We start from the raw sequence: 72,089 nt of genomic DNA, 5'->3' as shown, positions 1-72,089 counted from the left end.
CAAACTAAAGCAAACAAAAAAAATGAAACAAACTAAAAACCAATTGAAATAAACTAGAACCATTCTAGGATTCAACTAGAAGACCAGAAATGCAGTTCCAAGGGAGCAAATACAGTGATATGAATGTTTTGTTACGCTCATGCATCCAATCCAATGTTGATAAATTGACATTTGTTACAAGGATTAAGGAACGACACAAACAGAAGTATGGGCAGAATAATATACAATTCTGAGCACTTTAACAATCCAAGTCATAATTTACTTTCAATCAATCATTTTGTATTGGTTAACTATGCAATATAAGTAAACCGAAATGATATACTGCCAACATTGATATAGAACCCATGGGAACCATGTAGGTAGCCAATTGTGAAGTGCTTGAAGTGCTATGCTGAGAAAGATGTCTGTATAAACCAAACACACTAACCTTACAAAAACTTTTCTGATTGTTCTGTTACCCATCCTGAGGATAGTCCTAGTCTAGAAATGATACTTGCATCTTAAAAACATTCCAGAAATCATAATAAGAGATAGACAGAAAATGTTGAAAGTAGAATCTATCAAGTCCCACAGGATGGTTAATAACTAGGAAAAAGAAAAATCCACTATATAGACAGATGTTTACTATGACTAAAAGCATGCTAAAACAATGAAACAGCACATACTGTCGTAGAGATATTTTTGATGCAGAAGCTATAGCCTTCTAGGTAGGCAATTAATAAGAACATACAATCATGTTGATTGCAAGCTTCTCAGTTTGCAAATCCTATATTCTTAACAAGACAATTGATCCCTACAGTTATGCTAGATATAGGATTAGAAGTTATTGTGTATAACCAAAAAGGTTTCTTCTCCATAAGAAAATAGAGCCTTTCTGAAGAAAGATATTGTTCCTACAAATAGCTTTATATAGGGACATATCCATGTACTCCTGAAAGCAGGTGATTATCATAGTTGACATGAGAGGGTTGGAAGCAAAGAAGCATAGGTTTTGCATGAGATTCCTGAAGTTTCCTCTGCTTCAAATAAGGAATTGATCCCTAATCTTGTGATTTGCAAAGGAAGTGAACATTCAGCCAAAAATAAAGACAGTGTTCCATTTAACATGTACACTTGTAAGATCATAAACCCAAAAAAACTTGGTCAACAAATTTGGCATATAAGGCAATTGATCTGGTGCATTTAGGGTAACACAGAGTACTACCATCCATTGTTCAAACACTACATTTACAACTGGATTCAGGGAATTGCTCATGACATAGTTTCAATTGAACCAATAATCTCTACAGGCAGTGGCAAAATTCCCAAAGGAGTTGAGAGGGGACCAATGAGAGTGCAGATTAGCATTGCATACAGCAATTAAATAGTGAAATTAGCTATTGCTTAAACAAGTTTAGGAGGTTAGTGGGGGCCATGGCCCTCCTTGGCCTTAAAGAAGCTCTGCCACTCTGTCTACAGGTAGAAACACGCCTTATCACTGCAAACACGATAGAAACATCAAGTTCATTTTGTTTTAAGATGATAGAAACTTGTTGTAACAGTGAACAGCATAGGCCACAGTTGCTGTATGAAATTTAAAGTCACAACATCAAGTATATTCAGAATCGAATAATTAACTAACTAATTGTACTACTTCTCCAACTTTTCCTGTTTTACCAAGGCTTATAAAGATTTCTCTATGTATGATATGATACCCATATAACAAACACAAATGACATTGCCTTTTATGACATTTTCACTATATTTGGGCGGTTCCTTCCCCGTGGTTAAAAAGAAAACAGTTATTCCAGTCAAAACACAGAACAAATAAATTGAGCTTTGATGAGAGAATAAATAGTTTCAAGCAGGTTACAATCCACTTCAAAAAAACTATATAGCTGGTAACGGTTGCAGAATTTTATTTTGCAAATATACCTCCAGCTGATTTGTGATCAATTCTTGCTGCTGGGTGGGCCACCATCTTGCGAGCCACTGCCTTGTGAGTTGCTACCGCTTCCTCCACTGTTCCCATCCTGCTGCGATGTCTGCCCGCCCAATCCGCTGAATGGCCATGGGAGCGACACATTGAACCTCCTCTCAACCACCCTTGGACTCTCCTGCCTCTCCTCCATTTGTCCATCAGCAGCAGTAGAGCTCCCAGATGCAGCTGCAGCAGCAGCAATACCAACAGCCGGCTGAGGATTAGAGACCTTCCGCCCCTCATAGTCAGGATCATCAGTGGGCAGCTCAAAGCGGCAGATGGGGCACGAGTTGTGAAGCTCAAGCCACGGCACGATGCAGTCGGTGTGGTAGATGTGCTTGCAGGGCATCTGCTTGGCCACCTCTCCAGGCGAGAAATCCTCCTTGCAGACGGCGCACTCAGCGCCCTCCGCGGCTGCAACCATGGTGTGAGTCACGACAACATCGGGGAGCGAGGAGAGGGCCGACTTGGCAGCCGGCGGCGTGCCATAGCGGTTGGGGTCGTTCTCGGCGAGCTGCTCGATGAGTTGTTCGAGGCCTGGGCCGACGAAGTAATCCCCGAAGCTTGCCCCGCCGATGCGGCCGAGGCCGGGTCCGGAGCCGAGGTTGACGCTGGGGTCGTCGAGGAGGACCTGGATGTTGGCGCCCCCCTCCATGAGGCTGTGGATGTAATTCTGGAAGAACATGACCGGGTCGAAGGGCTCCGGCTCGTTCTCAGGGGTGGCCGTGCCGGCGGCGGCGCGCGAGCCGGAGCCGCCGCCGGCCCTGATGGGGGGTTGTTCGCCCCCGAGTCCGAGGAAGATGTTGAGGATGGAGGAGAGGTCGTTGGGCTGGGACGGGGAGGTCGCGGCGGAGGAGGACGAGGAAGAGAAGGGAGGGGACCCGCCAGAGCCGGCGGCTGCTGGAGCGGCGGCGGGGGCCGGGGCGGTGCTGCCGGCGGGGATCGTGGTGGAGGAGGCAAAGGGGAACGGGAAGGGGAGCGGGATGAAGGTGGGGGCAGGGACGGTGACCTCCTCGAGGAAGTCGCCGTGGCACTCGGGGCACGAGAGCTCACCGGCGGCGGCGGCGGAGGCCGCGATGAGGACGGTGCGGTTGCATTGGTAGCAGAAGTACTGCTTGCGCGCGGCGGCGGCGTAGTAGGCGGCGGCTGGAGTCGACATGGCGGCGCCCGGCGATCTCGCGGCGGGGGTGGATTGGGATTTTTTCCCCCCTCTCGCTCTCTCTGACTCTCTCTATGGAATTTAGGTCATCGATTTTCTAGCGCTGTGTTTTGCGGCGAGCGAATAGAGATTTCCTCCGGATTTTATTTGTGTTTATTTATTTATTATACGAAGCGTGGGAGCACGGGATTAGAGAGGAGAGGACACCGTGCTAGGTGTTGGCCGGTTGCGTTGCGAGCTCTCGCGGTGGGCGTTTCGGTTCGAGGGTCAGTAACACGGCAGTAGTAGATCACAATTGATTTGGACGAACCCTCACGTTTCATTCATGCGTATAATCAGATCGTGTTAGGACTGTTTTTGTTTCGGTGCAAAGCGTAGTATACAACTGTTAATGAGTGTTTCTTTTGGACTCGTCAACATAAATAATCGCACTTCACGCCATATAATATATTCCCTTTTTTTGTGAACAATTCCCTTTATTTTTTTTAAGAAAACAAAAAACAGTTTTTCGTTCTTGATAGCGTGAACAAACTATTTCTCCGAACCAATATTTTCTTAAGAATTAGATTTCTCCATTTTTTATTACCAGGAATAACATCTTAAGAATTAGATTTCTCCATTTCGTTATTTCCCAGTGGTAACCCACACTTCGGTCAGGTTTAGATAGCTTTTTTTTTCCGGAGAATCGAGTTTAGATAGCTAGGACATGTCCATTTGTCCTTTCCAATCCTGGATCATTTCTCTTTTTCAATATCCAAAATGGTATTAGACCTATCTTACTTTCTATTTCCCTTTTCCACCTCTCATATCCCAGAATCTAAACATCACCTTAGGGAGTGAGCACGGGTAGAACACTAGAGCGGCAGTGCGGTGTTGGAGTGAAATAGACAACAGCAACAACAATAAGAACGGGTCCAATTTAACTTCAACTTGTCAACCCATATATATTTGATTGTTATAAGGGTGAATATAAGTACAACCAAACAAATGTCTAGAAGGGTCTAAACCCACGTAAAGTATTCACGAATCCCACCGTTGCCCATCAACCAATATGAATATGACCATCCCAGCGAGGCAACGCCCGACGGGAGCCCAAAGAAGAGCACGAAATGTCAATTCCATCAGTTGGGCGTTGCTTCGTTTCTGTTTGACTCCTTGCCTTCGCCCACTCGCCGATCAGCCAATGGATGTGACTCGTGAGCCTGTGCGCCGTGTGGTTGTGCCCAGTGACGCCACGCCATCTGCCCATCCCATCTAGCCGAATGCAGGGGTCAGGCCGTCAGGGGCCTGCGGCTTGCCGGTTGCTGTCTTGCCAGCGTGCAGGCTGCAAAGCTCAGGCTTGCCTCCAGCAGAAGTGCCGAAGCCAAACTGCCGATCGACGAGGAAGCTATCAATCCGATCTACTCGAGGTTTGCATTTTTTTTTCTTGTTCGATTTTACACAATTTAATCTTGATTACGGATGGTTGTAGATACATGTTGTTAACTCGTATGGTCATTTGTTTTCCTCCTAAGTTAGGTGTTGGGAATTTTACAATGTTACTTAAGAAATTTTTGTTTGATCCTAATAAAAGAAAACGAAGGACACTAGAAGATATTTTATTCATAAAAATATCATCTTTAATGATTTTGTATCAAGAAATACCTAAAGCATCTTTTCATGAGAAGCAATGGATATGATTGAATTTTATCCTTCATTTAAGATGATCATATTAGTTGTAGCTTATTTTTCTTTTAGTCCCAGCACAGGCACCGTCAAAAGTAACTCATCATCGGACGTTTCGACGTGTGTCAGGGGAAGTTCTGATGTAGCGTCCGCAAAGCTTGTCTAATAAGATGTTTGGCTGATGTTTTTGCGGCTGATAAGTCGACTGATGTTGTTTTGTTGTGAGAGAAAAATATTGTACTATGATTAATAAGTTTGACTGATAAGTTCAAGCGAACATGACATAAGCGTGTTCCGACACTCGGAAGTTCAGATTTTTGTAGGAAGTTTCGATATTGCTTGCGCACACAAGGGCTGCCTAAGTGTGTTGCTCACGTTGGAAGTTTCGATGATTCTCCTTCACGTCCTAGCGATCTTGTCCGTATTGTTCCCTGTATGAAATCCTAGTCGTCAGAAGTTCCGATGTCACTCAAAATAGCTAAAATATGCTACAGCTATAAATATCACTCTCATTTACTTATGTTACATACACCATAACTCTGGCCCTCAGCCAAAACAACCCACAAGCATTCAAAGTTCTCTTTTCTTCTCCTTTTGATTTCCAAAGCTAAATCTTACAAGAGATTGAGGCCATGTTTAGATCGTAAAAAATTGCAACCCGATGAATAGTAGCGCTTTCGTCTTATTTGGTAAATATTGTCCAATCGTGGATCAACTAAGCTCAAAAGATTCATCTCGTGATTTCCAACTAAATTGTGCAATTAGTTATTTTTTTACCTACATTTAATGCTCCATGCATGCGTCCAAAAATTGATGTGATGAAGAGAGAGTGAAAAAACTTGGAATTTGGAGGTAATCTAAACAAGGCCTGAGTTGAGAGATGGGTTTTGGGTGAGAGAAATTAAGATTCAATGCTTGAGCACTTGAATTTTTTGCCAAGCCGTTTGAATTTGCGTTCATTATTTTTGGGGCTTATGGAAAATATACGATTTTTCTAAGGTGGAGCCTTGCCGCTGATATGTAGGTCCCATATGTTAGATCCATGCCACGTAGGGTAGCAGGACGGGTAAACGCTTGTTTTGGCTGAGAGGAGACCCGTTACAATTTTAGGAAGCCAATGACGCATTTTGGGACTTTAGAGACCTAGATAACATCTCTGGACAATTTTAAAAGACCGCCGGTGAATTTTACTCTTACGAATAAATAAATAAATGAATAGATACTGATATGGATGCTTCTTTTAAATAAGGTCAAGGTCATGGATTTATATATTATTAATCAATATGCAGTTTTCTGGATGTCTTTTATTCAGTATGCAAATTTATGGATGCCTGTTATTCAATATGCAATTTCTGGAGTGCTTATGCTTAAAGTAGCATCCATATCTTTCCATTCATTCATTTTAAATTTTCTCCATATGCAGATTTATTTAGTTAGTTATAGGGTAGCGCCTTCATTTATAATACTGAAAGAGATATAGGCTGCGTTCGCTGGTCTGGTTTTTCCAGACCAGCCGGCTGCTCCTCCTCACAAAACATTGTTCATCAACAGCCGCTACAGTGTTCTTCTCTCACAAAACCAGCCAGTTTCAACCAAGTTTCAGACCAGCGAACGGGGTCATAAAGGGTGGACGGGGTGCCTTGCAAGAGCACAAGGGATAAAAGACAAAGCTATATATGTCAAAAAAAAGCATGTTAAAATAGAGGTGGAGTGCTATTTCATGAATGCATTTAATCTCTCAGGTGCTATTCTGTGAAATTCAGTAATTACCTGTGCTGTTTCTAGAACACCAGTCCAAATTAGTGCTGTTTTGAAAATTTTCCCCTTTCTCTTCGCAATACAAGTAGGGGCACCACGAAGAGAGGTTGGTTATTACGCTAAAAAATGATCAATAAGTTGTCTTTTGATTTTAAAATATATTGCCATCGTAAGGCAAAAGAATGATAGGAAATATAGTGCTAGTTGGTGTGAGTGTGCTTGACAAAGCGTTTTAGTTGTATCATTCTCGTTTCCACATTCTTGGATCTTTCGCGTAACGCTAATGCTAGGAAGCGGATGTTCGTGTAGCCGAACGTTCGCGCGATGCCAGCCCAAGACTCTCCGCTCCTCAGTTTCTAAATACAAAAAATCAACTCGTCCACGTACTCGTTTCTATCTGCTCACTTGCTCCTATCCGCTCGCATGCCCCCTCCGGCGCTTGTTGCTGGCCTAGCCAGGCACGCGCGTGCGACTGCCTCTGAGGCGCAACGCTCGGGCGCCAACCCTGCTAGGCCACTCCGGCGCACCGCTGCCGCCATACCCCGTGGCGCCTCCGTCCCACGCCACGCCTAGGGTGCGCTGGCCCAGGCGGCCGAACAGGTGCTTGTCCAGGGGTGCTCGCGCGCCTCGCACATGTGCTCGCCTGGGCCACCGAGCAGGTCCTCGCCTAGAGGCGCACTGGCGAGCTCCATGCGCCACGGCGGCGTCGAGCTCCATTATTCGTCCAAGCAGTGAGGTGACATTGCGTGCTGGAACACATGTTGCAAAAGTATGCTTCAAGTGTTTCAGATGTTTCATTTGGATGTTGCAAGTGTTCATATGGATGTTGCAAAAGTAGAGTGAGATGTTGCATATGTTGCAATAGTTGTACACGTATGTTGCAAGCTTTTGTTCCTAATGTTTTAGTTGTTTTTCCAGATACATGTTGTAAGTGTGTTTATATGTTGCATGTGTTTCACAAATATGTTGCATGTGTGTTTATCTGGATGTTGCATATATTTTTGCAATGACGTTTTCAGGTGTTTTCATAAGTGTTTCACACGTATGTTGCAAGTGTTTCAACTGTTTTCGAACGTATGTTGTAAATATTTTATTTGGATGTTTTAAAAGTAGATCGGGTGTTGCATCTCCCTTCTTGCCTTGTGCTTTCTTGCCTCAGTGTCTTATTCTCTTCTCGATGCTGGTGATGTTCGGACGATGTGGGCCCACGTGGGACGGGTGGTGTGGGTGGGGCGAGTCATTCGAGCGGCGTAGAATCCGAGCGGGTGGAGCGTGTAACAGAACCATCCAATTTATAAGAGCACAAGTACAATAGTAACCACTGAGACAGTCAAACCATCATAATTGAGCCCATATAAATCTGGTAGTCCGTCGAGTATCACGAAGGATCTCGAATCAACCAACATACAAGCCAAGATCGTATATGATTCAACATAGAAACCACATGTTACAACAAGTTCACAAATAGTTTGTCATACATCGGAGTTCCAACATAGTTATTACAACATCAGTTTAACAGTAGCGGAAGCAACATAGTTCTGAATGACATCAACAGTAGTTTAGATACATAGCCAGTTTTCACAGTCATCTCCAACAAAAGCACAAGGATGAGATGATACATAGAATGACCATGCCCATGGTCCTATTCCTCATCCACTACAGGAGCAAAGTAGTGCTTACAGTAACCGTGGTACATCACGCTATCTGCAATAATAGAGAAATAAACCCTGAGTACGAGAAGGTACTTAGCTAGACTTACCCATCATAAACAAAAAATAAGAGACACCAAGGATCATGTAAGGCTTATAAGTGGATCTGGTTGACATCATTTGCCTACAAGCCAATATTTATCTAGTATCTTTTAACTTTGGAATAACAAGTTTATTATTCCTGTTCCATTCTAGATTAGCATCTATCCTATGCCAAACATGTTGTATACCATTAAATCATCACGATAGTAACCATATCCAGTTGAGCATTTTCATAATCCACATAACCAACACTTTCATCAATTACTACGATGAAGGAGCTCATGTCAGGTTCTCACTATTCGGGAGAGACGACGATTCAAATCGATTCCTACCCAGCTGAGGAATTATTCCTAACACACACCCATACTTCCCCCGTTAGGGTCGCATCGGGTCACCTTTGGTACAACTCAAGTCCAAATCGTGGGTAAGACCAGCGCCGCACCCTCAAAGATACTACCAATCTGCCAGGAGGCTCAGGACTCAAACCCGCCCTTGGACTCACGCCATTGGCTCTCCGCACATCCTTACTACCTCTAGGGTACGCACTTTAATTGCTCATGTCCCTGGCCTGAGTTGAGCTACTCGGCTTCACGGTCAAAATGACTTATCCGGCCAACTATGTGAGAGGCATGCGTTCAACATGACAAGAGGGCCTACAACGGGCGGTCCTTAAACAACATAGACAGAATCACTATAAGTCACCACACCTAACATATAAGATTCCATCTGGTCTCCAATTGTTCAACATCACCAGGTTATGTCCCACGATAGCACAATATAGCCAACCATGATCAAGTCACCACCTATAACTCGCAGGTGACAGGAAATCACCCGACTTCTACTGATCTAAGCATGGCTAAGCATAAGGTCGATCCTGGACCTACATAGGATTCAAGATAGATATTTCTAGACAAGGAAAGTATATACAACAAGTGGTTCCAATCAACTCTTATAACCTAATGCCTCAAATATAAAGGACTCAAGTAATATCTTGTAAAACATGGAAGACTTAGAATGCTCCGGGGCTTGTCTTTCACAAACGTGGCTGACTAGTGGTCAGGGCACTCTAGGTGATGTGACAATGAGCTTGGTCCACATGCGTGGCCGCGCGATGGCGCACAATGCATGGCAGTGCTCTCACCGTCCCGGTGAGATGGCGGTGGGAGAGAGGTATCCATCATGCTGTTAACTAGACCTAGGGTTACCCTACCGAAGACGCGAGAGGACGAAGGGATATGGTCAAGTAGCTCGACGATGGCGAGCTCTAGTGCCACGACGTCAATGGTGACCGCACGTAGAGCGACGACCCATTCCGGCACCAACATGCCGTGGCATCATCCCTAGATTTAGCCTAAGCTACAAGACTCTAACGGGGTGCTAGACCAAAGGAGATGGAGGCATGCAGGGCAATGGAATGTCCGGGCCATGGTGAGCCACGAGCGTGGTGGTGCTCTAGTGATGGTGTGGTGGCAGTGAAGCGAAATGCGCCCTTACCCTGGCTCGGCAAGTGGGGCAAGCGGGTTGGGGTGGAAGAGGTGACGATGGTGGAGCTGCTAGCGAGCTAGATTGGACGATGGTGCAGCAATGGCGGTGAGAGGGCATGGCGGAGCAACGGCGATGGCACGGCGGTGTGGTACTTCGCTTTGCTCAGGCGTGGGCGAGAGAAGAGCATGGTGCGAGAGTGAAATGGATCGAGCAGCAGAGGCGCGCGACTTAACCCTCCGTGCTGGCCTGACCTGCCGGGCCAGCGCCAGCGTACGACCACCATGTGGCATGCCTGGCCTGCCCTCGGTCGGCCACTGATGGCGGCGTTGAAACAACATCAGGTCCGGATGAACGTGACTGACAGAGCTACTTCACGAGATCGTCACTCCTAAACCGTCCGTCCTTTGCAAAAACTTCTTTAACAAGAATAGTAGAGCTACACGAGGATCTACAACTTTGATTAAATGAGTTTAGTCTAAATTGGTCTAGTTTATAAACTACAGCGCGTCAAACATAGGTTCATTAAAATGGTAAACCACCTCAAGACTTAGAAAAATTTCCAAGTCGAAAATAGTAATTCTATTGCTACTTGTGGACTATTTTTGAGCATGCTATGCACCGAATTAGGTCTTGACCCAAAAATAAAAGTTGTTACTCTAGTCAAGTACTACAACTTTGCTTAAGGGTGCACTACCATGCAAAGTCTCTAGAGTATAGTTCAACTTAGGTCAAACATGCAACTTGAAAATGATAACTTACACTAACCATGACTTAGAGGCCAAATTGGTCCAAGTCATGAATACCAAAGTTGTTCCATGTGACATTATAAACATGTTTAAGGTACTCCTAAGGTCCCACACACATTTTATACATTGGTTACATGTAAACCCTAGCATATGTAAGGCATTTAGTGACAAACACATGTGATATAAGCAATCATAGAGATAATATTTGAGATGCTCATGCTCATGAATGATCAATGATGCTTGTGCTCATGCAATGCCAATGCCAAATGCATACTTAACACCTAGGGTGTTACAGCCCTTCCCCCTTAAAGAAATCTCATCCTGAGATTTGCATGACTAACCATCTCTTGTACAAAACCGGATAGACATCACGAGGAATCCTCTCGCTCCCACATAGCATCTTGCTCACTATGGTTATTCCATACCACCTTGTAGAATTTAATGACTTTGCTATGGGTCACTCTTTCTATTGTCTCAAGCACTCGAATAGGTCTTTCTTCATAGGTCAAATCTGATCTTGACACTAGCGGGTTTAATAGCTTCTTCGGGCACACGAAGACATTTCTTGAGTTGGGAGACATGGAAAACATTGAATATAGCTCTAATTTCTAGAGGTAACTAGAGTTTGTAGGCTACTGGTCCCCTTCATCTAATGATCTTGTATGGGCCTACATATCTAGGTGCAAGCTTTCACTTCACACCAAACCTTTGCACTCTCTTCATGGGAGACACCTTCAAATATACAAAATCCCCAACTTCAAATGCAATTGGACTTCTCATTTTATCTGCGTAACTCTTCTGTCTTGATTGAGCAGCTTTGATATGTTGTTGAATGATTTGAACTTGTTCTTCAGCTTCTTTGACAAAGTCAATCCCATAATACCTTCTTTCACCAGGCTCAATCTAATTTAGAGGAGTCCTACATTTTTTACCATACAAAACTTCAAAAGGAGCCATCTTAATGCTTTCTTGATAGCTATTGTTGTAGGAGAATTTGGCCAAAGGTAGCCATTTCTCCCATGAACCCTTAGAAGAAATCACACAAGCTCTCAACATATCCTCCAAAATCTGATTCACACGCTCAGTCTGACCAGTTGTCTGAGGGTGATAAGTAGAGCTACGGATCAATTGGGTACCTAGCTGCTTATGTAGATGTTCCCAAAAATGATTAACAAACTGCGGTCCTCGATCCAACACAATACTTTTAGACACACCATACAATCGTACGATTTGGGCATGTACAACTCTGCGTACTGATGGGGTCGATACTTTTTCTTAATAGGGATTAAATGTGCAGATTTAGTCAAGTGATCAATAATTACCCAAATGGAATCATGACCCTTTTCAGTGGTTGGAAGCCCAACTATAAAATCCATACTGATGTCATCCCACTTCCAACTTGGGATAGACAGTGGCTAAAGTAGTCTAGCCGGCTTCAAATGGATGGCCTTGACCCGACAACAATTATCGCATCTAGCAACAAATGCTGCAATTTCTTTCTTCATTTTTGTCCACCAGAAGCATGTTTTTAGGTCTTGGTACATTTTACTGCTACCTAGGTGAATGGATAAATTGGAAGAGTGAGCTTCCTCTATAATTTGGTTTCTCAATTCTCTATCTTTTGGCACTACAAGTCGATCCTTAAACCACAACACACCCTTCTCATCTAGCTAAAAATGCTTGGTTTCTTCCTCTTTCATCTTTCTTTTGATATGGAATATGCCCTCATCGGTCTTTTGGAGCTCAATGATTTTAGACTCAAGAGAGCAACTAACAGTGATATTGTGTAAGACTGCCGGATGTAATAAGTTGAAACCATCTTCCATCAAAGGATTACACCGATACTTCCGGCTTAAGGCGTCTGCAACCACATTGGCTTTTCCCAGATGACAATGTACTTCTAGGTTGTAATCCTTGATCAATTCCAACCATCTTCTCTGCCTCATGTTCAATTCAGGTTGGGTGAAAATGTACTTGAGGCTCTTGTGATCGGTGTAGATATGGCAAACATCACCAAGCAGGTAATGTCTCCAATTTTTTAGAGCATGGACAACTATTGCTAATTCTAAATCATAGGTTGGATAATTGACTTCATGCTTTCTCTGTTGCCACGAGGCATAAGCAATGACTCGGCCTTCCTGCATTAGAACACACCCTAAACTGGTACCTGATGCATCGCAAAACACATCAAAAGGTTTCTCAATGTTAGGCTGTGCTAAAATAGGAGCAGTAGTTAGCAATGTTCGTAAAGTGTGAAAAGCTGCATCACACTCCGGTGTCCATACAAATTTCTCATCCTTTTGAAGCAACCTAGTCATGGGCTTGGAAATTTTGGAGAAATTTGAAATAAACTGACGGTAATATCCTGCTAAGCCAAGAAAACTCTGAACCTCATGAACGGAGGTTGGGGCTTTCCAATCAAGAACCTCCTGCACCTTGGATGGGTCTACCGAGATTCCATCTTCAGATAAAACATGGCCTAGGAAAGGTAGTTTCCTCAACCATAATTCACATTTACTAAATTTAGCATATAACTTATGCTCTCTTAGCTTAGACAACACCACTCTCAAGTGCTCTACGTGATCTTCTGCATTCTCGGAATAGATCAAGATATCATCGATAAACATGACCATAAACTTATCAAGCTCGGGCATGAATACTGAGTTCATTAAATACATGAAATTAGCAGGAGCATTGGTCAACCCAAAGGACATGACTAAATACTCATAAAGGCCATACCTAGTGGAAAAAGCCATTTTAGGTATGTCCTCAGACCTAATCTTGATTTGGTGATAACCTGACCTCCAATCAATCTTAGAGAACACTTTTGCTTTTGCCAATTGATCAAATAATATATCAATGCGAGGCAAAAGATATTTATTCTTGATAGTAACAACATTGAGTGGTCAATAGTCCACACACATCCACAAAGACTTGTTCTTCTTTTTCACAAATATGTCTGGACAACACCATGGTGACGAACTAGGGCGAATGAGACCCTTTTCTAAGAGCTCTTGCAATTGGATCTTCAATTCTGCTAACTCATTTGATGGCATTCTATAAGGCCTTCGGGAGATGGGCATTGTACCTGGTATTAACTCAATCTTGAACTCTATATCCCTGTCAGGTGGTAACCTAGGCAATTTATCTAGAAAGTGTTTACACCAAAATTTGGAAGAAGAACACGGGAATTCGAAGGCTTACAACATTGTGTCAATCAAGGAATCGATTGCATAAGGATCGATATCAGCTGATTCAGATACGACTCTAGAATCAAATCTCTTTGGATGACGTCAGCAGATAGCGATGATGAGCTACGGTTGGTGCCAAGAAACTACATATCAGACTCTACAAAAAGGGTAAGATTAGGGTCCAAGTTATCTTAAATTAGGAATATTTTTTTCTATGCAGAAGATTGTAATGAGTCGTGCTCGAGTAGAATTCATGTTTAGGCTTTGGGTATAAATATTGGACCCCGTCTATTGTAAGAGAACACACAATCAATCAAATACAAGTTACTTACTTTTTTGACTCTGGGCACCCCTTAGGAGTAGGAGTATAGTAGATCTTGGCGAGTTCTTCAGTGAGCAGGGCTGCATCGGTCCGGCCAATCTCCAGCTTGTCTGTAAGTATCGTTATGGCTTATACTTCTGTTCGTATGGCTGCATCGATCCGGTCGACCTCCACTATGACTCTGGTATAAGCTAGTTATCGACTCTTGTTTAGTTCAAGTATGGCTGCATCGATCTAGTCGACCTCCACTGCTCGAACTAGATTAAGGTCAAGTTATTGGCTCTATCTAAGGGTGGTGACCTTTGAATAGATTCATTAAGTTACTGATATTGCTTATTGCTTTCATTATTTATTTAATTATAGTAATATCACTTCGCCCGATTGGGATTGATCTAGATCGACCTTATATCGTGTTTAACCCATCGTTTATTAATCTAAATTGATCTAATCTACACCTTAAACGATGAGTTATGTTTTATTGGCCATTTTATGTCAATCCTGGTCATGCATAACGTGCGATTAAGGCATGTCTGGTCTTGAATAGATCTATTGGCTAACGAGAACCATTCCATGGCCTGTTATCACGACCTGTGTGATTCTGCCTCACACCCCACTATTAGCACCATAGAGTGGGAATTGTTATTTGGTAGATCTGTTCCTAATATGGCATGACCTTAACTATGCGCTATGCCCGAATCGGCTGTTTTAGCCGATATCGAGTGTTTTCACATATGCAGTTCACGTCACGAGACCGTTGAAGTAAAGATAGGTTGAAAGATGTGTTAGCCCCATGATCTTATTATTGTATTATGGCCTGCATGATTTTGCTTCATGTCCCACTGATATTAGTAATAAGTTAGGATCGTCGAATTTATCGTTGTTTCTACGATCTGCATGATTCTGCCTCATGCCCCACTGGTCATAACGATAGATGAGATCTGATATGTTCATTAGATTTATCTCTATTACACTACTACACAACAGGGATATTGTATCACTTTTTTGTAACATATTAGTCAATGTGTTACAGTAAAAGTTTATTGTAACACAAAATAGTATGTTACAGGCTTCGATTGTAACACAAAACATATTTTTTATAAAAATGTGTTACTGACAATAATTATAGTAACACAAAATTAATGTTACAAGCAAAATGTTACAAAAGTGTGCTACGTTGTAACACATGAATAGAACATATATAAAATGTGTTACAAATACATGCCCTGTAGTAACATAAAATAGTGTTACAGTCCAAGTGTTACAAAGAATGGAGAGCAATCGTCCCTTAGGCGCTTCGCTCGCTTCCTCGCGCTTGTGCACGCGCGTCCCCACGTGACGGACCCAGACATACACGAACCACGCACCTGTTTGCAAGCTTTGCCTCTTCGTGAGGAAATAGCATATTTGGGATTGCAATCGTCTGTAGACCTCAGACTCCATTCGTAGACTTTGCAAAAACTGGGCCTAACATTGGACACTTACTTTTTTTTGCTATTATGTATATTTTCTCCCTTTTGTAGTATTTCTCCATATATTTCTATCTGTTCTTTTGCATGTTATGTACTGATGCGTAGCATCGTGTCCTATATAGGGCAAGCAGGTAAGCAGGCAGGCTAAGGCCGGCTAGCCACTGCAGGCTCGTAAGGTAATCGTCGCCACAGCCGCCGAGCATAAATTTTTTTTATGGAATAATGAGAAAATAAAAAATCCAAAATATTAAATACAATAAAAATTCTAGGCATATGACACAATAATAAACACAATAGTCATGAGTTGATCTCACAAATTCCCGAAGTTCGCATAAACAAGTTCATCTCACAGAACCATAATTTTGTTCTAAACGAGTTCCATCACATATTAAATAAAATTCTAGATACATCTCATCACAGATAAAATCATTTATCCAATATGTAGCCTTCCCTTTAGTGTCATCATCTTTGGTGCAGACGACATCCCCGCAGGACTACTGGTGTCAGCTTGTGAAGAATACCCTCTTCTAGTATGAACACAAGCCGGCTGCACATAAGTATGGTACGACAATTAGATGTATGATAAATATTATAAAATATTATTGTATGGTAACAATATTGTCATGCAGTGTCTTATAATTGTACACCTATGTAAAAATTAAGAAATGATGTTTTGCTCTAAGTTCACAGGTACAGTCTCAGTGTCTTATCCATTGAACAAATTGTCATTATAGTAAGAATTCAACAAATTCAACAAATGAGCATCCACAATAAGAGTCACGTACTGCACCTCATGAACTATGATTGGTCATTCAATCCATTGCCACCAGCATCTGCAACATCACTAGCATCCACCGTGGTTCCCTCAATGTCTCTTCTTGCCCATTGATGTCTTACAGTTGCATTATTAAACATATCTTCAAGGTGTGTGACATGGAATGGCTCATTTTCTACATCATCTTCCCATTGTTCACAACCTGTATCATATATATCTCTCGGTTTCATCTTTGTGACTATAGACCACCCAGGGTTTTCTTTGTCGTCAGAATAAAACACCTGGTCAGCTTGGTTAGGAAAAATATACGGTTCATGATCAATCTTTTCTCCTATATGTATCAGGTGTGAGAAATTAACAAGTGTGTAGCCATACTTGTCCTTCTTTATTCCTCTTTTGGAAATAACATCAACCCATTCATATTTGAAAAGTACCAAAGAAAATTTCCCAGAGTAGTTGAGCTCAATAATATCAATTATCCTCCCATAGTAAGTCACATCACCTAAAACTGGCCTGCCATCACTTGCACTGGCATAACTTGATGTTTTTGCAGTTAGCACTACACCACTGTTTTGTGTCACCTTATCCAACCGTTTAGGCCTAAAACGGAAACCACGACGGTTGAAAGCACGGTACCTTTTTGCAGCTTCAACTGGGCCACGAGCTAGCCACCTAATGTCATCTTTAACATCATGAATGTTATTTTCACTCTCTAACTGCATTATCTGTACAATTATACACAAGTTTAGTTCTGCATGTTAGTGCTACAAGTAAAGCATTTTGAGTTAAGGTACTTACATGACTTCTAAACCATTGATGGAACCTCTGATTTTGGATGTTCTCAACATTTCTATGGCTGGCTCTATGTCCAGTTCCTTTTCCGATGATCTCTTCAGCATGAGCTCTATAATTTACATGTAGGAAAATTTATGGGAGGCAAAAAAAATTATTTTTACAATTTTGAGATATTACATAAGGTATGGATCGACATCAGAACAATTGAATAGCGCATATCTATGTGCTTGTACTTTAGCCAAACCTCTCAGGACATAACTACTTGGCTTTCCAAGTGGTTTCCCAGGATGAGGAAAAAGAGTTGATGCATGTTTAGTAGAACATCCAAGTGACTCATCATTCTCGTCATTCCGTGAAAGCCTATTAGATAGGGTCTGAAAACCATTAAGAAATGTTGAACAAAAGTGCATAGCCTCTTTTGCTAGAACTGATTCTGCAATGCTGCCCTCTGGACGAGCTTTATTTCTCACGGTTGACTTCAAAACACCAAGGTACCTGCACAAACTAGTATAAATTAATAAAAACGATAATTTAGCATGCAAAGAGAAGGTACCAAACATGGCTCTTAGATTTTTATAAGGAGAACATACCTTTCCACAAAATACATTGACCGATAACATACAGGACCACCTATTTTTGCCTCTGTTGCTAAGTGAAGAACAAGATGCACATTGATAGTGAAAAACCTAGGTGGGAATATCATCTCCATCCGACATAATGTCGTTATGATTCGTTCTTCTAACTTCTCAAGTTCATTGATGTGAAGAACTTTTGCATTCAGTTCTCTAAAATATCCACACAGATCAAATAAGACGGATGTAACTTCATCTGGAAGAAGACCTCTCAAAGCAAGTGGCATAAGTTGTTGCATTAGTATGTGGCAGTCATGACTTTTTAGGCCTGAAACTTTTGGTTGATCAACATTTACACATCTAGAGATGTTACTAGAATAACCATCTGGAACTTTTATGTCACGAAGGACTTTACAGAATTGTTGCTTCTCCTCTTTAGACATGCTGTACAAAGCAGGAGGCAAGTAATACTTACCATTAGCCTTTTTTATGGATGTAGATCTGGCCTGATGTTCATTTCTTGCAAATCTTTCCTTGCCTGTAGGTTGTCCTTTGATTTGGCATCCATTTCTAAAAGTGTCCCAAATATATTTTCACACACATTCTTCTCTATGTGCATAAAGTCAAGATTGTGCCGTAGCAAATTATACTTCCAGTAAGACAAAGAAAATAGGCCACTAACACCTTTCCAGGTTTTAGACTTCTCAAAGTCACTAATTGATTTTATCTTTTCCAAAAGAGATTCTCTAGAATAAGAAATAGGTCTAGACCGATGCTCTTCGGTTCCATCAAATGAACTAGCATCATAACGAAACTCATGGTCAGTGGGTAGAAATCGTCGGTGTGCCATGAAACATTGCTTGACACCATGTTTCAAGCGCCTTGAACTTGTTTCATCATCACAGGACACACAACCCAGCTGTCCCAGAACACTGTACTGTGCCAGTATCCCTGTCCCAAGGTAATCACTCACAGTATGCAATACTGTAGCATAAAGTTGAAATCTCTCATGTCGAGATGCATCATATGTAGACATACCAGTGTCGAACAACTCATTTAGCTCATCATAAACTGGCTGCATAAATATATGGAAGTTCTTTCCAGAGTAACCAGGAATTATTAGAGTGAGCATAAGAGAAGAAGCTTTCATGCATAACCATGGTGGAAGGTTGTATGGTACTAATACAACTGGCCAACAACTATGGGTAGAATTGCACTTCCCAAATGGGTTAAAACCATCTATTGCTAGTCCAAACCTCATGTTTCGAGAATCTGATGCGATGTGAGGGTGGAGGGAATTAGTCATTTTCCAAACCTCTGAATCAGCAGGATGGCGCAAAGCACCATCCTTTGTACGCTCCTCATCATGCCATCTAGTTAACTTGGCTGTTTCCTTGTTCATAAAAAGCATTTTAAGTCTAGGTTTGATTGGAAAGTAACGCAATACCTTGTTTGGGGTTGCCTTTCTTCTTTCCTTTTTTGTCAATGATGTTTCATCTGGCTTATTTTTCCATCTTGAAGCTTTGCATTTTGAACAGAAGTCATCATCTTTCTTGTCTTTCCAATAGAGCTGACAATTATTTGGGCATACATGAATCTTCTCATATTTAAGGCCAAGCTTTGCAACGATCTTTTGAGCCTCCACGAATGTTGCAGGAATATTTGAACCTTTTGGGAGAGCTAGATGTAAGATTTGAAGTAGATCATTAATTGATTTATTGCTCTACTTGTTGGTTGATTTCACATGAAACAATAAGACAAGGAAAGAAATTTTTGACAGCTCACATCCTTCCCATAAAGGTTCATCAGCAGCCCTAAGCAAATCAAAGAAAGCTTCTGTTTTCGCATCTGGTCCATCTTCAGGGGAACCAGATGCATGAGGTCCATTTGTGTGATGTTCAGTATCTATATATCCAAAGGTTTCTTGAACTACTTGCCGCATATTAGTGTTGAAACTTGGACGTGCTGGCTCTGAATCTTTGTTTTTCTTTGAACATGGCTCTAAATCTTTGTTAGCAGAGATATAAGATGCTGTTTCCCCATGGCAACCCCATATAGTGTATCCACGCAACATTCCATTACACAGTAAGTGCTCATACGCTATTTCTTGCGTTTGTAACCGTCTGTTGACACATTTGACACATGGGCACTGAATCTTTGCATCGGACCTTTTTCCACTGTAGGCAAACTTAATAAAACCTTTTACTCCAGCTATGTACTCATCACTTGATCTTTCAGATTGCAACAACCTCTTAATAGCATTTAAGTCCATTAATTCACTGAAAACAAGAAATACTATCACTGCATTAGTTTATTTATCCTTGTTACGAGCGATGAAAAATCTATAATAGTAGCAATAAAGAAAGTAGATTTGGATCGTCCACCTTATTTTAACTTCATAGGAACCACAATAGCCTTCCGATGGGATTGTCTGCTATGATTCTAATAGCCTCCTCGAAATATAACCACTGTGATGATGAAACAATTTGACTATTTCTTTAGAGGACTGCTAAAAGAAAAAAGTTTGGGGGGAGAATTACAATGAATCAGAATACTTTGCCAATATAGCATGTACAGGAAAGACTTCAGATTTCACTCACTTGGCAATGCTCTTGCAAAATGTTCGTAATAGTTTCTACAAATTTGGTTCTCTGAACTTGGACCTCTGGATTTGGTTCACTGAAATAAAATGTGCTCTAGTTGTCAGTATGAAAATATATGGCTCAGAGTTGCAGGATGCATCACTATATGCATTCAGCTATGATTTCTTTTAAAACAATTCAGCTATGTTTTCCATGATACTATAATGAATCCTATCTGAAGTAGTATAGTGTTGCCTAAAGGAGCTGTAGTCAAGGTGATGTGTGCTGATGGACAATGCTGAAATTAATTGTAAAAGAAATCCATGAACTTTTGCTTCTTTTTCCTTTGATGATAAATGAGGAAGTGTACAGCCTGCTAATTATTGCCTCATGATGTATGCCTAGGGCAATAAGAAAATTGGATAATTCCACAAAAAACAAAGGATGTTGGATATATGGCAGCCTGTATAGATCACTGAACAAACACTGAGTAGCTACAATTGTGCAGCTGCTAGCTTTGGCTGCTGATCTCCAATAAAATAGAGCTCTGGGTACCTACTGCCTGTTGAAAGCTCTGCTAGACCACCCCAATAATTCAGTGAGCCGTTATTCACTTCTGAACATGGAATTCAACCTATTTTGATTGCTTGCTATTTCTGGTCAGCTAGATAATCTGAGTTTGTATCTAAAGTTTGAGACTTGAGTGGCTTAGTGTTTGGCCAAATTAGTTCTTTTATGTGTTTTCTTCGGAGCTATGAAGACCAAGATATATGTGATTCTTTTTCTCTAATGTTGTTTTTTGTTTCTGATCTCTATGGCCTATTTCGGTCCAATTAATATTTTAGCATGCTAATTCTAGCAACTACTAACACACCTGTCAGTAAGAAGTTCATCTGCCGAGAGATGTGCATTGACCACTTTTTAAATCTTTGTACACTGAAAATACATGATTTGCATTCAGAAAGAAGCTCTTCCACCATATCTACCTGATAGTGAGCAGACACGATAGGCTACAGTAACTGTATCTTTACTACCTCTTGCATTCGCTTTTAAGTAGGCTATTATATTCCACAGATTTTTCATATTCTTTAGAATTTTCAAAAAAAATGGTGGATAGAAGGGGCTCGACCTGCGTTCGCGCCAGGAACGACCGTCGGGGATGCCGCCGGGGGATGGTAACTTCCGCACCGTGGACGGCCACCACGCCGTGGATGCCGGCCAGGGACAGCCGCGCCCCCGCCTGCACCGGGACACCGGTAGGGAACGACGGCGTCTGCGCTGGGGACGACGACCGTGGATGGCCGCACCTGCACCCGCACCTGGGCCTGGGCGGCGGCGTCCTGGGAGCTACGACGAAGGAGGGAGCGGGGAGAAGCCTACGCCTGGGCGGTGGCGGCCTAGGACCTATGTGACGACGAGCGGAGCAAACCGGCCTGGACTTGGGCGGCGGCAGCGGCCGTTCTGCGACAAAGCCAGAGGGAATGGGAAGCAAACTACGCCTCAGATGGCAGCTAGTACAGATCCGATGGCCGAGAATCCGGTTGTTTTGAAAGCCCAAAACAACCGGTTATGCTGACATCAGGAAAAATGGTTTTAAGTGCATAATTATTTCTGAAAAATACATATTGAAATTTTATTTTAAATCCCTCAAATTTTAAAATTTATAGCTTTTTATTCCAAACTTTGTTTTCATCTGATCCCATTATTTGAGAACTTTTGGATGTCAAATATGGAACTCAAGATTTTGGAAAATGCTAGCGTCCAAGCGCGTACAAATTCACCGCTCGGCGCGCACACCCGATCCATCGCGCGATGCTCGCTGCTGCTTTCCTTGGCCGTCGATTCGCTAGTGCCACCAGACAAGAAACACCGCCGCCCCCAGAGAAGAAGCACTGTTGCCGCAGCTGGAGAAGAAGCATTGTCACCGCATAGGATTTTGTTGAGGAGGTCGCCTTAGTTTGCCATGGCCGCATCAAGAGAGGGGGAAGGGGAAGAAGGTGGTCGTCACCAGCGGTCGGAGGTGGTGGAGATGGGGGCGAGCTTAGGGGCAATAGATATAGAGCTGGAGAGAACCGAGCATAGCTTGGATGGCAAGAGCACGTGTGTAACACCCAAAATTTTTCATTCTTTAAAATAAGTAAATTTGATTTAATTATGTTATTAAGTGTGCATTCAATTATAGGAAATTAATAATTTTTGGGGAATTAAAAATCAATTATAAGTTTTGAAACTTTTGATGCATACATGCTGCTGCACTATTTATTCATGTGATGATTGTTCTTGATTTAGAGTTCAAATGAAATAAAAAAAATTATTTGAAAATGCTTTTGGGAAAATTTGTTTGGAAAATAAAAAGTGAAAATGATCATCTCCTCCTTCCTTGTTTTCGGCCCGCGAGCCATTCCCCTGGCAACCGCCGGCCCAGCTCTCCCTCTCCCCTTTCCCCCGCTCAGCCCGGCACCGCAGCCCGCCCATGCGCTCAGCCCAGCAGCCGCGCCAGGCAACCACCCACGCCCCCCGTGCCCTGCCGCTGACGCCCGGGCCCACCTGTCGGCGCCGCCCCCAACCTCCCGCTCGCCCCGCGCCGCAACCGTCGCCCATGAACGGCGTCGTGGGAGCGCCCCTCCTCGTGCCTCAGGCGCTTCAAATAGCAGCCCGACCCCTCCGCGCGCACCCGGCTGCCCCCCGCTCTCATTTTCGTGCTTGCCAAGCACCGGGGAAGGCCGCAACCGCCGCAGCCGTGGTCGCCGGGATCCGCCATCGTCGAGCTCGGGACCTCCGCGTGAACCTCCATCACCGAGCCGCCTCCGCTCCGGTTTTCACCGTGGTGAGACTCGCCGTCTTCCCCTCTATCTCCCCGAGTAGTTTATTTCTCGTTTTGTTGGCTTCTTGAGCCTTGGTCACGAGCTCCGTGGGCCATGGTCACCGGTCATGGCGGCCACCGCGCTAGCCACCGTTCCCGGCCGCCGAAGCGGCATGGCCGCGACCCCCTTCCTCCCCCGCGTCCCCCGGTACACTCGGTGGTCCATTTGGTGAACCGTAGGCCCTAACCGCGTGCTCCGGCGAGACCACTGCCGCCGGCCATGGCGCCTGGCCGCCGGTGTTACTGTTCTGGACGGCCGACCCCCCCCCCCCCAGGCCGATCCTAGCCGCCCATCGCGAGATCAACGGACAGGATTAGAAGTTACCCCTTCACGGGTAATTTTGCTAAAGAGTCACTGGACTTTTCTAAGTCCTAACCCACAGCCCAAAGCGTATTTCCCGAATGCGCAATCCCGTTTGGAAAGCGTAAACTCCACGGCTTAAGTCAAAAATACGTTTTCAGTAATTACAGAAATGCCATTTGAACTGTTTCGCTTATAAAATTGTCGTTTTAGCTCCGAATTGATCCATTCAAATCGCGTTAGCTTCGTAATTTCATAAGCTACTTGTTGGAGCTACTGTTAGTCAAGTTTGGAACTTTTTAATTTCATGATTAGATTTAAATAAATATATGGCTATAGGAAAACCCGTTTAAATCATAACTTTCGCATATTAGCTCCGTTTTTCGTGAACTTCGCGTTGACATGATCGTAGCGAGACATAGATTAGTTTTACAAATATTTTATCTTGATTTCAATGCTGTTGGTGTACTGTTCTAATGATAGGAATGTTTGCTTTGCATGAATGCTTTGGAATGTTGTATGTTGCTGTGTTGGTCGCGTTCAGACGGTGAGGAAACCGTGGGAGACCAAGAACTCTTTGACGACCAGCAGGACCAGCACGAGTTTGTGAACCAAGGCAAGTATAACATGGGCCTTTCTTGATGTCCTATATCACTTTAATCAATTACTCTTTTGCATGTGTCTAATTTTGATACCTGTAAGGACATCCTAGTGAATGTTTATCCTGTTCCTTGTCTCCTATGGGTTAAATGCATATGGGTAGATTGCTAGTGCTCTAACTGAACTTGACATACATGTTGATGAATGATACTATGGAATAAAGTGAGTAACATGATTTATAACAACTGTTCCATAGGGTGAAAGTGCAAATGACCTTTGTTCATGTTGCTCCCGGCCCTCCATAAGGACTTATCTGTCGGCAAAAGCTGGGACTGACAGTGCAACTGGGAGAGTCATATGGCTCTGACTTTAGCTCAGTAATAGGATCTTTCCTAACTAGTTAGAGGTTACCTTTTTGGCATAAATGGGGCTTGCCACTTTGGGTATAGGGCTGCCTCTGTTCCTATGAGTATAGCCGCGATGGATATGTGCCATAGGAAAGGGGGGTTCCTACATCTGCCTGCCAAGGAAACCTAGCAGCCCTAACTCGTTAGGGAAACCTATGAAATGGCTTCATAGTGTACCCTACCCGCTCACCTTGGTAGTGACATGGGAGTAATTAACCCGGGCATATGGGGATCACGACTCGCGGTGAATGTGCACCACCTCTGCAGAGGGTAACAAACTGTTATAACAGCCGTGCTCACGGTTACGAGCGGCCCGGAAAACTCACAGAATAACTGGTTACTTATTGATGATCATTTAAAGTTGTTCAACGATGATATATGGTACACTTGACCCCGATATTTGTTCTTATGGGAATTAAATGGGAGCTTAAGCATAACTTGATAATAATTGAGAATAAAAGCTTGACCTATTAAAAATGCCAACTGCAGTAAACCAGAGTCTACCCTTTTTGGGCTTCATAACCCCATGTTAGCTTGCTAAGTACGGAATGTACTTACACTTGTTTATTTTCTTTACTTTGATAAAAATCCTGGATGGGTAACAGATGACAATGGGTATGAGGATTTCCCGGAGGATTATTAGGCTTGTGGTCAACCAGTTGACCTTCCCTGTGATGACGGCCATGAGAGTTTTATTATCTTTTTATTATTCCGCTGTGATGTATAAGACTAAGTTTTATTATAACTCTGATGTATAAGACACCGTGATGATACTTTATGTAATTTGTCAGCTTGTGTGTGTGATTGATTCCTGGGCACACACGAGTTTTGTGCATTCAATTTTATCCTTAAAATTGGGTGTGACAAATTGGTATCAGAGACGTGTTGACTGTAGGATGCAAGCCTAGTTAGAAAATGGTCGTTTTAGCATCTTTGCTCCTCTGGTTTCTTGCTTACTGACTTATTCTTGTTGTTTTATTAAAACATTTATGCTTTTCATACCTTAATCTATTATTTAAAATTGTTGATTCTAATTTCATCTCACTTTAAATCTATAGATGTCTCATAATCCGAAGACTGCTTGACTCAGCACCGCCGGATATCGTGCCATGTTTACCCCGCGTGCCCCATCGGCGGAGAGGGAGATTGTGATCATCTCCGACGACGAGGAGATGGCTACACCGACGCCTACACCTACTCCTACACCAGTCGCCGTGCTAGTCTCTCCTGTGGTAGCTACACCTAAGGAGTCGACGGCTACTTCCCCTACACCTGTACCCTCCCCAGCTGCCCCCGTGGAGGACGAGGAGATTGGCTGGAAGTGCAAGTACTACTTTAAGCCAGCTCCAGAGACAGCCTACTACCACACTCTCCTCACCCATGTGCTGGGCGACTACTTCCCCGACTTGCACGCCTCCATCAGCTACCATTGCACTGAGTACAAGCACCCACTGGAGGCTACCTTCTAGAAGGTAGAGCTGGTGGTCACCGCATGGAACGATATCATTAATGGACATGAGGTGGAGACCGTCCACTGTGCCCCTGCTAGGAGAGCCCATGCTTTGGATGGCATGGAGGATGCAGCACAGAATGCCTACATCCACTACCATGGTCGTCGCTTTGAGGCCATGAGGGAGGATCGCTTTAGGTTCCTTCCTCGAAATGATCATGAGGGTGTTTGGTAGGTTTTGGCTCCACCAGAGAATGACCCAACTCTGGAGGCAACGGTGCAGCATGTCCACGCTATGCAGGGAGTGGATGATGAAGTCAAAGGAGAACTGCGTGCATCTCAGAGGGCGCAGAGACGTCTTCAGAAACAAGTGGATGAACTTCGAGCACAACTGGGATAGCCTTCCATCTACAAGAAGAAGCGCCGTTCTTTCACCATGATTGACACCGCTCCATAGGTGTTAGGTGCCTTGATCTAGATTATCATGTCGTTAGTTCGTGTTCTTATTTAGTCTTGTTGGTCTCGTGAATTTGGTTGATTAGATGTTTAAATTGTGAACTTGGTTGATTTGGTATTTTGCTTGATTGCTGGAAGTTTGTGGGCATGTCCACAACTTCCTTAGATTGGAACTTTTAGTTAGAATGAAATTTTAATGCAGATGTTTCGTTTTATCTTATCTCTGCTGTGCTGATTTCTGGAGCAGCCTGTGTTCTTTATCTGGTATCTCGAAATCTGGGATGATAAAAACTCTGAAATTTTTGTGGAGATAACTAGACCTCTGTATCTTTCAAGTGTCTTTGGAATCACGTCAATAGCTGTTCAGGTTGGGGAGATCTAGCTGTCACAAGTTGATGTTCCTGCGCTGTCTGGAACTCAGAACAGTTTCGGTTTAGCTCTACTTTTGACTATGTGTGAGTCCGAATCTGTAAAAGTGGTCTATATGAAAGTTGTAGCTGATGTCCTAATCTTTCTAACAAATCTTGGTGCACCTCTGTTGGATCTCTGAAACTCGATTTATAACTGTTTTACTGAACTGCTGACTTTGCACCTTGTCCAGAAAATTCTCAGCATTGTTTCTTATCTTTTGTAAGCTCTCTATAATTAAAAAAAATCTCTAAATTTTGCACATTTGTTGGAAAACAGATGGCCGCAAGAGGAGGAAGAGGCAGAGGCCGTGGTCGTGGGCGTGATGCTCTTATAAATCCACCACCGCCACCTGTGACCATGGAACAGATATTGGGAATGCAAGCGCAGCTGATGCAAGCTATGATGCAGCGCTTAGACAATGAACCTGCAAGAGGGCCACCGCCTGTCTAGGTTAGAGATAAGCGAGGAGAGTTTATGAAAGGTCGTCCACCGGTGTTCACCCATGCCTCAGACCCTATGGAGGCCGATGATTGGTTGCGTGCTGTGGAGAAACAACTGAACATAGCACAATGCAACGACCTTGAGAAGGTGTTGTACGCTTCCGAGCAACTCCAAGGAGCTGCTCAGGATTGGTGGGAATCATTCCAGTTTGGACGTCCCAACAATGCTCCTGCAATCACTTGGCAGGAATTCAAGGACAGTTTCCGGTCATACCATATTCCTGATGGACTAGTGGAACTGAAGCAGGAAGAATTCAGATCTCTCAAGCAAGGATCAATGACTGTGGCGGAGTATCAGGACAAGTTTGCACAACTATCACGCTACGCTCCTAATGATGTAGCGGATGACAAGGATAAGCAATGCCGTTTCCTCAAGGGACTCTATGATGGACTGTAGCTCCAACTGATGTCTAATACTTATCCTAACTTCCAGTCTTTGGTGAATCGCGCAATCGTGATTGATGATAAGCGCAAGGAGATGGAAGCTAAGAAGAGAAGGCTCCAAGGGCAAGCTTCTGGAAGCAACACTCGCCCACGTGCTTATCCCCAGCAAGGTTTCCAGCAGAGGAATCAAGGACCAACTCACCAGGGAAACCTTGGTCAGTATCCCCAACAGAACCATTTCCAGCAACGCCCTCAGTATCAGCAACAGTTTGGAAATCAGCGTCCCCCGCAACAGACTAGTAATCCTACTACACGTCAGGGAGTGCCTAACAATGCTCCTGTGAAGAGCGGTGCACCCAACAATCCCAATGCCTGTTATCGATGTGGAGAAGTAGGTCACTATGCTCATCAGTGTCCTAAGAAGCAGAACCAACAAGCACCTCAGAGCCAGACCAACAATCAGAAGTTCAACGCCCGATCACCTCTCACAGCAAAGGTAAACTATGTGTCATCTGATGTAGCTCAGGAGACGCCTGATGTCATGTTGGGTACGTTCAGCGTCAACTCTATTTCTGCTACCGTACTTTTTGATTCTGGTGCTTCGCATTCTTTTATCTCCCAAGCTTTTGTTAGAATGCATAGCATACCTTTGTGTGCCATGAAAAATCCTATACTAGTGAATTCCCCAAGAGGTAGTATGCCCGCTTCTTATTGGAGCCCCTCAACTAGTATTTCCTTAAGGGGGGTAGACTTCAAGGTGAAGCCTATTGTGTTGAGAACAGTGGGAATTGATCTTATCCTAGGAATGGATTGGATGAAACAACACCGGGCAGTGATTCAGTGTCAAGAGAAATCTGTGGTTGTGACATCACTCAATGGGGATAGAATCTGTGTAGAAGTGGTAGTGCAAGCTCAGCCTACAGCCACGGTGAATCAGCTAGATGGTGAAGTCAATGAACAAGATCATGTCATGGAGGAGTTCCCGGATGTCTTCCCCGATGACTTGCCAGGTATGCCACCTGACCAAGACATTGAATTCATTATTGAATTATTACCTAGAACTGCACCAATAGCTAAATGTCCATATAGAATGGGAGTTAATGAATTAGAAGAGCTTAAGAAACAACTAAAAGAGTTGCAAGAAAAAGGTTTCATACGCCCTAGTTCTTCCCCATGGGGGGCACCTGTGATCTTTGTGGATAAGAAGGATGGTAGTCAACGAATGTGTGTGGATTACCGCTCACTTAATGAGGTTACCATCAAGAATAAATACCCTTTGCCTAGGATTGATGATTTGTTTGATCAGTTGAGAGGAGCTCATGTGTTCTCCAAGATTGATCTCCGATCTGGTTATCATCAGCTTAAGATTCGGAACTCGGACATACCCAAGACCGCATTCACTACATGGTATGGATTATATGAGTACACCGTTATGTCTTTTGGATTGACCAATGCACCTGCATACTTCATGTATCTGATGAACAAGGTGTTCATGGAGTTTCTGGATAAATTTGTGGTAGTATTCATAGATGACATACTAATATTCTCTAAGACTGAAGAAGAACATGCGGAACACATAAGGTTGGTCTTGCAAAAGCTTAGAGAACATAAGTTGTACGCTAAGCGGAGCAAGTGTGAGTTTTGGTTAAAGGAAGTCTCTTTTCTGGGTCATGTTGTCTCCAATGGTGGAATAGCAGTGGATCCAGGCAAAGTGCAAGATGTACTGAATTGGAAACCACCAACTACTGTAAGTGAGATTCGTAGCTTTTTGGGATTAGCTGGTTATTACTGAAGGTTCATTGAAGGCTTTTCCAAGCTAGCCAAGCCCATGACAGCTCTGTTGGAAAAGAGTGCTAAGTATGTATGGTCGGATAAATGCCAGGCAAACTTTGAAGAGTTAAAGAAGAGATTGACTACAGCTCCAGTATTAATTTTGCCCGATTTAAGCAAGAACTTCTCTATATATTGTGATGCATCCCGTTTGGATCTTGGATGTGTGCTCATGCAAGAAGGAAGAGTGGTTGCATATGCATCTAGACAACTAAGGAAGCATGAGTTGAATTATCCTACTCATGACTTGGAATTGGCAACTGTGGTTCATGCTTTAAAGATCTGGAGACATTATCTGATTGGACATAAGAGTGATATCTATACTGATCATAAGAGTTTGAAGTATATCTTCACCCAATCAGATTTGAATCTAAGACAACGTCGTTGGTTGGAATTGATCAAAGACTATGATTTGGAAATGCATTATCACCCGGGAAAGGCAAACGTCGTAGCGGATGACTTAGCAGAAAGAGCTATGCCAATGGACTTCAGATAACATCTATGTCAGTAGAGTTGTGTGCTGAAATGGAGTATCTCAACTTGAGCCTAGTCACTAATGCAATGGAATTGGTGATAGAGCCTACATTGGAGCAGGAGATACGCAAAGGACAATTGGAGGATGAAAAACTTAAAGAGATAGCAGAGAATGTAGTGCTTGGAAAGGCACCCGAATTTAGAATGGATGAGAATGGAACTCTTTGGTTCGGGAAAAGGATATGTGTACCAGAAGTGAAAGCTATCCGTGATGCAATTCTGCAAGAGGCCCATGATTCTACATATTCTATACATCCCGGAAGTACCAAGATGTACTTGGATCTCAAAGAAAAGTATTGGTGGTATGGTTTGAAGAGAGATGTGGCAGAATATGTGGCTTTGTGTGACACTTGTCAAAGAGTGAAAGCTGAGCATCAAAGACCTGCAGGGTTACTACAACCAATGAAGATTCCTGAATGGAAATGGGAAGAAGTTGGTATGGACTTTATCGTAGGATTACCCCGCACTCAAAGAGGTTATGATTCAATATGGGTAATAGTGGATCGACTCACTAAAGTTGCTCACTTTTTACCAGTCAAGACTACCTATAATGGTGCAAGATTAGCAGAGTTGTACATGGAAAGAATAGTGTGCTTACATGGTGTTCCCAAGAAAATTGTGTCGGATAGAGGCACCCAATTTACATCGCAATTCTGGCATAAAGTACATAGATCTTTGGGAGCAAAGTTGAATTTTAGTTCTACTTACCACCCACAAACTGATGGACAGACGGAAAGGATCAACCAGATTTTGGAAGATATGTTGAGAGCATGTGCACTTCAGTATGGTGATAGTTGGGATAAGAGTCTGCCTTACGCAGAGTTCTCGTACAACAACAGTTATCAAAAGAGCCTCAAGATGGCACCTTTCGAGGCATTGTATGGACGTAAGTGTAGAACGCCTTTGTTCTGGAACCAGACTGGAGAAACTCAAGTGTTTGGACCTGATGTCCTTAGAGACGCGGAAGAACAAGTGAGAATGATTAGAGACAATTTGAGAGTAGCTCAGTCCCGACAGAAGAGTTACGCTGATACCCGCAGAAGAGAGCTAATTTTCGAGATTGGTGATTATGTGTACTTGAAAGTGTCACCAATGAGAACTGTGAGAAGATTCAATATGAAGGAAAAATTAGCACCAAGGTATATAGGACCTTTTAAGATCCTAGAGAGGCATGGAGAAGTAACTTATCAGTTGGAACTGCCTGAGAGCTTGTCCGGTGTGCACGACGTGTTCCATGTTTCCCAGTTGAAAAAGTGTCTGAGGGTACTAGAAGAACAAATTCCTTTGGAAGAACTTGTTGTCAAGGAAGATCTTACTTATGAAGAGTATCCGATAAAGATTTTGGAAACTGCCGAAAGAGTTACGAGAAGCCGAACAATAAAGATGTGCAAGGTGCAGTGGAATCGTTATACAGAGGATGAGGCTACTTGAGAAAGAGAAGAGGATCTGAGAAAGAATTATCCCCAACTATTTGAGTAAGCAATCACCCGAATCTCGAGGACGAGATTCATCTTAAGGGGGATAGAATTGTAACACCCAAAATTTTACATTCTTTAAAATAAGTAAATTTGATTTAATTATGTTATTAAGTGTGCATTCAATTATAGGAAATTAATAATTTTTGGGGAATTAAAAATCAATTATAAGTTTTGAAACTTTTGATGCATACATGCTGCTGCACTATTTATTCATGTGATGATTGTTCTTGATTTAGAGTTCAAATGAAATAAAAAAAATTATTTGAAAATGCTTTTGGGAAAATTTGTTTGGAAAATAAAAAGTGAAAAGGATCATCTCCTCCTTCCTTGTTTTTGGCCCGCGAGCCATTCCCCTGGCAACCGCCGACCTAGCTCTCCCTCTCCCCTTTCCCCCGCTTAGCCCGGCACCGCAGCCCGCCCACGCGCTCGGCCCAGCAGCCGCGCCAGGCAACCGCCCACGCCACCCATGCCCTGCCGCTGACGCTCGAGCCCACCTATCGGCGCCGCCCCCAACCTCCCGCTCGCCCCGCGCCGCAACCGTCGCCCATGAACGGCGTCGTGGGAGCGCCCCTCCTCGTGCCTCGGGCGCTTCAAATAGCAGCCCGACCCCTCCGCGCGCACCCGGCTGCCCCCCGCTCTCATTTTCGCGCTTGCCAAGCACCGGGGAAGGCCGCAACCGCCGCAGCCGTGGTCACCGGGATCCGCCATCATCGAGCTCGGGACCTCCGCGTGAACCTCCATCACCGAGCCGCCTCCGCTCCGGTTTTCACCGCAGTGAGACTCGCTGTCTTCCCCTCTATCTCCCCGAGTAGTTTATTTCTCGTTTTGTTGGCTTCTTGAGCCTTGGTCGCGAGCTCCGCGGGCCATGGTCGCCGGTCATGGTGGCCACCGCGCTAGCCACCGTTCCCGGCCGCCAAAGCAGCATGGCCACGACCCCCTTCCTCCCCCGTGTCCCCCGGTACACTCGGTGGTCCATTTGGTGAACCGTAGGCCCTAACCGCGCGCTCCGGCGAGACCACTGCCGCCAGCCATGGCGCCTGGCCGCCGGTGTTACTGTTCCAGACGGCCGACCCCCCCAGGCCGATCCTAGCCGCCCATCGCGAGATCAACGGCCAGGATTAGAAGTTACCCCTTCGCGGGTAATTTTGCTAAAGAGTCCCTGGACTTTTCTAAGTCCTAACCCATAGCCCAAAGCGTATTTCCCGAATGCGCAATCCCGTTTGGAAAGCGTAAACTCCATGGCTTAAGTCAAAAATATGTTTTCAGTAATTACAGAAATGCCATTTGAACTGTTTCGCTTATAAAATTGTCGTTTTAGCTCTGAATTGATCCATTCAAATCGTGTTAGCTTCGTAATTTCATAAGCTACATGTTGGAGCTACTGTTAGTCAAGTTTGGAACTTTTTAATTTCATGATTAGATTTAAATAAATATATGGCTATAGGAAAACCCGTTTAAATCATAACTTTTGCATATTAGCTCCGTTTTTCGTGAACTTCGCGTTGACATGATCGTAGCGAGACGTAGATTAGTTTTACAAACATTTTATCTTGATTTCAATGCTGTTGGTGTACTGTTCTAATGATAGGAATGTTTGCTTTGCATGAATGCTTTGGAATGTTGTATGTTGCTGTGTTGGTCGCGTTTAGACGGTGAGGAAACCGTGGGAGACCAAGAACTCTTCGACGACCAGTAGGACCAGCACGAGTTTGTGAACCAAGGCAAGTATAACATGGGCCTTCCTTGATGTCCTATATCACTTTAATCAATTACTCATTTGCATGTGTCTAATTTTGATACCCGTAAGGACATCCTAGTGAATGTTTATCCTGTTCCTTGTCTCCTATGGGTTAAATGCATATGGGTAGATTGCTAGTGCTCTAACTGAACTTGACATACATGTTGATGAATGATACTATGGAATAAAGTGAGTAACATGAATTATAACAACTATTCCATAGGGCGAAAGTGCAAATGACCTTTGTTCATGTTGCTCCCGGCCCTCCATAAGGACTTATCTGTCGGCAAAAGCTGGGACTGACAGTGCAACCGGGAGAGTCATATGGCTCTGACTTTAGCTTAGTAATAGGATCTTTCCTAACTAGTTAGAGGTTACCTTTTTGGCGCAAATGGGGCTTGCCACTTTGGGTATAGGGCTGCCTCTGTTCCTATGAGTATAGCCGCGATGGATATGTGCCATAGGAAAGGGGGGTTCCTACATCTGCCTGCCAAGGAAACCTAGCGGCCCTAACTCGTTAGGGAAACCTATAAAATGGCTTCATAGTGTACCCTGCCCGCTCACCTTGGTAGTGACATGGGAGTAATTTACCCGGGCATATGGGGATCATGACTCGTGGTGAATATGCACCACCTCTGCAGAGGGTAACAAACTGTTATAATAGCCGTGCTCACGGTTACGAGCGGCCCGGAAAACTCACAGAATAACTGGTTACTTGTTGATGATCATTTAAAGTTGTTCAACGATGATATATGGTACACTTGACCCCGATATTTGTTCTTATGGGAATCAAATGGGAGCTTAAGCATAACTTGATAATAATTGAGAATAAAAGCTTGACCTATTAAAAATACCAACTGCAGTAAACCAGAGTCTACCCTTTTTGAGCTTCATAACCCCATGTTAGCTTGCTAAGTATGGAATGTACTTACACTTGTTTATTTTCTTTACTTGGATAAAAATCCCGGATGGGTAACAGATGACAACGGGTATGAGGATTTCTCAGAGGATTATTAGGCTTGTGGTCAACCAGTTGACCTTCCCTGTGATGACGGCCATGAGAGTTTTATTATCTTTTTATTATTCTACTGTGATGTATAAGACTAAGTTTTATTATAACTCTGATGTATGAGACACCGTGATGATACTTTATGTAATTTGTCAGCTTGTGTGTGTGATTGATTCCTGGGCACACACGAGTTTTGTGCATTCAATTTTATCCTTAAAATTGGGTGTGACACCGTGGTTGGTCCTGGCTTAGCTACCTTAGACGTGGATATGCCACATTCGTCGTCAGGGTGACGTGCTCGTCATGTTCGAAGATAAGGTGACAACTTCATATACCTCTTAGCCACGTCCAGTCTCTTCGTATAGGTGTAGATCTAATTTGCGCACTAGGTGTGTTTGTGAGTGTGTGTGTGTGCGTTTGTTGTGGTGTGAGTTGGTGCGTGAGTCCCGGATACTACAACTTGCACATGAAGAGTTGAGATCTCAAAAAAATATGGAGTTGAACGAGGTGAGGAGGTGGACGGAGAACGATGTGGCGCCAGTGGCGGGGACGACGCAAGGAGGAGAAGACGAGACGGAAGGTGTGCAGAATGTATGGAGCCGAACGGGGCGAGAAGGTGGAAGGGGAACGACATGGCGCCAGTGGTGGGGGAAGACGTGAGGAGGAGAAGACGAGAGGGAAAGGTGTGTAGACCGAGCAACTTTCACCTGCACGCGTAGGCATTATCCTGGATGAAACCATATGCTCTATAGCTATAAGTGAAAGTGTAGTGGTAGTTAATAATACTCGTTTCAAGAAACTATTTTTCATTAATATTTATCATATTAATAATAGTAATATAATTGGTCACATTAATTTGGTGCCATTAGTTGTATAAAAATTCATTTATGTGTTAATGTAAAAATTAAAATTATTATTAGACATTAGTTTAAAATACACTAATTTGGTACATATTATTAATATTATCACAAAACTAATATACGTGTCATTATTAATATTATCACAAAACCAATCTAGAATCAAGAGACATGGAACATTAGTTTCCCTCCAAAAAAATAGACAAAGTATTTCCCACCAAATTTTCCCTCCGAACAATACATCTGCCGCCAAACAGATGCCCCTCTCGGTGACTCAGTCGTATCGAATAATTGAATCTAGCTGAAAAAACTCCAACTCCCTCCTCATTTCCATGAACTGAGGGCCGGCGGTGGCGAACAGGCTCGACGGAGGCGAAGTGGCCAATTGCCGGCCGAGCGAGCGCGTCGTCGAGTTCCCTGACCCCATCAGAAAGAGAATCTCGGTCAAGCAGAGGACCGACCGCCGGCAGCTGATCCATGCTCGTGGCGGCCGGATCAGTTCGTCCGTCCAGCCCAGATCGCTAGGTATGCTTCTCTTCAGCTCCTCGTCCGCTCCCACAATTCCCAAATCATCGGCCCTCTTCACAAGCGGGCCAGTCAGCGAACGGAACCCTATGCCGCTTGAGGTACCCGATGCCGATGTCCTAGTCTCCTACTGCCTTATCGCTCCATGATCACTGCCCTAGGCATACAAATCCCTTGGGCCTCATCCTATAGGTAGTATACACTAGAAGTATAGGAATAAAATTTGTCCAAATTTTTGTTCCATTGTTTGGTAGATTGCTTCAGATATGATAATTCTAGTTGGTTGCGATGTTTGACAAATGGTTATCCATTAGTTAATTGGCAAGGTTTGATAAGTAAAATCAGTTTTCCACAACTCTGAATGTGGTTTCAGTTACAGTTTCACAGTGCCCATCTTCTGAATTCAAAATCTTTAAAACCAGTGATCTTTTGATGATGGTCCCTTAAGCAAAGATGGTGAGCTCTTGTAGATGACCAACTTTTCTTAAGGCCGATTATCTTGCTGTTTTGCGAAATCAGGAGAAAGAGAGAGAGGAAGAGGGCTGTTTCAGTTGAGAACAGTAGCAGCAGCAAGCAGCTGCCACGCAGCAGCTTCACCGTCAGCCACCGCCCTCCGGTGCCGCGCTCGCGCACGCTTCCACGCAGCTGCTTGCGTGTCCGAGCCCAAGCAGTTCCCGGCCACCTTGAACCCGCCGGCAAAGTTCGTCGCAGCCGCTCTGTCCCTGCCCTTGTAAATTTAGTCTGCACAGATCAATCATTTTGGTTCTATAAAACTAGAAACTAAAGTTGTGCCTCCACCTTCAGAATACTTAAATGCACCGCTTTTCACACAAAAGATATTTCAGAATCACTTTTCACAAGATTTTAACTACTGGAGTCAAGTTGGGGTAGTAGTATTGAAGGCAATGACTTGAATATGCCAGATACGCTGGGTGACAAAAGTCTGCAGCTGTATGTAGTTCTGCTCTGTTTTCCTCAACCTCACAAGTGGTATTTGCCTCATATAGGTTGTGAACTGATTGATCATTATGACAATTTATTTTGACTGAGGATGTCTATTTTACAACTAAAAAAAATCTTGCATGTCTGGTCTAGACCTGTAGATGAATAAAAAGATTATTCTTTCTTACATCTTGATATGTGTGCAGGGTCTAATTTATTTCTCTTCATGTAAAAATATTTTGTTGGTGCCTGCAAAGATTAAAAATTTTGGCTAGTTCTGTTTTCCTGCATGTAAAATTAGTTGTTGGTGCCTGCAAAGATTAATTGTCATATTTTGCAATGGTTGGAAATTTAGCAATCTAATATTGCTATGTGCTGATATAAGGTTTCAAAATTCTATTGCCTAGTGGCATCAAATCTTTACATACCTGAGCAAAAACACAAGTATTATATATAAAGCTAATATGCCATCCTTTTGACCATTCTATCTGAAACGTAGCACTTCACTTCTTCTCAAGCTCCAAGTTCAAATAACATTACATATATGCAGTTTAATCTAATTGTTACTCTTCTGTTATCTTTATTCTTAATTTTCTATTGGTACTATATTTTATTTAGATTGTGCAACCATGGCGGTGGATAATTGGACCATAAATCTTGAATGTGATGGGGCACCTGAAGGAGAGAGACATGTGAAAACGGAAATGGACAGAGATGTGATATGCTACTGGAACCTGATTGATTTGATCAAGGATCATGGATACTCATCAGTTGACTATCTATACTACAAGCGAAAGCTTGGTTGTACTAGAACAAGATCCTAAAGTGATGAAAATGCTTAACGAGTGTGAGAGCAAAAAAATGGTTAGCTTGTTTGTGACAAAGGACAGACTGGCCACTTTAGCGCCTACCAAGTCCAACAAAGAACCATCCAAATCTAAACCAAAAAAAAACTAAAGGTATTAGAATGAACATATAATTTTACTCTTCTGTATGTATATCTGATTATTCAAGTACAACTTAACTATTCCATATCATGGTAGTTATCAATGATTTATTTTCATCCAAGATTAGCCTATTCAAAATTTGTTTAGCAGGAAGAGGAGGTACAAAGAAAAAGAAAGCATTAAATTTAATGCATACCGAAGCACTATATGCCAACGAGGTTGAGCAGCGCGATCATGAGAACCAGAACACATCAGGTACAAATGTAGTTAGATCAATCTCATTCATATGGACTGTATCTTAACTAGTTACTATCACTGTCATTCTATTTTTAATAGCTGATGGCGACAAAGAACCTAAAAAGCGAAAGGGGACTGTTTTAACACATGTTTGGGATCTACTTGACGGAGATAGGATAGTAGTAAGATGTAATAAGCTTGGACAGCCCATTGGAAAAGAAGGTGGCCTTTTAGGCCAATTTTTGGGCACCATAGCAAGAAATGGTGGTTACTGTCCGGTTGGTGCCAAAGATTGGAGAAAAGTTAAGAAAGACTATGGAGAAACCATCATTCAATTTGTACAGGTTAGCTCTTTCTTCGCTCTTAGCACCTACATCAGTTTGTCTCTAGCCATCTTTGTTTTTATTTCAGTTCAAAAATAAACCTGATATATCTTGAATAGATGAGAGGTTATTTTGGATGATGATTTGGTCTTTTTATTCAAGTGTAATTGAATTTGTGAAGTGAATTACATCTTAAGTGTTGAGTGCAGTAGCGTTTAGCTCATATAATATTGTGAGCCCATGTGGCCAGATGATAGGCAAGAGTGTTTGGTGCAGATTTCATTGTTTAAAAGATATGATTGTTATCATGTCATGAAGTCAAATTCATTCTTTAGTGACTTTCTTATTTTAGACAAAGTTCTTGTATCCTCATTCATGTGAGAAATGGATATTCAAATCAATTTGAAGAGATTGGAGAAAATACAAGGCAACATTAAAAAAGACACTATTTAATCCAAAGAAGAAAAGGTCTATTTTGAACAAGCGTTGTCCAGATGATATTGTTGAAGCTGAATGGAAGGCCCTAGTAGGATACTGGAAGTCCGAAGAAGGAAAAGTAAGGCACCACTATTTACACTATTTGGTATTTTTACTATCATCGTCTACTATTGTTGATTTCTACATGTATAATGGTTCATTATTTAATAATTTACTTTTCTTGTAGACCCTTAGTGAAAAGAACAAAATAAGTTGTGAAATGAGGAAGACAACTCATACAACAGGTACAAAGAGTTATGCTCGTTGGTCTGAGGACATGGTGAGTACATCTTCTCGTAAAAAAATTATATATGATTCTTCTTGCTTTTCCTTTACTACTATTTTTGCAGAGGCAAGCTGATCCTGAAAAAAAACAGCCACATAGAGCAAAGGTTTATCTAGCCACTCACAGGAAAAGGGAAAAGGGATAAATGAGCCAGTGGTATGCTACATGCACATGGGAACTTTTTTGCAATATATAATTATTTCTATTTTCTGATGTCTGGATTTCATTGTTGTAGGTTCAATTGGAAAATCTCCTAGACACACAACCAAAGTTAGCACAAAATAGTGAGGGCGGAGTTGCATGGGAAGGTGATGCATTACATCAGGTGTTGGGAGAAGAAAAAGCTGGACAAGTGCACGGCATGGGATTGCTTCCGGTTCCTAAACAAGTTTATGGTCGAAAAACACACTATTTTAAGGACATTAATATAGTTTCACTAGATGGCTCATCATCTGATGTAGAGGTTCACATGTTGGAGGAAATAAGGCAACTCAAAGAGCATTCTAGAATGCAAGACAAAGTTATCGAAGAACTAAAAAACAATCAGAGGCACAATGAGAACCAAGAAGCAACAATGGTAAGAATGTACAGCTTAATTTTGTAACTCTGTATTGAAATGCGTTATTCAAACTTTATATCTTTTCTAGGGAAATTGTGCTAGGAGTGATCACAACAATTCTCAGAATCAAGTACTGAATTCTAAAAGAAAGGTATTTGCACTATTTTCCATGTTTTCACCTAAACTAGTATTTTGGCTTTAATATCCTTTCAAAATTTTAGAGAGTCCAGTGTGGTGCACCCAACCAGAATGAGGGATTCCTCAAACATAGGGATGAATTGGTAAAGTCACCCTTGCTTGTGAATTTAATGCTTATGCATCCATAAAGGATTTTTATAACAGCTAATGCTACTGTTTTTTCTGTTTACTAGAATAAAGAAACATGTGAGTTTGAATTTAGTGATGATGACAATGTACTTTTATCTAGAGAAAAGGTTATCAACTGGTTTCTTGTATTTAAGAACAACAATATACTCTTAGTTTAGTACATGTTAATATTTTACCTACTAATTATCATTTGAACGATTTTGAATTGGAATCAGTGCCAAAGTGATAATAATGACAAGTAGAAGAAGCAGAAGCACAGGCAATATTTGAACAACACCTCCATAATGATTTTGCACCAACAGAGGTACACTATTTCAATGTACCATTGAATAAAATATATTAGACTTGTAATGCTAGTTATTTAAGATGTCTATAACAGTGTATAAATACAATTGCCTTTCTCTTCCGTTCAGTTTGATTCTTGTCAAAGGAGTTCCGCCACAAGTAGAATAATACCAAAGAAACAAAAGGTATCTATGAACCACACTTTGCTATAATTATAGTAGATTTTGTGTCTTATTATTTTGTACTTTCATTTGACATGTGTAAGGGACATCACGGAGGGCTTGTAGATACTAGAACCATTGCACACCAGGAGGTGGCTCATGACAAGGCTACAAGCTACAGGCGCCAAACACCTAAACGACTTTCTCTAATGAAGGTAGTTGAACATATCACTTGTTCTAAATGCATGATCACGATGTACAACTAAAGGGTTGCTGGTCACTAAGAGATTATGTCAAATTAATGTAGGTTGGGTCCACAGTGCTACTAATGACTTCGAAATATCCTAATAAGGCTAATGTGGCATATGCAACTCTCTTGAGCACTAATCCAGAAGCCCTTGTTGGTGGAGTTAAGATAGGAAGTCAATTCTACAAAGTGCGTATCAATCATCCTATAACAAAAGATGAGCCATTAGTGAGGCCTATGCTTGGGTGCGACAATATTGGTGATGCTCATGCCAAAGGAGTCCAAATTGCTTGGCCTTCGATGTTTGTATGTTCAAAACTAGCTTTCCTAACTTTACATCAATGTATATATGTGCCTTAATTTGTAATGTTACAACTTAAATTTTCTTTGCAGGTTGAAATGATTAATGGTTGAATTCCTACATCAATGCGCACAGGAAGAAGCAGTGGACTTTAGGAATCATAGCTAGTTCTTGAATTTTTCTTTCTAGTGTGGACTACGTGTGTTTGCTCTCTTGAGCCATATCGTTATGTACATATACTACGATTTGTTCTAAACAAGCACTATGTTTGAGATCATTCCACAATATGTGGATCATGCTATGATTATGGAAATTTGTGGTTTATGTGATTTTACAGTGTGTCATATTTGTGCGATTATATAATAATCCTTGTGCCATATGTATTGGAGAAATAAATATGTGTTTCATAATCCGAATATGTTGCAATAGATATAAAAAAGTGTTACAAACCATGTGTTGCTTTGTTTCATATATTGTGCTCTACCATAATGTGGAAGTGTTACTAGAACTAAAAAAGTGTTACAATAGACATTCTTGTAACACTATACAAATGTTACGATAGATAAATAAATGTGTTCCACACTATGCATTCTACCATATTGTTAAGTGTTACTAGAGCAAAAAAAGGTGTTACAACAAAAATCATTGTAACACTAGACAAGTGTTCCTGTAGACAAGTAGTTGTGTTACAATAAACCAGTCTATTGTAACATAGCCAATTGGAACACAAAAGAAAATATGTTACTAAGTGAGCTAGTAACACTTTTTCCAATATACAGTAACACAAGTTGGTGTTACTATATCCCTACGCTGTAGTAGTGTTAAATGGTTAAATGATGATGAGCTGCTTCTTTTATATAAAAAGAAATTCAGTTACTTGTAGTCATTGGCTTAGCATAAACTGATTATTGTTGACATCCTATTGCCATTGACTAATATTTGTCTAAATAACGATATTCATCCTGAATGATAACCGATTTTTCTTCCATAACTCCACAAGCTTTAACTGATTTATTCTTATGAGTATACTAGAATTAGCTATTTAGTCGATCTCCTTCCACATCGGTTCTTAGAGCCACACATTCGGGACTGTCTAGCAACACTAGTATGTTCTACCTTAAATTACTAATTAGCGTTCTCTCCTTGTCAATTGCAGGGTCAAATTGATTGGCACATCTTGGGAGGAGTGCGTAGGATCGATAATCCCTATGTTGAAGCTAGGTGGATCTCTAGCTCCATCGAGCAGACCCTTCTGGCTTGCTCGTGTGCCCCGACATGGGACGAAATTTCATGCCTACACACGTTCTGGTACGCTCGATGGAACACCACAATCATCATGGCGGTTCACAGCAACAACGACATCCTTATGGTACATTACGAAGACCTACCTAATGGAGATAAAGATGTCATCGGCAAAGCTATAGAAGAATTTTAGAATAAGTGTTTGTTGTCCTACATCAAAACACGTGACAATACAATTGTTCAGAAATATCCACTACCTAGAGTTCTTTTGCATGGGTAGACAGATGCAGATGAGACTGAAGACTGGTGTTTCTTCATAGAAGCTATAAACAAGTCTGTTCATGATGCCATATTGAACCATAATGAAATTTTCTTGAACACATTCCATAACACCATGAAAGAGGTGTTTCATGGGTTTCTAGTTGATCGGGTTGGATCGGCTTATTACAATATTCCATATCTGTTGACTCAAGGGACTAATCAAACCGGTACTAGCCATCAAGAAGCAGCACCAGCCAGTAATGATAATGTCCAGGTAGTTTAGAGTTCATCTGAACAAGCTCAGGGTGTTACTACAAATCAGATACAATATAATCCTGGATCGTCAGTGCAGCAGCCCACGGGGCAAGGTTAGAACCAGGTGATTAATTTTGGCACATCAGGCCACATACCATCATCGGCTCAAAAAATCACACCATCAATTCAAAGGATCCATAGAGATATAGATCCTAATGTCTATAACCAGAGACTTCAAACAGCAAACCAGCAAAGGACCTAGCAAATAGAGATTCCACATGAGTATCATTATGGCACATATTATAACACCCTTCACATGATTCCGAATCCAGGGTATCAGGGCACAAAGGATTTCAATCCACAGATGGGTCAGCAAGTGTAGAGAAATCCAAATTCACATGCTGACAAGTTGTTGCTAAAGGTGATCGAGATGATGAAGAATTAGTTTGGTTTGAAGCCAAAAGGGCTGACCTTCTCATACAAATGCCCATATCCAGAATAGTATGATTTGGTCGCTCTTCCTACAAATTACAGGCTCCTAGAGTTTGCTAAGTTCACTGGCCAAGATAGCACAAGCAGAATAGAGCATGTCAGTTGATATCTTACATAGTTGGGCGAAGCATCCGTTGAAGAGGCCCATCAAGTTCGTTTCTTCTTCTTATCCCTATCAGGGCCAGCCTTCACTTGGTTTTTATCACTGCCAGTGAACTCCATTGCTAATTGGGCTGACCTGGAAAAGAAATTTCATATATATATTTATACTAGGACTGGAGAAAAGAAGATTACCAATTTGACAACCATAAGGTAGAAAACTAATGAATCGGGCACTGAGTTTCTTCAAAGGTTTAGAGAGACTAGAAACTTGTGCTTCTCATTAAATTTGGCTGATGATCAGTTAGCCGCTTTGGCCGTTCAAGAGATGCTGCCAACATGGAAAGAAAAACTACTGGGATAAGAATTTGACAACTTGGGTCAATTGGCTCAATGAGTGGCGGTGCTTAATAGCCAATTCTAGAGTATGTGCAGAGATACCCGATTCTAGAAGAGTACCACAGTAGCCGAAGCTTATAATCCATATTCGGTCGATGACGGCTATGAAGATGAGGAAGAAGAGATTGCCGCGGATGAATGGAATTGGGGCAAAAAGACAGTAATGGTGCCAAATCCTTAGGGAAGAGGAGTCGAGGAGAGCTATGACTTTCATGTCACAAAATCAGACAAGCTCTTTGATTTCTTGCTTGAGAAGGGACAGATCAAGTTGCCCGATAATCATGTTATGTTGCCCCCTAATCGGTTGAAGAATAAGAAGTTCTGCAAGTTCCATAACGCTACTTCTCATTCCACTAATGAATGCAGAATTTTTAGGCAGCATATACAGAGGGCTTTTCAGCAAGGAAGACTCAAATTTGATACGCCTCGAAAAATGAAAGTTGATGATAATCCTTTCCTAGGAGATCAAAACATGGTCAATGCTAGGCTGCTCAAAGGAAAGACTAAGGTCCTGACATCAACCAAATCAAGAGAAGCTAGAACAGTCGATCTCGAGATGCAAATATCGACTGACGAGTACAGAGAAGTTAGAAGACGTCGCAACAAGCAAAAGAGCCGATATGAGCAGGGAGAAACGTCAAAAGGTGGGGCGACAAAGCCATGGATTACATCTCGAATTCTATTGAATAAATGGTAGTGGCAGAAGGAAAAGGATTATCAGCGTTGGTTAGAAGAGCAAGAATACCAGCGTCAATAGGAAAAAGAGAGGTATGAAAGAAAGCAAGCTGAATCACATTGGAATTGTCCTTTCTTCAGACATTGCTGGAACGAAGGTTTGAAGTTGCGTACCAAGAATAACTGTCCAGAGTGCAGCGATCAATATTGGAAGGTTAGGCAATCTCAAGCCAACCGCCGGTCTATCCATGCTCAAGATGCATATCATCATAATAACATGGATCGGCGCTTAAAAAATGGAAGTGTTCATAATCGGCTTGGAAAAAGAGTTGTTGATCAAAACTGGGTGGATTATAAAGAAGAAAGTAATGAAGAAAAATATGCTTGGCAGGAAGGCTAATGGTGTCTAGGAGGTTTGACAAGAACCAGAAGAGAAGGGTGCAACAACTAAGGAATAGAGAGTTGGAACAGACTCAAGCATCTGTTAAACCTCAAGTATGGCGTGCTAAGCCAACAGCCGATAGAAGGCAACCATCGGCTAATATTCAAATGGCTTTTCTGTTACCATCAGAATTCAGAGCTTCTGCAGATTAAGAAGTTTACTCAGATTTTGATGAATCAGAGTATGAGGAGATAGTTGCCAAGCTGACAGTTATATATCAAGCTATATTTGATAAACCAGTCAAGCATCGACACTTAAAGGCTTTATATATGAAAGGTTTTGTTGATGGGAAGCTGATGAACAAGATGTTGGTGGACGGAGGTGCTTTTGTCAATCTTATGCCTTACACCACTTTTTGTAAGCTTGGCAAGGGACCAAGAGATCTGATTGAGACTGACATGATGCTTAAGGACTTTGGGGGTAATGCGTCTAAGACCCAGAGGGCAATGAACATCAAACTAACAATCGAGAGTAAGACTCTGCTCACCACATTCTTCGTCATCAATAGAAAAGGGTCGTATAGTTTGCTCCTTGGTCATGATTGGATTCGTGCAAACTATTGTGTACCATCGACCATGCATCAGTGTTAGATTCAATGGCATGGAGATGATGTCGAACTGGTTCGCACTGACGAGTCTGTAAGTATCGCAATAGTCGATCCAGTCTTTTGGGAGCTAGCAGACTTTGAATGCTTTTCTGGCAAGTTATGGGAAGGAGGCTTCATTAAAATCAGTAATAAAAGCCAATAGTTGATCCAAGCAATCGGCTCTAAGAGTTTGTTTTTAGTAAATAGTCACAGCTTCACGTTGGCCATTGGATTAAGGAATAATAAGCATTGGTCCTGGAGATAGGCTTAGGCCGACGTATGTGAACAATAAGTGCAATTTAGAGTTGATGGATCTATTAAAGGAAGTTTTATTTCTCTTAATGAGATGCTTGGCCTAGATCGATCGATTGTTTAACCTTTGGTCTGAAAGTTCTGGTGCAACCTATCAATAGCGATCGATGAAAAATATTTAAAGGGATGTTATCCTAGCATTTGATCAACACTTGATAGCCAATTTGTTTAGTCATTGGCTCTAAAAGCTGGTACCGGAAAGGTATCACCTCTAGTTCAAAAAAAATAAAGATCTTCTAATATGTAAAAGCCGATATGATATGTATTGCCTCCAGAGCAAAAACAAAAAACAAAGACATTCATGACACATACAGGGGCATTGCACTGAGATACATTCATGAAAGAATAGAAGGTTTCATTCATTAGTTTGCCCTAGATACAAGCTAATCGAAGACTTTGTTCACCACATCTTGAGCAGATGTGATGTCCACAATGGCCTTCGCCGCAAAAACAAACTCCTCAAGGAAATCCTCATGCTCCTCGGGGCCGTTGCCCATCAGGAAGCCAGTCTCCATGGCATGGAGCTCATACCCGGTCTGGACTTGCTCCACGGTTAGCGCCACTTACGCGCCATGATGAACGCCGTGGACGGTGATTTCCTAAACGCCAGCCAGAATGTCTTGGAGGTGAGCATTGATGAGGGGACCCCGAGCATTGACGGTGTCCGTGGCCGCATTCGCCGCCAGTTGGAGGGACTCCAACTGCACTGTCAGGGCTAACGATCATAGAAAACAAAAGAACTATCAAGATAAAGACAGTAGAAATCAGAATAGAAGCATTCATGGAACTCATCTTACCCGCTACCACGGCGTCAGACTTGGCTAGCCGTGCTCGAATGGCACTGGCCTCCTCCTTGGCCGCTTGAAAGGTAGCCTGAGAAACTCCAAGGCAGATCTCGAGTTGGCCATTTTCCTGAGTCATCTCGGCATAGCAGTTCTGAGCCGCTCTCCACTCTCGAAGAAAATGCTGGACGTCGTCGCCGTTGTAGGAGTCAGAAGAATCCGACGACGAGGCCGGCGCAGAAGATGCAGCATTAGAGGGCTCATCGGCCCTGGGAAGAGGATGGAGACTATCATTCAAAATGAATCTATAGACAAATCAGAATAGTTCATCATCACAAGCAGAAGATGTCGATCTCACCTCATGCGTTAGAGGCGTTGATTCACCGGCATATTCTCCTCTAGGACCTCCTCCACTGCACACATGTCGCGGTTATCCTTGCCGGCCATGAAGTTGATTGGATCTACAAGAAGGAAGGAAGGCCGCTATGGGGTTCTACGAGGGCGGAGAAGTGCAAAGGAATAGGAGTGGTTGCAAGTGTAGATGTGTTCGAGGCTAGAGCCATCGGCTAATATTTGAAGCCACGGAGCGAAGAGGCAGACGCCTTGGGATGTGCAAAAGGTAGCCGCAATTAATAGGAGGCGAAGCACCACCTCACTAATACCGAAGAGAATACAACGCCGGGTGACTAAGGACAGAAGATCAAAGGGTTCTCTTAATAAAGGTCGTGTTTTCAGACCTATATGGGATTAAGATCGAGAGTCTGGAATCGACTATTTTCAAATTGGCTCTTTAGCCAAAACAAAGAAAACACAGTGAGACAACGGAAAGTATGGTTGTCATTGGTTCTACAAAAGACATATGTTGATACACGAATTACAAGTCTAGAACGTCCTGGATCGCTTTCAATACTTCTAGCCGAATAGCATCAACTTCTGTGATCTGTTGTTTGTCTTCTTCGGCTGATCCAGGAATACTCTTGAGGCTATTTCGGATGGCTCTACCTTCTCTAACTTTGGCTAGCAGTTTCTATTTCTTTTGTTGAATGGCATCGGGTATTTGAGCCAGGGTGGATTTGTGACGATCAATGGTAGCCTTCACATTTTCTAGCTCCTTCTCAAGTTCTGCACACCTAGCTTCTAGTTGAGACAATTCTAGGTCAACACCGAGGGAGGAATTCTTCAAGTGATCAATCAACTATGTCAGTTCTTTAGCCTCTTGCCTGTTGGAGTTCCCCTTGGCCAATAAAGTTTCACGATCAAACAGATTCCTTTGAGCCTGTTTCACCTTCAGGACCTGATCTTCAAAGATAGATAAAGGAGACAAAACTCTAGAGAGAGCTGGGGATGGATTGCCCTTAATGGCCAAGAAGACTTTATGCATTGGATCAGTGTCTTGGACCAAATCGACTATATTCTTCTCAAGTATTGGTAGAACATCTCTTAGCTGATTTTTGGTCTCTTCTGGCAAGGTTTCCTTGGAGGAGGTGGCTGATGAGCTAATTTCATCTTCATCAAGATACTCCTCTAGATTGAAAGAGTAGCTCTAGGCTGGAAGATTGAATGCCTACATTTAAGAGAATTTTGATTAAGAGGATTGGATCAGTTTATGATGAAATGAACGGCAAGATGAACGCAATACCTTTTCCGTGATAGCCTCTATCTGAGGAGAAGGGATAGCTGATGATGCACCAGTGATGTCTGGTTGAATCGGCTCTGGACTCTCAACATTAACATCTGCAAACATCAGGAAAGATTTTTAGCTCTTGTTTTTGTAGAGAAAATAAATTGAACATATAACTTCCTTACCATCAGTTATATGTTGAACTGGGGAATCGACAATCTGAGTGTCGATAGAAACAAGATCACCCTCAGTGCTGGTAGGATCATTAAGTAGGCTGTTAGGGTCCTGCTCTTGCATTGATGTTTCCTCAGGAAGTATCTCGCATGGTAAGAGGTCAGATGAAGGATAAAAACTAAGTAAATCAAGAAGTTGAAGAAAGATATTCCGACAAACATCAAGGATAAAATTCACGTTCTCTGCTATTGTGGAGGCATCAGTTATTTCAACTGAAATCAGCTCCTTTTGAGGTTCAGCCGATAGGGGTTCAACTGGTGCTAAATCAAATGCTTGGGATGGTAGTACCGCACCAAGAGCAGATTGGGACATAATACTCGATAACTGTGAAGGAATGAGATTAGAAGTTGAATATTGGTTCGAGAAGAACATGGATTATTTACCTAAGCGACTGATGGTCTCATCCTACGAAGTCTTTTTCTAGTAGTGGTTTTCTAGTTCATCCCTTGAGCTGCCTTGCACTTTGAAGATTGATATGTTATGATGGTAGGGGCAGCATGAGTTTTCATCAATTTCTTCAATGAAGGTGCGGTTGATCCCATTCTTGAAACTGGGCATGATGGCTGATAATCTATAGGATGCCCTTTCCTGTCTAAGCTCGGAGGATTGAATTCAGTATCCTAAAGGGTCAGTTAGAACAATTGGCAGAGGAATCTGTCAAGGAATTTCCCTAAAAAGGGGATGAAAGTTACCTCATTATCAGAAGCGAATTCCCCATCCAGAGCTATACACAAAGGGTGGACTAACCCATAGAAAAGATGGGAGCGCCATTCTTACCACCAGGAGTCAAAAAGAGTGGAAGAGAAGCTGACCCTGATCCAATCATGCAAGCAATTGAAGGAAGATATGATCCCAATTAGAAGACTCTAGAAGCTTCCATTACCTCACTGATATCTTATCTTGACTTTAGTATGTTTTTGAAGAACAATTAAGGGAGAAGTTGACCAAAACCAAACTGACAAGCTATGAAGGATGGATAATAGAATTCATAAGTTGGAAGATTGTCTAGGAGGAAGGAGCCAGTGGCCATTTTTCCATGACCATGGTGAAATTCGGTTGGAAGAACGCAGGGCTTGATGAAGGAATTAAAAATTACAACTGTTGTCTCGTCTGAGCAGCCTGATTCAAATCAAAATTTGAATGGGAAGATCAGCTCATCGTTCTCATTCTCATTATATGGTAGCCAAGTCAGGATGCATGCATCGAACCCTCTATAAAACTTTTTGAAGAGATGGCCAATATCGATATTAATTGTTATGGCCGATGCAGCCTCCCCAAAGCTCATGCACTGAAGGGTTCTTCCTTCCTTGCCTCTATATTCCTCATCAAAGTTGGAAGAGGGGAAACTCAGACTTCTGAGATCAGCCCTTACAATCTTGTGCATGTACAGGTTGAGCCATAGTTGTATCAACCACCAAGGGCCACTGATAGTATGTACTGGTTCGTTCTTCAGCAATTGGGCAGCAACCTAGTGCATTAGATGATAAGCAGCCCCTAGTAGATACTTTCCAAGATGGATATCCTTGCCTACTGCCAAATGCTCTGCCATAAGCTTATAATTGTAAGTTGGACCACAGGATGACCCATAGAAGATGAATATCTCCAACCACATATTCAGAAAGGCTACATATTCCCTTTCACTGATAGTTGATTCGTCTCCAATATGGTTCAGAATATAACTTGTCCATCCTATGCAATATGATATTTTGGCTAATTTCTTGGAACCAGCACTCAAGTATTCATAAGGCTACATTGGTCTGGTTATTCTAAGGCCGATCGACATATAAACATCGGCCAGGGTAATGGTCATTGGGCCATGACCAAAAACAAAATCGTTCAGGGCATTGGACTAGACATAAGATGGGGAAATCAAGAGTGAATCATTCCTCTCCATCCCAGACAACGAGAGTGTCAAACATTGATTCAAATCATACACCTCCTAATCTCCGGCCATTTTCTTGGATACCCTACGAAACCAATCTCTCCTCCCCTTGGGCATTTTAGGCTAGTTTCTGAAGAGAGTTTTGATATTCCAAGAGGACAAATCCACTACAGACTGTTTGAAGCGGATTTGGTTGGTTTCTTGATAGATGAAATCATATGGATCAGGATCACCCATAGGCCTGAGAAAATAATGATTTGGAAGCAATAGCTGATGGGATCAAGATTTCATTCCTCATTTCCTAGAAATATGATAAAATAAATTTGAGGACAAAGGAAATACAGGGTAGCGACTGACATTTTGAGAATGGGAATTTGAAAGCATACCTCTGGTTCATGGTCGCTGATCGCCATTACCATTGAGACAGATGTGAATCTGAGGAGGACCGCTTGAATAAGAGCTTAATAGGGTGGAAGATTTGCTATGGTTGAAGCTTTAGCGATGGCGGCGTCGGCTGTAGAGATTTGGTCGAGAAAGAAGGGAAAAACAAATGGGTTGAGTGAGTTGGAAGAGGTACTATTGGGATATTATATAAGACTTAGCCCGGGAAGACAGGAATCATGCGTATATCTCGAAATAGAATGGTTGCGGTGTGGTAAATGGATAAATAGGAATTTTGAAATAAAATCACTTTTATCCCAAAATTGGGGGGAATGTGTTTACACCAAAATTTAGGAGAAGAATGTGGGAATTCGAAGGCTTCCAAGATTGTGCCAATCAAGGAATCGATTGCATAAGGATAACTGATTCAGATATGACTCTGGAATCGGATCTCTTTGGACGACATCAGCAGATAGCGATGATGTGCTATGGTTGGCGCTAGGAAACTACATATCGGACTCTACAAAAAGGGAAAGATTAGGGTCCAAGTTATCTTAAATTAGGAATGTTTTCTTCTATGACAAAGATTGTAATAAGTCATGCTCGAGTAGGATTCATGTTTAGGCTCCGGGTATAAATATTGGACCTCGGCTATTGTAAGAGAACACACAATCAATCAAATACAAGTTACTTATTTTTTTTGGCTCTAGCCACCCCTTAGGAGTAGGAGTAGAGTAGATCTCGACGAGTTCTTCAGCGAGCAGGGCTGCATCGGTTCGGCCGACCACCGGCTTATCTGTAAGTACCATCATGGCTTATACTTCTGTTCGTACGGCTGCATCGATCTGATCGACCTCCACTCGACTCTGGTATAAGCTAGTTATTGACTCTTGTTTAGTTCAAGTACGCCTACATTGATCTGGTCGACCTCCACTACTCGAACTATATAAGGTCAAGTTATCGGCTCTATCTAAGGGTGGCGTCCTTTGGATAGATTCATTAAGTTATCGATATTGCTTATTGCTTTCAATATTTATTTAATTACAGCAATATCACTTCGTCCAATTGGGATTGATCTAGATCAGCCTTATATCCTGTTTAACCCATTGTTTATTAATCTAAATTGATCTAATCTGCACCTTAAACGATGAGTTATGTTTTATCAGTCGTTTTATGTCAATCCTGATCGTGCATAGCGTGTGGTTAAGGCATGTCTGGTCTTGAATAGATCTATTGGCTAATGAGAACCGTTCCATAGTCTGTTATCACGGCCTATGTGATTCTGCCTCACACCCCACTATTAGCACCATAGAGTGGGGATCGTTATTTGGTAGATCTATTCCTGATAGGGCATGACCTTAACTATACGCTATGCCTTAATCGACTGTTTTAGCCGATATCGAGTGTTTGCACATATGCAGTTCACGTCATGAGACCGTTGAAGTAAAGATAGGTTGAAAGATGTGTTAACCCCATGATCTTATTATTATATTATGGCCTACATGATTCTGCCTCATGCCCCATTGATATTAGTAATAAGTTAGGGTCGTTGAATTTATCGCTGTTTCTACGGCCTGCATGATTCTGCCTCATGCCCCACTGGTCATAACGATATATAAGATCTAATATGTCTATTAGATTTATCTCTATGAAATGGTTAAATGATAATGAGCTGCTTCTTTTATATAAAAAGGAATTCAGTTACTTGTAGTCATTGGCTTAGCATAAACTGATTATTGTTGACATCCTATCGCCATTGACTAATATTTGTCTAAATAACGATATTCATCCTGAATGATAACCGATTTTTCTTCCATAACTCCACAAGCTTTAACTAATTTATTCTTATGAGTATACTGGAATTAACTATTTAGTCGATCTCCTTCCACATCGGTTCTCAGAGCCACACATTCGGGACTATCTAGCAACACCGGTATGTTCTGCCTTAAATTACTAATTAGCGTTCTCTCCTTGTCAATTGCAGGGTCAAATTGATTGACACGTCTTGGGAGGAGTGCATAGGATCGATAATCCCTATGTTGAAGCTAGGTGGATCTCTAGCTCCATCGAGCAGACCCTTCTGGCTTGCTCGTGTGCCCCGGCATGGGACGCAATTTTGTGCCGACAGAAAGACATCTGGAAATTCACATACTATAGGAATATCAGCAAGGGCCACAGGCTGGGTAGCATTGGCCGTATTTTGGAGATCAAACTCCCTAGAAAGGGGTACTAGAAAAGCATCGTTATTCTTGGGGTCTCTCAACATAATGGTTCTAGTCGATGTATCGATAAAGACACCATGGTTCTTCATCCAATTCATACCCAAGATCACATCTATACCCAATCCTAGTAATATCACTAAATTTGCAGTATACTCTCATTCACTTATTTGGATAAGTACATCTTTAACTATCTGATTGGTAGAAATGTTATTCCTGGCTACACTTATACAATAACCACCTTTGTCTACTACAAATATTTTCTGATCATACTTGGACGCAAATGTTGGACTCATGTTTGAATGTGGAGCCCTAGAATCAAATAGAACAACTATAGGGTTATGGTTCACAAGAAACATACCAGATGTGACAACCTCGCTAGAGGGAATCTCTTCCATGGTGGTGTAATGCACATACCCCAAGCATGCATTTGCAGCTGCTGGCTTTTGATTATTCTTCTTAGGGTAGGGGCACTCCCTTGCCCAATGACCAGTCTTGTTGCAATTGAAACGTGATTGATTGTTAGGTGGTGCCTTCGAGTTGCCTTGTCCTGCACCACCCTTAGGCAGTAGAGCGATAGAGTATGCCCGACGATACCCTTTATTTGCTTGGCTTGGCTGGGCCTTCTTCTAAGGTGGTCGGTATTTTGGAGCAGGTGGACGGTATTGGGTTCTTGCCACCACTGGAGCTCTCTGCTAAGATGCACCACCTTCAAAGTCCCTCTTGCGGCTCTTGGATGCAGCATAAATATTATTATGATTCTCTTGTGTGAGCGCATCACTCACAAATTCATTGTAGGTCTCACTCTTGTTATTTGCTAGAGTCTTCATCAACTTTGGACCTAGTCCTCTCTTGAAGCTTACAATTTTCTTAGCATCGTTATTCACAAACTTAGGCGCATACCTAGAGAGATTATTGAAGGCTGTAACACCCTAAAATTTCATTTGCAAATTAGTAATTAAAATTGAGCATTTATTTGATTTTCTATGCATTTTAACCTAGGCCAAATAATAAAATTAAATTAACTATAAGGTTTAAGAACATGTTTGTTGCATTCATGCCGAAGCATATTATTTTTGGTTGAGTGTAGGGCATGGTTGTTTGAGGTTGAATTCAAATTTCATTTGAATTTGATCAATTTTCAAAGCTTTGAAAATAGGAAGAATTTTCTTTTAAAAATTTTCTTCTTTCTCCCTTTCTAGCCCAACTCTAGAACAGGCCCAGTTTTTCTTTTTCTTTTTTCCCCATGTTAGAACCGGCCACGGCCTGCTCGGTGGCCCGCACCACGCCTTGGCTTCACCCCACATGCACGCACGAGTCAGCGGCCCAATTCGACGCGCTTGGCCCAGCTTCAGCCTACTCTGCGCTCACGCCCACGCGCCTGCTCTCTTAACCTAGCCACGGAGACCCACTCGTCAAACGTTTCTTCCCCCTTTCCTTCCCCACCTCACCAGTGATGGCACGCTTGCCATCGGAGGTAGCCGCACCAGCCGGGCCATCGGGCCAGGCAAGGAAGGCGTCTAAATCTGCCCTCATCATGCTCCCTTCCTTCTACCATGCATCGCACGCCTAAAAAACCCCAAGCCGAGCCCCTCCCTCTCTTCCTTTTCCCCGTCCATGCTTGAGCTCGTGCTACCGCTGAAGCCCGCCCGCTCTAGTGCCCAATCAACGACGCCGACGCACCTCGGAGCTCCGCCGTGACTCACCGTGACCGTAGGTGCCTTCATCTCTCCGTTTTGGTATTGAATCGCTCAGATTCACCCTCACCCACGCCCTTTTTCTCTCTCCAGCCGTTGTTGTACATCGCCAAACCCCTTCGGAGCCCTCTCGGATGCCGCGACCACCTCCATCAGACTCGTGGTGAGCTGCTCAATCTTCCTATGCCCCCATTTATTGGAATATCGCTCTGGAGCACCGTATCGGCGAGCTCTAGTCATGTTGGCCATGGTGCCGCCATGGGGCCGTTGTCCCGACATGCTTCCCCGCCCTTCCTTTATGTTGTATCGGACCCGCGTTGATGCGCTCATCGTGTACGTGTGTTTGGTTTTGATCGGGGTGGTCTGAAAAGCCGTATCAGCGTTCACCATGGAGCTCAGCTCACCGCCGGCCATGGCAGGCTCGCTAGAGCCATGGTGCAGGCAGCGGGGGTTCTCCCATTCATTCCTCGCCGTCGGATTCACTTGAACGGTCATGATTAAAACATACCCCTTCGTGGGTCATAACGGTTCACCGTGGACCCATGGACACAATCCACAGCGCCACGTCAGCACACCCACCACACACGTGGTGCACCGCACCACTCATGTGTAGTTGTGTGGTGTTCAGTCAGCAGCCACGTGGGTCAACCCGTAGTCAGCCAAGTGTTTTGCAATTTAGCCCCTGAAAGCTCTAGTTTGGATTTGGTGAATTGACGAAACCCTAAGTGCTAACCTAGTTTATCAAAGTGATCATGAGATAGGTAGCACATTCCAAGTGGTGAAGCAAATGAAGATCATGACATGATGATGGTGATACCATAGTGATGATCAAGTGCTTGGACTTGAAAAGAAGAAAGAGAGAAATAAAAGGCTCAAGGCAAAGGTATAAGTGGTAGGAGCTATTTTATTTTGATGATCGAGACACTTAGTGAGTGTGATCACATTTAGGATCGATAGCCATACTATTAAGAGGGTGAAACTCGTATCAAAATGCGGTTATCAAAGTGCCACTAGATGCTCTAACTCATTGCATATGCATTTAGGATCTAGTGGAGTGCTAACACCCTTGAAAATGTTTGTGAAAATATGCTAACACACATGCACAAAGGTGATACACATTGTGTTTAGCACTTGGGAGCAAAGGTACGAAACTTCACCGGTGGAGTGTCCGCCCATATAGTACGGACAGTCCGATAGTGCCACCGGCGCCCTGTACAGAAAAGACAGGGTTTCATAGAGTGGACCGAACACTGGTCTCAACTAGATCGGCGCGTCTGGTCAGTAGAAGTAGTGAAGATGCTGGCGTCGGTCTTCGATCGGACGCTAGGTCACTTTGTGACCGGACGCTGGTGGGGTGTGTCTAGTCCCACTGATGTGGCAGTGCATAGAGGAGATAGTGTGTGACCGAACGCTGGGTGAGTCTAGTCGGGCATGACCGAACGCGTCCGATCACCTCTGGAACCTTACTAGAAACGACCGAATGCTGGGGTTCTGCATCCGGTCACTTTGAGCAGTGCGTCCGGTCACTACTTAAATGTACTTATGACCGTTGAGATTGGGCGATCAGTGTTTGTAGCTAATGACATGTGGCAAGCATCGAACGATCGGATGCTGGGGTCCTATGTCCGGTCAATATGACCAGAGCGTCCGGTCACCCCGAGTTATGCCTAGTGAAGGGGTACAATGGCTCTATTTTATGGGGGCTTCTATTTATGGCCCATGGCCGGCTCTAGCTCACTCTCTTGGCCATTTGCATTAACATAGCAACCTTGTGAGCTTAGCCAAAGCCCTCCCACTAATCTCCATCATAGATTCAACATCATTGTGAGATTGGGAGTGAATCCAAGTGCATTGCTTGAGTGTTTTCATCTAGAGGCACTTGGTGTTCATGTTTTGCTGTAGGATTCGCTTGTTACTCTTGGTGGTTGCCGCCACCTAGATGGCTTGGAGCAGCGAGGATCATCCAGCGGAGGTTGGTGATTGTCTCCGGCTCTGATTGCGGTGATTGTGAGGGGTTCTTGATCTTTCCATGGCGGAGAGCCAAAAAGGTACTCTAGTAAATTGCTCGTGGCTTGTGTGATCCTCATCTTATGTTGGTTGTGCGGCACCCTATTGAGGGTTTGTCGTGTGATGCCAATTAGCGCGTGAGCCTCTAAGTGAGTGAATCGCAACAACGAGGACTAGCTTGCCGGCAAGCAAGTGAACCTCAGTAAAAAATCATTGTGTCATCATTTGATTTCGAGATGATTGGTTTTCATTGGTATTCATTCTTATGATTGATTGGTTCATTCCTCGACTCGGCGGTATAACCATCTTGCTCTCTATCTTTACATTACCACAAATTAGTTGTCAAGCTCTTTAGTTTAGCTAGTCGTGAGAGCTTGTTAGTTTGGTTAGTGTGGCTCTTTAGTTAGCCTTTGAGAGCACACTAACTTAGTGTAGTGACATAGCCATTGTGTGGATAGAGACTATAGAAACTAGAATTGTGGTAGGTGGCTTGTATTTTTAATAGGCTAGTGCAACACTTGCTTCGCCTCATAATTGTCTAACCGGTTTGTTAAATGTTGTAGAAATTTTTAATAGGCTACCCCCTCTAGCCATTAGGACATTTCAGCCCCTCCGTTTTCAGTGAATCAACCCACAGTCCAATACAGTTTAAAAAGAATTACTTTTTAGTCCTATTTTTAGTCATTTTAGTCCCTGTAGTTTTAGGAAATAGCACACACCATCCATAATTCGTTTAAATTCAGATTTTATTAGTTTAAATTTAAATTTGAATTCAGTTTATTTACAGAAATGCCATTGAAACTTATTTTATGCATAACTTTTGCGTTTTAAGTTCGATTAGAGTGATTCTTTCACTCACATGTTCGTAGCAGTACGTAGAATAGTTTTATAACCTGTTCAATCTATGTTTCTACTGTTTGGTGTACTGTTCTAATAGAAGTATATTTGTATGCATGTGATGACTGGAATGGATGCTTGATTGGTGAATTGGAACACGTTTAGAGGGTGATCAGTTCGAGGTGATTGAGGATCAGTAGGGAGACCAGCAATACCAAGAGGAAAACTTTGAGGAAGGCAAGTGTAGCAAAGGCCCCTTGTACCTATGAACTCTACAATTCATTTACATGCATGAGTCTAAATTTGAATTACCTTTTAAGGATGTTACCTAGATTACTACTTGTACCACATATCCTTGTTACCTATGGTTTGGGATGCATTTTGGATAGATGCTGCAGCACTCAACATAAAATAATTGTTAAACATGACTAAAGGTATTATGCAATGTGATAAAATGGAGCTTTTTAGCAACAATCAGGGGGCTAGAGTATGGGATTGAGTGCTCTAGTGCCTCTCCATAAGGACTTAATCCTGAAGCAGCCACCCAGGAGGTTTCGTACAACCTCGAGTGTCATATGGCTCTGACTTTAACCTTTTAACTAGATTGTACTAGCTTGTCTGTAGCTTTCCATAAGGGCAAGAGGAGGCACTAGTTGGTATGTTTCTCTTCCTGCTAGGGTGTGTATCGTGCCACGACCATGCGTGCCACTCCTAGGGAAGGGCCACATACGGCTAGATGGTTGAAACCTTAGTAGCTATGACTTGTTAGTACGACTAGTGAAGGGTTACATAGTGAAACCCTGCCACACTTCCTAGGTTGAGGTGTTGTGGGCTTTGCAAACCCTGGCATTGGGAATCATGGCTCGGTGGGTAAAGTTGTACAATTTCTACAGAAATATTTAACCTGTTATAACAGCCATGCTCATGGATACGAGCAATCTGGATCCTTCATGATTAGTGGTTACTATGGATGGTTGGGAAATTGATATAATCTTGATTATTCATTATTACCACTTGGGTTGGGATTATTCACTAAAGCAGTGATTCAGGATGCTAAAACTTGAACAACTAAAATTGTGAACCGCAGTCAAACTGTGTCTAGCCTTTGAGCCTCATAGATCCCTTTGATATACTTGCTAAGCATGGTGAGCTTACACTTGTTTACATTCAATGAAAATCCCGGATGGGTAACATATAATACATATGAAGAGTTTCTAGATGATGTCCAAGACTACTAGATTGACGTTCACCAGTTGGAGTCCCTATGACAGTTTGGGCTAGTTTTTCGCTTTGTGTAATAATGTTGCCAATGAGCAAGACTATGTTATAACAGTATGATGAGATATGCGATGTAATAAAATACTTTACTTTGATATTATTACAATTTGATGGTATATGTGTGTTTGGACATCTTGGGCGCACATATATGAATACTTGATTTTGCTACGCAAAATTGGGTGCGACAAAGGCATGCTAGTACTCAGTGAGACTTTTGGTGCCCTGAGTAAGCCTCATAAACTCTATATGTTTCATGCTCATAAGACCTAGGGGAATATGATGCCCCCTAAAAGCAGCCTTGAACTCATTCCATGTAACCTAAGCATTTGTAGGGAGGGTAGACAGGTAATGAGTCCACCAAATGTCTGCTGGACCATGAAACTGATGTGAGGCATACTTAGCCTTCATATGCTCTGTAACTCTCAAGAGACGAAACTTCTGCTCAATGGTATTGAGCCATTCATCGGCTTGCAATGGCTCCTCTGCCTCCTTAAAGATAGGAGGTTTAGTATCCAAAAAATCCTTGGAATCTCTGTACTGATTTGGTTTGGGTCCCTGGTGTTGGTCCCATCCCCGTTGAAAGGTCCTAATGACTAGAGGGGGTGAATAGCCCATTAAAATTTTCTACAAGAACACATAACAAACCGATTAGACAAATATGAGGCGAAGCAAGTGTTGCACTAGCCTATTAAAAATGCAAGCCACCTACCATAATTCTAGTTTCTATAGTCTCTATCCACACAATGTCTATGTCACTACACTAAGTTAGTGTGCTCTCAAAGGCTAACTAAAGAGCCACACTAACCAAACTAACAAGCTCTCATGACTAGCTACACTAAAGAGCTTGACAACTAGTTTGTGGTAATGTAAAGATAGAGAGCAAGATGGTTATATCGCCGAGTCGAGGAATAAACCAATCAATCATAAAAATGAATACAAATGAAAACCAATCACCTCGAAATCAAATGATGACACAATGATTTTTTTTACCAAGGTTCACTTGCTTGCTGGCAAGCTAGTCCTTGTTGTTGCGATTCACTCACTTAGAGGTTCACGCGCTAATTGACATCACACGCCAAACCCTCAATAGGGTGCCGCACAACCAACATAATATAAGGATCACACAAGCCACGAGCAATTTACTAGAGTACCTTTTTGGCTCTCCACCATGGAAAGATCAAGAACCCCTCACAATCACCGCAATCGGAGCCGGAGATAATATCATCAACCTCCGCTGGATGATCCTCGCTGCTCCAAGCCATCTAGGTGGCGGCAACCACCAAGAGTAACAAGCGAATCCCATAGCAAAACATGAACACCAAGTGCCTCTAGATGCAAACACTCAAGCAATGCACTTGGATTCACTCCCAATCTCACAAAGATGATAAATCAATGATGGAGATGAGTGGAAGGGTTTGGCTAAGCTCACAAGGTTGCTATCTCAATGCAAATGGCCACGACAGTGAGCTAGAGCCATCCACATGCCTTTAAATAGAGCCCCCAACAAATAGAGTTGCTAGGCTCATAGAGTAGCCCAACTCAGGGAGATCGAACACGCCGGTCAGGTTGACCGAACGCAGGACCCCAGCGTCTAGTCACCCGATGCTCGCAACATGTCATCGGCTTCAAACGTTGATCGCCCGATCTCAATGGTCGTCAGTGCACTTAAGTTGTGACTGGATGTGCTACAGTGTAGGACCAGACACACCCTCACCTGGCGTCCGGTCAATCATCCTCTTCTCTATGCGCCACCATGTTAGCAGGACCGGATGCTAAACAGTGTTCAACTAGAGTACGGTCACTATCTTTCTCTGAGTCTGGTCTTAGGGCAAATCAAGCCTGAGAGCACCACCTTCATTTATAAATGACCGGACGCACGAACCCTAAGTCCGATCACCACATGACCAGCGTCCAGTGACTATTTCTCAGTGAAAATCATCTCCTTCACTTCACCAACTTCTCCACCCTTGCTCAAATGTGCCAACCATCAAGTGTATCACCTTATGCATGTGTGTTAGCATATTTTTACAAACATTTTTAAGGATGTTAGCACTCCACTAGATCCTAATTGCATATGCAATGAGTTAGAGCATCTAGTGGAACTTTGATAACCGCATTTCGATATGAGTTTCACCCCTCTTAATAGTATGGTTATCGATCCTAAATGTGATCACACTCACTAAGTGTCTCGATCACCAAAACAAAAAAACTCATATCAAGTTTCACCTTTGCCTTGACATTTTTGTTTTTCTTTCTTCTTTTCCAAGTCCAAGCATTTGATCATCACCATGCCATCACCATCATCATGTCATGATCTTCATTTGCTTCATCACTTGGAGTAGTGCTACCTATCTCATAATTACTTTGATAAACTAGGTTAGCACTTAGGGTTTCATCAATTCACCAAAACCAAACTAGAGCTTTCACCCATCCACGACCGGTGTTCTACATAAGCCTGTGCAATACTTTCCCCATAGACCATTGGGTCTCTAGGAGTTGTGCCATCATTTCTGCTAGCATGGGGTGCGTTGGTGGTGGGAGATTATCATCACCATCATGACTGGTACCAGCCCCTCCGTGAGTGCGAGTCATCCGCAAAGTTGCAATAATAAGTGATTATTGAGTGATGTCCATAGATTGCAGAAGAATTATATAATCATGCCATATTGTAATTACTAGAGAGAATCTTAAATTTATACAATAACACAGAGGCACAATAATTCATTTCCACAACATAACATCACCAAAAGAACCACTTGCCGTACTCACACGCGTCCCGTACATGCCATATTTTTCTTGCCAATAACAACTGGGAATTCAATAAGAAGTGCAATCACCACATGTATTACATGCATGGTTCAAATAACATCAAAAAGGGGTACATCATGAAATTAAAACCTACATTATGAGTTCATTACACAAGGATCAAAGATAAAGAGCTAACGCATCTAGCTAGATACTATAGCTAATCTACTCCTCAGGGTGGTCGCTGTCGATGTCGGACACACCATCACCAAGGTCATCCTCAAAAGGTTCCATCTCCTCCTCTTCAGGCTCATCCTTGGCGTCCACCTCCATGCCATCGTCCTCAGCAATCAACACATTGGGATCTTCTTCCACCGTTGGAGCTAGAGGAAGAATTAGGTTCACCATGTTGTTGAGACAATGAACATCTAGCCGAAGCTCCTCAATCTGGCGTATGAGCTCCTACTCTCTGCAATCAAACTCCGTTGCCTGCCTAGCAGCCTAAAACACAATCTAGATCCTAGCTGCCTCCCTAGTCCTTAGCAAGGCAAATGACCTCGTCCCTCTTAGCATGGACATCCTGTAACTCATCCCTAGCCGCATCTCTTTCTGCAACAGCATGGACAAACTACCCCTGATGAGCTTCCAAGGCTGTCATATAATTACCTATCTCATTTTGAGCTGCTCTAACTACCCTTCGATGCCTGCGCACACGTCCTCGCATCCTACACTATGCAGCCTATGCTCTTTGGAGCTCTTGCATGCAACTGATGTAACTATCCTGGCGAGAGTAAAACATCTTCATAATTGCATACATGGCACTCATGGCAGCATTCCTACTTCCTGCTCTTTCATCCTGATCTCTTACTAAAGCATTACCACCTGGCTGGGTCCAAGCGGTCTGTGATGCATCCACCCGAGGGAAAGATCCAATGGGCCCATCGACAAGCTCATCACTGAATTCCTGACATATTTCGCTGAGAACTTCAAAAGCAGCCACTTGGGCACCCTCCTAAGGGGTTTGTCCATCTAACTTGATACTCCATCCTTGCCACTGAGGGTTGTCCGCACAGGCAGCGATAGTGACCCGCATGTCGTACCACCGTTGTCCCTCAGTTACCTCTTCGCTCCAAAAGTAGCAAGGCGGTTCAGCATATCCGACAGAGTGCAGTACCCTCCATAGTAAGGCAGGAGTTCCAAATAGTGCCAAAAAGGTGTCGCTTACAATAGGGGCTCCTAAGGCTACCATCTATAGCAAATGTTACAATTTAGTGAGACAACACGATTATAAAAAAGAGTTACTTAACAATAAGATCTTGCAAGGGGGAGGAACAATGCAATGACATGAATGAATGATGTATCATGATGTATGCTCATTCCGTACGTCCTCACAAACTTAGAGAAATAAATCCTAACGACATACGCGGTGGCATACATACGTTCTCTTGATAATATCGTAACTAAACGAACTACATGTTTCGTGGTTAGTGTACCTACAGAAGATTCATTTCAGCCCAACCCAACAGTTATATGTACAGAAAGGTAAATCTGGGCTCTAAGTTGAATATCAAGGATAGCAAGATCTATATGAAAGCAGTAAACTAAATACTTGCATATATATATATATCCCATATATATACTTCTATATCAAAGCTACCCGATGATCAATTACACTACCCATAATTAAATACGCACCATACACACATGCAAGCATGCATATACAACCGTATCACAGCTAGCTCTCCCCGACCGCGCACCTCACTTCTTGCAGTCATGCCACTCATCAACTTACCTTCTTACCTGGCGTAGAGGCATTTGATCCATACATTACCACTCAAGTGAGTGGCACCCATACAATAGCACGTCGTATGGATGACAAAAGTAAAAACCTCCGTGTTAGTACTTAAATAGCCACCTAATAGTCCTTAACTGGGCATAAAGGAGATGACCACTAGCACACTATAGTTTTAAGTTCAATCTTCAACACTCTAAACTTATCACTACAGTTGCAGAAATTATGTTTATAAAACAAAAAGCTTTGTTTTAATTACACATGTGGCAAGTTTAGTGTTGAATCCTGCACCGATACCAGCTGTAACAGAACTGTCTAATTTATAAGAGCACAAGTACAATAGTAACCATCGAGGTAGTCAAACCATCATACTTGAGTCCATATAAATTCGGTTTTCTATCGAGTATCATGAAGGATCTCGAATCAACCAACATACAAGCCAAGATCGTACATGATTCAACATACAAGCCACATGTTACAACAAGTTCACAAATAGTTTATCATACATCGGAGTTCCAACATAGTTATTACAACATCAGTTTAACAGTAGCGGAAGCAACATAGTTCTGAACGACATCAATAGTAGTTTAGATACATAGCTAGTTTTCACAGTCATCTCCAACAAAAGCATAAGGGTGAGATGATATATAGATTGACCATGCCCATGGTCCTATTCCTCATCCACTGTAGGAGCAAAGTAGTGCTTACAGTAGCCATAGTACATCACGTTATCTGCAACAATAGGGAAATAAACCCTAAGTACGAGAAGGTACTCAGCTAGACTTACCTATCATAAACAAAAAATAAGAGACACCAAGGATCATGCAAGGCTTATAAGTGGAGCTGGTTGAATCCTTTGCCTACAAGCCAATATTTATCTAGTATCTTTTAACTTTGGAATAACAAGTTTATTATTCCTGTTCCATTCTATATTAGCATCTATCATATGCCAAACATATTGTATACCATTAAATCATCACGATAGTAACCATATCCAGTTGAGCATTTTCATAATCCACATAACCAACACTTTCATCAATTACTACGATGAAGGAGCTCATGTCAGGTTCTCACTATTAGGGAGAGACGGCGATTCAAATCGATTCCTACCCAGCTGGGGAATTATTCCTAACACACACCCATGCTTCCCCTATTAGGGTCGCATCAGGTCACCTTTGGTACAACTGAAGTCCAAATCACGGGTAAGACCAGCGCCACACCCTCAAAGATACTACCAATCTGCCAGGAGGCTTAGGACTCAAACCTACCCTTGGACTCACGCCATTGGCTCTTTGCACATCCTTACTACCTCTAGGGTACGCACTTTAACTGCTCATGTCCCAGGCCTAAGTTGAGCTACTCGGCTTCGTAGTCGGAATGACTTATCCGACCAACTATGTGAGAGGCATGCGTTCAACATGACAAGAGGGCCTGCAATGGGCGGTCCTTAAACGACATAGATGGAATCACTATAAGTCACCACACCTAACATATAAGATTCCATCTGGTCTCCAATTGTTCAACATCACCAGGTTATGTCCCAAGATAGCACAATATAGTCAACCGTGATCAAGTCACTACCTATAACTCGCAGGTGACAGGAAATCACCTGACTTCTACTGATCTAAGCATGGCTAAGCATAAGGTCGATCCTAGGCCTACATAGGATTCAAGATAGATATTTCTAGATAAGGAAAGTATATGCAACAAGTGGTTCCAATCAAGTCTTATAACCTAATGCCTCAAATATAAAGGACTCAAGTAATATCTTGTAAAACATGGAAGACTTAGAATGCTCTAGGGCTTGCCTTTCACAAACATGGCCGGCTGGTGGTTAGGGCACTCTAGGTGATGTGATGGCAAGGTTGGTCTGCGTGCGTGGCCACACGACGGCGCACGGTGCACGGCGGTGCTCTCACCGTCCTAGTGAGATGGCGGTGGGAGAGAGGCCTCCATCATGCTATTAACTAGACCTAGGGTTACCCTACCGAAGACACGAGAGGACGAAGGGATACAGTCAAGTAGCTCGACGACGGTGAGCTCCAGTGCCACGACGTCAATGGCGGCCACGCGCAGAGCGATGACACGTTCCGGCACTGACACGCCGTGGCGTCATCCCCAGATTTGGCCTAAGCTACAAGACTCTAACGGGGTGCTAGACCAAAGAGATGGAGGCATGCAGGGCAATGGAATGTTCGGGCCACGATGAGCTATGAGCACGGTGGAGCTTGGGTGATGGCGTGGTGGTGACGAAGCGAAATGCGCCCTTACCCTGGCTCAGCAAGTGGGGCAAGTGGGTTGGGGTGGAAGAGGTGACAATGGTGGAGTTGCTAGCAAGCTAGATTAGATGGTGGTGCAGCAATGGTGGTGAGAGGGCATGGCGGAGCAACGGTGATGGCACGGTGGTGCGGTGCTTCGCTTTGCTCAGGCGCGAGCGAGAGAAGAGCACGGTGTGAGAGTGAAATGGATCGAGCAGCAGAGGCGCGCGACTTAACCCTCCATGCTGGCCTGACCTACCGGGCCAGCACCAGCGTATGGCCACCACATCGCATGCCTAGCCTGCCCTCGGTCGGCCACTGACGGTGGCATTGAAACGGCATCAGGCCCGGATGAACGTGAGTGATAGAGCTACTTCACGCGATCGTCACTCCTAAACCGTTCGTCCTTTGCAAAAACTTCTTTAACAAGAATAGTAGAGCTACATGAGGATCTACAACTTTGATTAAATGAGTTCAGTCTAAATTGGTCTAGTTTATAAACTATAGCACGTCAAACATAGGTTCATTAAAACGGTAAACCACCTCAAGACTTAGAAAAATTTCCAAGTCAAAAACGGTAATTCTATTGCTACTTGTGGACTATTTTTTAGCATGCTATGCACCGAATTAGGTCTTGACCCAAAAATAAAAGTTGTTACTCTATTCAAGTACTACAACTTTGCTTAAGGGTGCACTACCATGCAAAGTCTCTAGAGTATAGTTCAACTTAGGTCAAACATGCAACTTAAAAATGATAACTTACACTATAACCATGACTTAGAGGCCAAATTGGTCCAAGTCATGAATACCAAAGTTGTTCCATGTGACATTATAAACATGTTTATGGTACTCCTAAGGTCCCACACATATTTTATACATTGGTTACATGTAAACCCTAGCATATGTAAGGCATTTAGTGACAAACACATGTGATATAAGCAATCATAGAGATAATATTTGAGATGCTCATGCTCATGAATGATCAATGATGCTTGTGCTCATGCAATGCCAATGCCAAATGCATACTTAACACCTAGGGTGTTACAGCCCTTCCCCCCTTAAAGAAATCTCATCCCGAGATTTGCACGACTAACCATCTCTTATAGAAAACCGGATAGACATCACGAAGATAACACAATAGTAACCATATCCAGTTGAGCATTTTCATAATCCACATAACCAACACTTTCATCAATTACTACGATGAAGGAGTTCATATCAGGTTCTCACTATCCGGGAGAGACGGCGATTCGAATCGATTCCTACCTAGCTAGGAAATTATTCTAAACACACACACACACACATACTTCCCCCGTCAGGGTCGCATCGGGTCACCTTTGGTACAACTTAGGTCCAAATTGCAGGTAAGACCAGCGCTGCACCCTCAAAGATACTACCAATCTGCCAGGAGGCTCAGGACTCGAACCCGCCCTTGGACTCACGCCATTGGCTCTCCACACATCCTTAATACCTTTAGGGTACGCACTTTAACTGCTTGTGTCCCCGGCCTGAGTTGAGCTACTTGGCTTCATGGTCAAAACGACTTATCCGACCAACTATGTGAGAGGCATGCCTTCAACATGACAAGAGGGCCTCTAGCGGACGGTCCTTAAACGACATAGACGGAATCACTATAAGTCATCACATCTAACATATAAGATTCCATCCGGTCTCCAATTGTTCAACATCACCAGGTTATGTTCCACGATAGCACAATATAGCCAACCGTGATCAAGTCACCACCTATAACTCGTAGGTGATAGGAAATTACCAAACTTCTACCGATCTAAGCATGGTTGAGCATAAGGTCAATCCTAGACCTACATAGGTTTCAAGATACATATTTCTAGACAAGGAAAGAATATGCAACAAGTGTTTCCAATCAACTCTTATAACCTAATTCATCAAACATAAAGGACTCAAGTAATATCTTGTAAAACATGGGAGACTTAGAATGCTCCGGGGCTTGCCTTTCACAAACATGGCCGGCTGGTGGTCAGGGCACTCTAGGAGATGATCAACTTCAGGCTCGCCTTCACCTAGAGCTTCTTGGTGCTGAGCTTCCTGGTTCTCCTGTGGATCGGCTTTGAGTTCCACCAATGTGATTTCTTCCGCTGCACCTATTGCATGCATATGCATAAAATAAGTATCATGGATGCATAAGAAGAATTATGAATGATATGGCATGAGAACGTGCATGATTCTATGCTGATGATTATATCAAGTTACTTAGATGATAACCAAGTTGAATTCTTATTTACTGAGTAGGTGTATCTCTTCTCTAGAAATTTCAAGAATCCACACTAAGTCTATTTCTGGGCCATAGCACAACAGCTACAAGTTTAGATCAAAACTGGAGTTTTACTCAATCAAATGCTATGATCTAGGACTTTATGGAAAGATTACAAAATTTCCTACAACTTTTATTTAATCACCAAAAGCTGATTCAACATCTATCCTAGTCAAAACAGGTAAACTTCCTAGGTCTGTTTAGGAATTCCAGAGAGTAAGCATTTCGGGAGACCAACTTTTAACAGACCATTTGGCCTATTGACCTGAAATTTTGACATAGCCTTGATAAAGAAGTTCTCTACAACTTTGTTATTAACTATTTTCACAACAAACCTCATCTTGCCAATGCAATTCACCAAGTGACTGAATCTATCCAAAACAACCTCTATGATAGAATTATAGAGCAATAATATTTTCATTGCATATAAGCATTCAACATTAGACATCACCAATTGCACCAACAGTTTGTAGACCTCAAATATACTCTAGAAAACATAATGGTCAAGCCCAATTTATTTATTTAAATGCATTTATTAATTTAATTAGATAATTAGGTGAAATAACAAACATATAACAAATGTGCACAGTAATTTCTTAGAAAATTACAGTAGCTTCCAAGTGCTCCCAATAGGCTACTATATAAATTTCATACCATTTGAACAGGTATAACATCCTCTACAAAGATGACAAGCTAGCAATGTTTATTTTAGTGAAAATAGTTACCCCTATTGAAAAGTGTCAAGCAATAGATTTAATATTTTTCTTAGCTTCACCATAACACATGAACATCGTACAAAAATTTGCATGAGCCCAAGTTATGTAGTTTTGCCTTATTTATTTTCATTAGAAACTAGCATTTATTTAGGATTAAATAAGAAAACCATATCCAAAATACGACCACTGTAAGTTTAGTATTTTTTCTAGCTAGAGCATGTCAACACTAGATCAGCAAAATTGAAATCACAATTTTATCACTTCCCTAGCTCAAGTTATGTATTTTAAAAGATTGCTAACAATTTAAAAGCACTTATTTAACTCCATTTAATTCTTCTAGAAAAATATCAGAAACAGTGCATTTCATATTTTTATCAAATATTAAACTTCATGAGGAATCCAACAAAATTTAGTTCACCAAAATTGGAAACTCCTAGCTTGAGATATGAATTTTTGAAACAAGCATTCAAATCTAAAAACATAAATCAGAAATTCAAACCATCACAGACTGACAGCTGGGGCCCACTAGTCAGTGGGACCCGCACGTCAGACACACAGAAGCAGAGCATGGAGGTTTACCGGCAAGGGTTTACTATCGGTGAGGTTTTCGACAGTAGCATCTACACCGCTGCATTCTACACGTCGAGCCGCGTCGGTAGGTGTGCTCGGTTTGCCCGGAAGCTCACCGGAAGTAGCTCGCCGGCGGTAATGGTGGACGGTGATGGTCACGTGGTGGTACACCGACATCCTTCGGCCACCATATGCTCAGGTGAGGTGCTCTATAGCTTCGCGGTAACCTATCAAAGCTAACCTAGGTGGCTAGGGTTCCGGTGATGTGACGGCATGCTTGGTTCGCGTGCGTGGCCACGCGGCGGCGCACGGTGCACGGCGGTGCTCTCACCATCCCAGCGAGATGGTGGCGGGAAAGAGGTCTCCATCATGTCATTAACTAGACCTAGGGTTACCCTACCAAAGACGTGAGAAGATGGAGGGATACGGTTGAGTAGCTCGACGATGATGATCTCTAGTGCCACGACGGCAATGGCGGGCGCGCGCAGAGCGGCGACCTGTTCCAGCATCGACATGCAGTGGCGTCATCCCCAGATTTGGCCTAAGCTACAAGACTGTAACGAGGTGCTGGACCAAAGGAGATGGAGGAGTGCGGGGCAATGGAATGTCCGGGCCACGGTGAGCCACGAGCGCGGCGGCGCTCCGGTGATGGTGTGGTGGCGGCGAAGCGAAATGCGCCCTTACCCTGGCTTGGCAAGTGGGGCAAGCGGGTCGGGGTGGAAGAGGTGACGATGGTGGAGCTGCTGGCGAGCTAGATTGGACGGTGGTGCAGCGATGGCAGTGAGCGGGCACGGCGGAGCGATGACGATGGCACGACGGCATGGTGCTTCACTTTACTCAGGCACGGGCGAGAGAAGAGCACGGTGCGAGAGTGAAATGGATCGAGCAGCAGAGGCGCGTGACTTAACCCTCCGTGCTGGCCTGACCGATCGGGCCGACGTCGGCGTGCGGCTGCCATGATGCACGCCTGGCCTGTCCTCGGTCGGCCACTGACAGCGGCGTTGAAATGGCATCAGGTCCGGATGAACGTGACTGACAGAGCTACTTCACACGATCGTCACTCCTAAACCGTTTGTCCTTGGCAAAAACTTCTTGAACAAGAATCTTAGAGCTACACGAGATCTACAACTTTGATTAAATGAGTTCAGTCTAAATCGGTCTAGTTTATAAACTACAGCGCGTCAAACACAGGTTCATTGAAACGGTAAACCACCTCAAGACTTAGAAAAATTTCCAAGTCGAAAACAGTAATTCTATTGCTACTTGTGGACTATTTTTAGCATGCTATGCACCAAATTAGGTCTTGACTCAAAAATAAAAGTTGTTACTCTAGTCAAGTACTACAACTTCGCTTAAGGGTGCACTACCATGCAAAGTCTCTAAGGTATAGTTCAACCTAGGTCAAACATATAACTTGAAAATGATAACTTACACTATAACCATGACTTAGAGGCCAAATTGGTCCAAGTCATGAATACCAAAGTTATTCCATGTGATATTCTAAACATGTTTAAGGTAGTCCTAAGGTCCCACACATATTTTATACATTGGTTACATGTAAACCCTAGCATATGTAAGGCATTTAGTGACAAACACACGTGATATAAGCAATCATATAGATAATATTTGAGATGCTCATGCTCATGAATGATCATTGATGCTTGTGCTCATGCAATGCCAATGCCAAATGCATACTTAACACCTAGGGTGTTACAGGGCGTGTAGAACGGAGCAGGCGCAGAGCGTGGGGGGCGAGTCCAGACGCAGGCCTCGTGCCGGACGTCCGAGCGCTAGTCGTTCCGTTCGCATAATATCATTATTTATCTTTTTTCTCGAATACGCAAAATGTTTGCGTATCTTTTTTATTACGGTCGAAAAGATTTTTGTTTTACAACTAGTGCGCCGCACTTTCGACGCACTAGTGGGACATGATGTGTTACACTTCGCTCGTTCCACCCTAGCATAGACCAAAGCGATTACTCCCGAACTAAGGGCCTCTTTGGTGGAGCTCCGGCGGCTCCGACTCTGGCACTATAGCAGCAGTGTGGCGGAAGCCACCGGAGCCTCCAAATCGAAGCTCCTCAGGCTCCCTCCCGTTCGTAGTGTATTTCAGCAGGAGCCGGAGCCCTGGGATGAGCAGCTACAGCAGAAAACAGTGCAGCACAGTGCCGGATCATAGCTAGGAACTGCATAGTGTTCGCTGATTTGCCTCAGAAGCACCTAGCGTTGCACTCCTTGCAAAGCTCCTAAGCCACGAGCGAGTAGAGCGAGTCGGCACCCTTCCTCTTATTTCCGCTCCCCCTTCATTATTTATCGCTGTCTACAATGCTTAATTAAGCTTTTAATCAACTTTCGAATCCAACAAGTGATCGAAAAACAATACCGTGTGTCTAGAGAATAGGGATACTAAAAACAATTAAATGGCAATTTGGACCTTTTTTCCTGAAAAGAAGACCAAAATAAAACAAAATGGTTAAAATCTGTAAACATAAAATAAAAAATAATCCAGCAAGTGGGCCAAAAACAATACGATGTGTCTAGGCCGGGGCAAAATACCCGATACTCATTACCTGCCGAATTACCCAAACTCGGACCCGAATTACCCGATCTCGAGGTACCCAATTCCAAATTCGGATAGCGATTTTGATTACCCGAAATTTGTTTAGGTAATTCGGATAATATCCTCCGGTACCCAAACTACCTTTGTCTTTGTATTTATCATGTGTTGTTAGTTGAACACTTTAACTTATCACTTTATTAGAATATAATTCTCTCTATTTGAACAAATGACTGTAATATATTATTCTCTGCAAATTGTTGTTGGGTACCCGAATTTGCGGGTAGTGTTTTTTCGGAGCTAATATCGGATAGCAATTTTCATTACTCGAATTTTGAAGCCCATGCCTGCGTGTGTCTGGAGAAGAAAAGATATTTAAAAATAATTAAATAGCTAGGAAGTTGTGATTTTTTTGGAATCTGAAAACTGAAAAGAAGACCAAAATAAGACAAAAAGATCGAAAATAAAAACAATGCCCCCATGCAGGATCGAACTACAGACCTTCAGTTTACAAGACTGACGCTCTACCACTGAGCTATAGGGGCTGTTGTCATTAAGATGTTTCAATAATTTATTTATTTATTTACTTTCGTTTCTTACTGCTTAGCCTATAGTGCCCGCCGCCCGTGTCTCTCTCGTTACTCCTCCCTCCGCGTTTACACCCGCCGCCACTCCTGCCCTGGCGCCGCCGTGACAAGCGTAGCTAGCGAATGCCATAGCCATGGCGAGCCCTGGACGGATCGAGCTGGACAAGCTGAGCGTCGAGCAGCTCAAGGGGCTCAAGGAGCAGACGGA

The 72,089-nt window shown here is 42.8% G+C and overlaps 2 protein-coding genes, 1 long non-coding RNA gene, 1 other non-coding gene and 2 pseudogenes across 5 annotated transcripts in view; 3 read left to right on the top strand and 3 right to left on the bottom strand.

The window, feature by feature from the left end:
* LOC136531553 (E3 ubiquitin-protein ligase RING1-like) overlaps positions 1-3,266 on the bottom strand; it is a 4,148-nt gene extending 882 nt beyond the window's left edge. Inside the window, exons 1-2 of one of the 2 annotated variants that reach the window (XM_066524283.1) lie at positions 1,915-3,266; positions 1-1,477 (exon numbers count right to left, since the gene is read on the bottom strand). The exon at positions 1-1,477 is cut by the window's left edge and continues 631 nt beyond it. In XM_066524283.1, coding sequence (XP_066380380.1) covers positions 1,932-3,119 — 1,188 coding nt within the window. In that variant the 5' untranslated portion in view covers positions 3,120-3,266 and the 3' untranslated portion in view covers positions 1-1,477; positions 1,915-1,931. The remainder of the gene's footprint in view (positions 1,478-1,914) is intronic. The other variant, XM_066524229.1, reaches the window with a different exon arrangement.
* A 13,038-nt stretch (positions 3,267-16,304) lies between these two features.
* Positions 16,305-19,920, bottom strand: LOC136457777 (uncharacterized; annotated as a pseudogene).
* A 17,224-nt stretch (positions 19,921-37,144) lies between these two features.
* On the top strand, positions 37,145-39,913 carry LOC136457774 (uncharacterized; annotated as a pseudogene).
* A 43-nt stretch (positions 39,914-39,956) lies between these two features.
* LOC136485226 (uncharacterized) lies at positions 39,957-40,449 on the top strand. Its single transcript, XR_010766373.1, has 4 exons — positions 39,957-39,975; positions 40,085-40,141; positions 40,222-40,332; positions 40,425-40,449. It is a non-coding gene; the product is annotated as an uncharacterized lncRNA (long non-coding RNA).
* Positions 40,450-71,767: 31,318 nt separating this feature from the next.
* TRNAT-UGU (transfer RNA threonine (anticodon UGU)) lies at positions 71,768-71,839 on the bottom strand. Its single transcript has one exon. It is a non-coding gene; the product is annotated as a tRNA-Thr (tRNA).
* Positions 71,840-71,927: 88 nt separating this feature from the next.
* Positions 71,928-72,089, top strand: part of LOC136485217 (prefoldin subunit 5-like) — a 3,091-nt gene continuing 2,929 nt past the window's right edge. The window contains exon 1 of the mRNA XM_066482146.1: positions 71,928-72,089. This exon is cut by the window's right edge and continues 107 nt beyond it. Coding sequence (XP_066338243.1) covers positions 72,016-72,089 — 74 coding nt within the window. The 5' untranslated portion in view covers positions 71,928-72,015.

The sequence above is a fragment of the Miscanthus floridulus genome, chromosome 1, assembly GCF_019320115.1.
Source record: "Miscanthus floridulus cultivar M001 chromosome 1, ASM1932011v1, whole genome shotgun sequence".
In the NCBI taxonomy this organism is placed as follows: Eukaryota; Viridiplantae; Streptophyta; class Magnoliopsida; order Poales; family Poaceae; genus Miscanthus; species Miscanthus floridulus.
Note: the sequence above shows the minus strand (reverse complement) of the source record. Positions and strands in the feature narration are given on the sequence as shown.